This window comes from Phoenix dactylifera, chromosome 2 (genome assembly GCF_009389715.1).
Source record: "Phoenix dactylifera cultivar Barhee BC4 chromosome 2, palm_55x_up_171113_PBpolish2nd_filt_p, whole genome shotgun sequence".
NCBI classification, from domain to species: Eukaryota; Viridiplantae; Streptophyta; class Magnoliopsida; order Arecales; family Arecaceae; genus Phoenix; species Phoenix dactylifera.
Genome location: NC_052393.1, coordinates 4042899 through 4114409, shown reverse-complemented (window position 1 = coordinate 4114409; position 71511 = coordinate 4042899). Strand labels below are relative to the sequence as shown.

The 71511-nt window shown below is 41.9% G+C and overlaps 4 protein-coding genes and 2 long non-coding RNA genes across 8 annotated transcripts; 1 reads left to right on the top strand and 5 right to left on the bottom strand.

The window, feature by feature from the left end:
* The first annotated feature begins 6134 nt into the window (after positions 1-6134).
* LOC113462667 lies at positions 6135-17815 on the top strand. 2 transcript variants are annotated; one of them, XR_003385508.2, is made up of 2 exons: positions 6135-6295; positions 17229-17815. It is a non-coding gene; the product is annotated as an uncharacterized LOC113462667 (long non-coding RNA). The 2 variants fall into 2 exon arrangements; XR_005507820.1 differs by having other exon boundaries at positions 13383-17815.
* A 10134-nt stretch (positions 17816-27949) lies between these two features.
* Positions 27950-29398, bottom strand: LOC103706180 (myb-related protein 308-like). Its single transcript, XM_008790218.4, has 2 exons — positions 29073-29398; positions 27950-28594 (listed from the first exon to the last, which is right to left on the bottom strand). Exons 1-2 carry the CDS (start codon positions 29333-29335, stop codon positions 28138-28140), a joined length of 720 nt encoding a protein of 239 aa, XP_008788440.2. The 5' UTR covers positions 29336-29398; the 3' UTR covers positions 27950-28137.
* Positions 29399-35282: 5884 nt separating this feature from the next.
* Positions 35283-41256, bottom strand: LOC103706179. Of its 2 annotated transcripts, none has more exons than XM_008790217.4 (2): positions 39852-41254; positions 35283-35622 (listed from the first exon to the last, which is right to left on the bottom strand). In XM_008790217.4, the coding sequence occupies exon 1, from the start codon at positions 41091-41093 to the stop codon at positions 39864-39866; it is 1230 nt and encodes a 409-aa protein (XP_008788439.2). In that variant the 5' UTR covers positions 41094-41254; the 3' UTR covers positions 35283-35622; positions 39852-39863. The 2 variants fall into 2 exon arrangements, with proteins under 2 accessions (XP_008788439.2, XP_038973788.1); XM_039117860.1 differs by lacking the exon at positions 35283-35622 and adding an exon at positions 39315-39688 and having other exon boundaries at positions 39852-41256.
* A 14339-nt stretch (positions 41257-55595) lies between these two features.
* LOC103706178 (F-box protein SKIP23-like) lies at positions 55596-61150 on the bottom strand. The gene is made up of 2 exons (XM_008790216.4): positions 59787-61150; positions 55596-55781 (listed from the first exon to the last, which is right to left on the bottom strand). The coding sequence occupies exon 1, from the start codon at positions 61101-61103 to the stop codon at positions 59799-59801; it is 1305 nt and encodes a 434-aa protein (XP_008788438.3). The 5' UTR covers positions 61104-61150; the 3' UTR covers positions 55596-55781; positions 59787-59798.
* Positions 61151-66579: 5429 nt separating this feature from the next.
* LOC120104386 lies at positions 66580-68602 on the bottom strand. Its single transcript, XR_005506796.1, has 2 exons — positions 68159-68602; positions 66580-66785 (listed from the first exon to the last, which is right to left on the bottom strand). It is a non-coding gene; the product is annotated as an uncharacterized LOC120104386 (long non-coding RNA).
* Positions 68603-68623: 21 nt separating this feature from the next.
* On the bottom strand, positions 68624-69327 carry LOC120104555 (F-box protein SKIP23-like). The gene is made up of 2 exons (XM_039115860.1): positions 68757-69327; positions 68624-68646 (listed from the first exon to the last, which is right to left on the bottom strand). The coding sequence occupies exons 1-2, from the start codon at positions 69325-69327 to the stop codon at positions 68624-68626; spliced, it is 594 nt and encodes a 197-aa protein (XP_038971788.1).
* Between the last annotated feature and the right edge of the window lie 2184 nt (positions 69328-71511).

The window sequence follows — 71511 nt, the reverse complement described above, 5'->3', positions numbered from 1 at the left end:
TTTAATAAATATATCAGGTTCATATCTAAATTTTTAATTAGTTTAATAAATAGATTAAGTTCGAAATGACAAATGTTTGACCTAAATTGCATCCAACTCGACTCGATCTAATTTCCATCCCTAATTCAAGGATGCGGCTAGCCGGTTGTGAGAGCAAGGTTCTCCCTCTTTCTATCTACATTTGTCCGGGAGCATAGTGCTATAGCAATTTGCAACCGCTCAACAAGTGCATTTCACATTACATGATGTATCAAAATGAGACATCAATAATTGACATTTCATTCATGAATAAACATGGTTGAAGTTTGAGATGTCAGACTTTTTAACAGCTCATGCTTTGTAATTTCAAAATTATAGTTAGGTTTAGCTACTATAACTGAATGTATGGAACAGAATTCACACAGGTATCCTATCCTAGATTTGTTAGTTACCGTCAGTTGGCCTACTTGCAGGCCAACTATCAAATCACAATTTCCAAATCCCCAGCTGAACTCTTCAATATAAAGCTAAAAGCATTACTCACATATCAGTTTTCCCTCAGCCTAGCTCATAACATCTATTGAATACTCTCTCCCCATCTGTGGTCTAAAGTTACATAATAAGTCCAAAGTAAGCAAAATTTTGTAGTAATTAAACGTACGGTTGGTCACATCCTTTTTTTTTTTTGGGGGTATAATGGTAGTTCATGTCAGCCTAGCATGAATACTACCCTCAGCATTACTAGAAAGAAGGTTACATAAAGGTGAAGGGATAGAGTTGGGCTTAGTCCAAAGAACCTCTCCTGAATAGTGAGCAGTAAAGGAGACGACCCAGTCTGCAGCTCTGTTCGCCTTCCGAAACACATGGGCAACCTAAATCGAACGACAACCCACCACTAGCCTCTGGATGTCCCTAAGAATAGGGTGGTGATCTCCCTGACGCCCGATATTCCGAATCCACTTAGTTATCGTAGAGGATTATCCCTTCAGGATGAGGTTGTTTGTCCCTAGACTCCTCCTCGCATAGGTGACTCCCTCCCATGCTGCCCTGAGCTTGGCTCCAATGGCCGTCACATCCCTTCATTGGCAACTATTGCTTGCTTGCTTACAGCTGGTGAAAAAGGTTAAACCAAGAACTTACTTGGTGCAACACATCAACAGGAAAATCTAAATCACAAAGTTCCAATGGTGGATGCGTTACCCAAGACATTGTTTAATAATTGGATGCAAATTATTTCAATATCATATACCAACTTTGAGATTACATTTGAACCAATAAGATAAGTGCCACGGATCATTAGTAAGAACGAAGAAATTTAGAGAATGAATTATATTTAATGCTTAGAAGACAGCTTGTCTCTGGCTCATAACCTTAGCCACATATTATGTCCTTGCATGTTTGTGATGTACAAATGAAATCTTACTTGCAAGCATGTGATGCATGAGCATAGTCATCAAGCATCAAGCCTACTCTCAAGAAAGCAGCTCTTCTCATGGAGAAATAATACTGCTTATTTGCAGTGCAGGATGTAGGAATGCAAGATGATATGTTGCTATCCTTGCCGAAGCAAATTATGCCCAAATAGGGATGTAAATGTGTTGGATTTGAGTTAGATCCAAAGAAATATTCAAATCCAAAACAGATAAGATAGTCAAGTTTGGATATGGTTTTGAAGACTTTTTTTCTCTCATCATTTTCTATTTGGATTCAATTCATAATTTGATATCCCATAACTCCTTAATGAATCTAAAAATTCATTATTTGAATTGATATTTTTCTCCCACAAATCTTTTTGGCCCAAGTAACTTTATAATGGCATTATTATTTCAATAGTGTAGTATCTTTTTATAATTCTAAATTTTCCTAGCTTAATAGAAACCAATAATCCTGATGTTTTGCATGAGTTATAGATTCTAATTATCTTTAAATTATAGTTTATATTTGAATTTAAAAGATAATATGTTAACAAATTTACATGGAAAATATGAAAATAATATATACATGCCGACGTATGAAATTTCCATCAATGCACAATACAGCTCTTTATATTTATGTATAAATTGCCATCAAATTATTCACTTGGTTAAGCATAGGTTACATCAAATTGCAACCAATAAGTTATTGATTATCAACTTATTGAGTTATCAACTTATTGAATTTTTTAATTAACTCGGTTATCAAATTGTCATGAATCATTCACAATCCTGCATTCATAGTGTTCTGTGTTTTTTTTTTTAACATAATGAAGTGCAATTAGAAATAAAATATCAGGCACTTTTTTTTCTTTTCTTTTCCTTCTTCCTCTTTCTCTCTCCACCTTCAGGCAAAGTACTTCTTTTCTGTCTCTCGTGTAAGAAATAAAAATATCTTAGCTTACGTACCAAAGTTCACTAATAAGGATCATCAATGACGTCCCACGGGTAACAATAAACCTTTTGTCGCTGGAAAAGCTGATAAAGTGCTGGTATCGACAACAAGTGTTAATACTGTAGCTCTGAGCATCACTTGGGTGAGGTGGGATTTCTTTTTGGCTATTTGATCCAACTCTCAGGCGACCGCCTAGGCTCTGGCCTAAAGAAGACCAACTACAAAAAATGTTCCAAAAATAAAATGAAAGAAAAAAAAGATCTCTTTGTGAGTTCGTCTTAGGCCACCCACCGTAAAGAAGATCTCAAAGACAAAAGAGTCTTAGGCTCCTAAATACATTGAGCTGCTCCTGTAGAGAGCCCTTTCGTTCACCTATCGTGCTCCATAATGGCAGCTGCACTTGCACTACTGTACTCAACCTGTCGGTGAACGGGAAAGGACGTAGGGCAAAAGTGTGCATTCTATTCTTTTCCCTCTTTCAAACAGGAACTTTAGATATAGCAGCTAGCATGATCATGATATTATCCTTTATGGTACTTATTTTGCGTTGAGATAACTCAGACAAGTGATACCATGTTCCCTAAATTATAAGCTGGCAACTAGTAATTAGTTTTCTAAGCTTTGATAGACACAAGTCAATAATTAATCGAAGCAACACTGTGATCAGCTAACAACATTTGCTTAGATATAGCATCATCAAACTATACTACCTGAGTATGTTGCTTGCAACCAGTGCCGGCTCGAGCCTTAGGCGACTGAGGCGGTCGCCTAAGGCCCCCGGCCCAGGGAAGGCCCCCACCGGAAGATGCTGCAGCTATACAAATACTCATTCCTTCCATTCTCGTCTTCCCCCCTTCGTCTTCCACTCTTATCTTTCATCCCTTCTCTTTTTTGGTTTTGGTCTTGGTTTTCCTTCCCTCACATTACTCCTGATCCAGCTGGGCCATCGGGAAGAAAGATAGGGGGATCGGAGATGGACTTCTTGGAGGGTGGAGATTCTTTTAATTTTCTCCTCTCGGTTTCTTCTCCCCTCTTGGGTGGTAGAGAGAGAAAAGGAGCTAGAGGGAGTTGAATGGTTGCTGTGCTGTGATGTTGCAGTTGCTGCTTGGGTACTCACTTGAAGGGGAGACGGTGGGATGAGACTTTTATTTATTGGATGGAGTGAATTTCCCATAATGCCCCTACTTTCTCTTATAGAGAGGTGCAATTTTTTTATTACCTTGACAATGAAGTGGCATGAGATAACCATTTCCTATTCGGCTTTTGCTTGACATGGTAAACACCATTGTCAATATCTTAGTTAATTAATCAGTTTCATGGTCCTTCTTTTCGAACAATTACTTTTATTTACTTTTATTTAAAAATTATATTAAATTAAAAAAGTTTTTTACCTATTTTTATTAAATTTATATATCTTTATTGAAATAGTATACTTGATAGCTATCTATTTCTATATCATTTTTTTAAATATTTTATATTTATTAAAAAAAATTATTATTAAAAAAAAGAGGCCTCGTTCATTGGATTTGCCTTAGGCCCCCAAATGTATTGGGCCGCCCCTGCTTGCAACGTGTCTTTTAAAGAGAGCATTTATTATTTATTTAGCGTCTCCTGATCAAGTTGGATAGTGTTGTGAGAATTGCTGGACTTTTAACTAATTTAAAAGGGCCAGGCCAAGCAAGTGTCTAGAGAAGCTAACGGCGTCGTGGACTGGGTGACTTTGTATATGGCCAGTCATACCAGAGGTACCTTATAGTTTGGAGAAGGAAGTTGCCCAGAGTACTTTAGAACTTATTATTTTTTGATCTTATTGAATATATCCGTACTAGAACTGTATGAATCATCCGTTTTTAGTGCGCGCGCGCGCAAATAAAAAAATGCTAGGGATGTCTCTCTCCAACTAGAAAAGAAGCTGCTTGGGATAATCAAGACAATTGATCTACCAGATCACCAAGTTCAAGATAACATGTAAATGTGGAAGAATTCTTTTTTTAAGTTATACCAAAACTCATATTATCAAGTAGACTAACTATTAGGGTTACTTGACTTGCTCTCCCTTCACATGATATCATTACTAAATAAAAGAGCAACTCAATAGAAGCAGCAATTCTAAGAAGGATTTTGATTGAAACCTACCAAAATTGTAGTGGAAGTTAAGATGACTAGGACATAAAGTAGGGGAGAGTTATCTTTCTCCAAGCATTTGGAACCAGAAGAGGAGAGAAGGCGTGGCCATCTATGGTGCCATTTCTTGTGCCCACCATTATCTTGGACCATCATCACCACACCAAGTGGACTTCTTGCTCTTTTAGGGAAGCATCCATTGAAGAGACAATAGGTCAGGCTGATCCAGGTTTGATTCGTTTGATGAAGTTGGAAAGATCATGCTTGCAACCTTGATGAAGTTGAAAAGATCATGCGTGCATCTGGCCCACTGATGACGGATTGAAAATTTTCAGCACATATCCATGGGGGGGGGGGATTCGACCACAGTGATAGAATGGATTTAGAGAGGCTCGAGTGGGTGGGCGATGGACAGAAATGGAAAGGCCTTATAGGCCAAACATGTATTCAGGAGCACCAACGGGGCCGCAGATTGGATAACTGCTTACATGGCCAGCCATTCGGGCGACACTATGTGGACCTGGAAGAGGGAGCTGCCAAAGGTACTTGTGACATTTTGTTTTCGGATTTTATTGGGTGTGTCTGTACTCGTGTAGTATAACATGCCTGCTCTAGCACGAAAAGAAGAAGAGGAAGAAGAAGAAAAAGAAGAAGAAGAAGAAGAAGAAAAGGGGCTAACCCGTAACTACAATGGTTAATGACCATACAATTGCGGAAAGAAAATTATATTTTGGAAACCTCAGTGCATGGTTATATACCTTTCCCGACCTGCAATCTAGTAAAATCCCATCCGCATGATGCCAGCCGGATCGAAGCTCCAAGCTGACAAGTTTATAGTCTTGGTTTGGGGGCAAAGGAAAAGAATCCAAATCATATGTAACTTGAATTGAAAAACGTTTGACCCAAACTTTTGTCTCAGAACAGGTGAACATCACGTTGGAGATTTAGGGCAAGCCATTTTTTACCACTCTTGCGCACACTTTATCTCATGTCTGTGTTCTACTACATGTCCCAGCTGGACCTGCCAGACTTGGGAAGATTTTGAGAAACGAAGGAGGAAGACAAAGGCCAAGAAGCCATACTCATTGTACAGCACCCCTAAGTTATTGGTATTCTTCATTCTTATTCTAATTTTTTTCTTACATGAATATTCTTTTAAAAATTTAAATTTACATATATACTTTTTTAAAGTTTATATTTATTTATGTACTCTCATAAAATACTATTTTTATACAAATGTTTCTAATATAACGGTTTTTCTAACACCATTAATAAAAACTATATTTATTTTAATTAAAAATAAAATAACATTTAAAAATTATTTTTTTATCTTTCATCGTAATCGTTTTATAAATTTTTTTTATACATCTACCCATGAAGAATATTTTAGTTATTTTAATTTGAAACCGTTAATTTTTTAACGACGTTAGATAGATGGCATGGATACACATGCAAAAGTAAGAATAAAAAAAAAAGATAGAATAGTAAAACAAATATTTTACGGAGGTAGATATATAAATATTAATTTTGAAAGAGTATTTATATAAAATTTAATATTTAGGAGGATATTTGTAAAAAAATAATAAAAAAAAACCCCTCCTCGAAAACAAACGATATGTTCTGGGCCGCGTAAGAAATCCAATCTAAAGGCCCAAAAGCGCAGGCAGTCTTTGCGATGCCCAGCAACCCCTGAACCCCGACGGCCACAGGCGACACCCTGAACCTCTTTCAGGCGCGGAGTACGCCCTCCGTCGGCGTCCGCGGCTGCGACACCATCGTCCTCGGCGCCAACAAGAAGGCCACCGCCAAAGCTCCAATACTCCAGGTATCCGCATATCTTATCCCCTCTCTTTCTTGATTTCTTTTGTCGATCCCTCTTTTCTCTCCTCCAAAAATCGTGAGCCTGGACAACCGCATCGCTTTGGCCGCGGGGCGGGGCTCCAGGCGGAGACGCGAGCTCTGATAAACCGGGACCGGTCGAGGGCCAGAGCCACCGCCTCACCCTGGACGATCCCGTCACCGTGGCGTATATATCACCCGATACATCGCCCGGCTCCAGAAGAAGCCCTTCAGCCTCTCCACCCCCACCGTTGGATTCCGAAATAAATTAAGATTTAGGATGCATTTGTTTCTTTTTCGCTGTCCTTTGTTGATTGCCCTTCCTCTATGTTCTCGAATGTGTCGAGTTTGAGTCAATTTTCATCACTAAAGTAGTGAGTGCTTGGAATTAGATGGCTCTGTCGAAACGTTGGCAGCGAAAGATAAGGAAATCTCGAAACTCGAAAATGCAGATGAATGAATGAATGAATCTTGAAGGGATTTGTTGGGGGAATATAAATTGCCCGAAAGCACGTGAGCACATCGCCAGCACGTGATCAGAGACACCCGACCTCAGGGCGCTCGACCAGGCGCCCGACCTCGGACGCCCGACCAGGCGCTCGACCTGACGCCCGACCTCAACATTCTCGACCTTGGAAGCCCGGCCTTACCATCCACCCGCCGCGGTCACATCCTTCTGCAACTCAACCGGGGACCATGCCCTGCTACCGCTGCCAACAATTAATGCGCATGGCCTCTGCTGATCTCCGGCTCACTCAACAATCAATGTGCATGGCCTCTGCTGATCTCCGGCTCACTCAACAATTAATGCGCATGCTATCTACGGATCTCAAGCTCTCCACGGCAAACAGCTGACCCGCTCGGCTACGTCCAATCAGCCACGACGACTCGTTGGCTCTGGCCTGATCTCCTACGGCAATACATTAATTCACACGATCGTGCATTAATTCATACGATATGCTCAATCATGACGGTAACCCGTTTGCCCCGTCACATCACAGATAATCCTGTACCCCTCTATAAAAGATGAACCCCTCCATTTTAGAGGGGATTGGACTCTGAAACTCCTGAGACATATTTCCTTTCCTCTCATACATTTGCCCCCTCTGACTTGGCATCGGAGGGCCGGCGCCGGAAATCCTGGCCGCCGGCTTTTTGCAGATCCCCCGGAGGACGCCGCCCGCCGACGGACCACCACCCGCCATCTCATGCCGGAGCTCCTCTTTCTCAGCCGACGGTCGCCCCCGGGTCCAATTTCCAGCAACAAGATTGATGACACAACACAGGGAAGTGAACGTCAGAAATATCTTGGAGATTGTAATGTGCCCACGTTACGTTACTGCAGCCTTACGTGCTGCGCCATGCATGTCTTGTATTTGTTTACAGTTCCCTACATAAGTGCAATGACTAGCGCCCACTTAGGCGAGAGTTCATTACGAGGTCTAGGATAGTTTGTTTGCAGTTTCAGTATGTGCCACCTACTGCTGTATTCATGGGAGTAGTGGTGTTAGTTTCCTAGTTTGCTTGGTCTTGATCTTGAGTTAGTTGTAACCACTTCCCTCCTTCTACAGGAGCAAGAGATCTATTTATTTCAGTAATAGAAAGTGGGCTGAGGGAGGAGGAAAACCCAAAACACTTGTTAAGAAAGGACGTAGGAGCTTCCTTGAACTAGCTCCAGTCTTTGTTGTCTCTCAAACCACACGCATTCACCTTCACCCACTTCGTTTCTACTCTCTCAACCACACCACCCTTCCGATACAGCTCTTGGGCTCGTACCAATTGGTATCAGAGCCAGGCTTTCCGAGGATGACGGATGGAACGAGATTGGCCAAGATTGAGGAAGCACTACTTGCACGGAAATCTATTTCGAAGATGCATGGCAAGCTACTTCTCGATCAGGGCCAAATTCTCCAAGAGGTGATTGAAAAATTGAAGATGGTGGACTCACGTTTGGAGAACTCATCAGGTTGTCCTCTGCTGGAGCAAGGAGAGGCTTCCAACTCACAAGCACCAGCTCAAGCTTCTTCTTTTCAAGCCGGAGAAGTCAGCCAACTCATTCAAACTCGGATGGCAAGGCTCGACTTTCCTCGATTCGATGGAGAGGATCTGATGGGGTGGTTGTACAGGGCAGAACAGTTCTTCCTCTACCAGCAAACCCCCAATACTCAGAAGGTCCTGCTTGCTTCTTTCAATCTTGAAGGGAAGGCCCTTCGGTGATTTAGGGCGGTGGAGAAGGTAGGAGCCATCAACAACTGGCAGGATTTTTTCAAAGGATTTCTTTCTCGCTTTGGCACCAATCAGTATGAAGATCCCACTGCCTTGCTGTGTAAACTCCAACAAACCTCATCTGTTGAGCAATATCAGGCCCGATTCAAAGAGCTCTACAACCGTGTTGATGGTCTCAACGAAGCCTTCATGGTGAGCTATTTCGTGGGCGGATTATGGGAGGATATCCATATGGATGTCATGATGCTAGAACCACAAACGCTGTCACGCACCATCAGTCTCGCCTGGATGCAGGAGGTGAAGGTTAACTCCCATAAGAAGCCGCTCCGCTCAGATCAAGGAAGGTCGATCTCTAACTCTTCTTCTAAACCTTCCACTCCCATTATTAAGAGACTCACCCCAATGGAGATGAAAGAGAGAAGAGACAAGGGTCTCTGCTATAACTGCGATGACAAATTTTCTCCTGGCCATAAGTGTCATTTATAGAAACTCTATCTTATGGAGGGAAGTTGGCCTGAGAAAGAAGAGCAAGACCTCGAGCTTCTAGAGTTCAATGAGATTGAAGGGAAGCGGAGCCGGATGAGCCGGCAATGGCGGTCTCACTTCACGCCATTATGACGAGCCTCTCTTCCCAAACAATGCGAGTACGGGGGTGGCTCCATCGCATTCCTGTGGTGGTGCTTATCGACTCAGGAAGTACTCACAACTTCTTGAGTCCCCGTGTTGCAGCCAAGGCAGGACTCTTGATACACAAAGAGACCTAGTTCAAGGTTTCTGTTGCTAACGGAGATCGCGTCACGTGCCAAGGAATGAGCGAGGCGGTGAAGTTGCAACTACAAGGAATCTCCTTGGTGGTGGACTTCTACCTGCACGAGTTGGGAGGTTATGAAGCCATTTTGGGAGCACAGTGGTTGCAAAGACTGGGACCCATTACTTGGGACTTTGCCAACCTTACCATGGATTTCCAATTGGGAAAGACAAGGTGCACCCTAAAAGGGGAAGCAGAGAGAAACATGGAGTTCTTTTCCGACAAGGATGTGAGTAAATCTCTGTCATCTAGTAATTCTTGCTTTTTAATGTAAATCCAATCCATGAGTGCAGAGCCTCAAAAGAGGTAGACCTAAGAGTCTATTGAGGAGCTACTAACCCACTATATACACATCTTTGAAGAGCCACATGGCCTGCCCCTATCGCGAGTGTCGGATCACTAGATTCCTCTTATTCCTGGCACTAAGCTAGTGAATTCTCGACCATACAGATACCCCCACTATCAAAAGTCGGAAATTGAGAGATTGGTGGGCGAGTTACTGCAGTAAGGGGTCGTACGACCCAGCCAAAACCCTTTCGCTTCTACGTTGCTGGTGCGCAAGAATGATGGAACTTGGCGGCTTTGTGTGGACTATCGTGCCCTCAATCAAGCAACGGTCAAAGATAAATTTTCCATCCCAATCATCGAAGAGTTACTTGACGAGTTGCATGGTGCACCGGTCTTCTCGAAGCTTGACTTACATTCGAGCTATCACCAAATCTAGGTGAAGCCAGAGGATGTCCCAAAAATAGCTTTCCGTACACATGAAGGGCATTACGAATTCCTGGTGATGCCATTTGGCCTTACCAATGCTCCCTCTAGATTTCAAGGACTCATGAACAAGGTATTTCGACCCTTCATAAGAAAGTTTGTTTTAGTTTTCTTCGATGATATCCTTGTATACAGTCAAAACATGGAGGATCATTTGTATTATTTAAGAACTGTATTAAATCTCCTCCGTGCTAATAAACTGTATGCCAAGAGAAGCAAATGTACCTTTGGAAGTGCTTCAGTTGAATACTTAGGTCACATCATATCCAAGGAGAGAGTCGCTGCGGATCCGGAGAAAATCCAATGCATGGTCGACTGGCCACAACCTAAGAACCTCAAGAGCTTGCGGGGATTTTTAGGGCTCACTGGATACTATCACCGCTTCATACAAGATTATGGGAAGATTGCAAAGCCCTTGATAGAGATGCTGAGGAAGAACTCATTCTTGTGGATAGAAGACTCTCTTCAGGCTTTCAATCGACTGAAGGAAGCCATGACCAGGTCGTCTGTACTAGCCCTTCCGGACTTTGATGCTGAATTTTAGGTGGAATGCGAAGCTTCTGGGACTGGAATTGGAGCTGTGCTTTCACAAGGCATATGCCCCATTGCCTTCTTTAGCAAGGCTCTCAAAGGCAAATAACTCTTCTTGTCCAGCTATGAGAAAGAGCTAATGGCGTTGGTCTTGGCTGTAAGGAAGTGGAGGCATTACCTGTTCGGGCGAAAGTTCTTGGTGAGAACCGATCAACAGGGCCTCAAGTTCTTATTTGATCAGATGATGGGAGCGCCCATGCAACAGCAATGGGTGTCCAAACTCATTGGGTTTGATTTCACCGTGGAGTATAGAAGTGGAGTTTTTAATCGAGTGGCTGATGCACTCTCTAGAAGAGTTAAAGCTGAAGTTGTTGCTATCTCTGTGCTGATAGCTAATTGGCTGGAGGAGTTGAAGAACGAGCAGACCCAAGACCCACATGTCATTGATCTCCTGCAAAAGCTTCAGACTGAGCAAGTCGACTCCAGCAAGTATTCCACCAAGAACGGATTTTTATTTTACAAGGAAAAGTTCTATCTATCTTCTCAATCTCCCTTTAAGGCTAAAATTCTTTCATTCTTTCACAACAGTCCTATTGGAGGCCACAGTGGTTATTACAAAACATATCAGAAGTTGAAACGAGAATTCTTCTGGCCACATCTGAAGGAGGTCTGCAACTACATCCGTGAATGTGATCTTTGCCAGCGTACTAAGGCAGAGACCTGGTCATATTTGGACTTCTATCTCGATGGATTTCATCAACGGCTTACCAAATTCACAAGGCAAAACAACTGTGTTAGTGGTGGTGGACCGGCTATCAAAGCATGCTCACTTTATAGCTATAGCTCACCCTTATACGGCAGTGACGGTAGCATGGCAATTCCTCGATCATATTTTTAAGCTACATGGAATGCCGACTTTTATTGTCAGTGATCGTGATGCGGTGTTTTTCAGCAACTTTTGGAAAGAGTTCTTTAAGTTGTAGGGCACTGAACTTAACATGTCATCAGCTTACAACCCCCAATCCGATGGCCAGACAGAAGTGGTTAACAAGTGCTTAGGGCAATATTTGAGATTCTTCTGTGGATTAAAGCCCAAGGAGTGGGTCAAGTGGCTATCAATGGCTGAATTTTGGTATAATACGAATCATCACTCTTCAGCAGGTATGACTCCTTATCAGATAGTGTATGGCATTCCTCCTCCAAGGCTTTTATCATATGTCCAAGGCACTACCAAGGTAGAGGTAGTGGAAGAAGCTCTCCGCAGCAGGGAGGAGATCATACGGACTCTCAAGGACAACCTAAAAAGGGCACAAGATTGAACGGAATCTATGGCGGATAGGCATCGAACAGAGCGTAAGTTCAACGTCGGGGATTGGGTATTCTTGCATCTTCAACCATACAGGCAACAATCAGTTAACTTCAGGACTAATCTCAAGATAGCTCACCGGTATTTTGGGCCATACAAAGTATTGCAAAGGATCGGAACAATAGCCTATCGCCTGGAGCTCCCTCCTCAATCCAAAGTTCATCCAGTCTTCCATGTTTCCTGTCTTAAGAGGAAACTAGGTGACAATACCATTGTCCAGACCAATTTACCTGATACAGATCAAGGGGGCTCTCTACATCTTGAACTGGAAGCAATCCTGCAACGAAAGATGGTGAAGCGACGGAACTGTGCTGTAACACAAGTCTTATTCTGCTAGAAGGGATTAGACGAGGACAATGCTACATGAGAGGACTACCATAGACTTCAAGAGAGGTTCCCAAATCATCGGCTTGAGGACGAGCTAGATCCTGAGCGAGAGGGAATGTAACGTGCCAACGTTACGTTACTGTGCCCTTACATGCTGCGCCAGGCATGGCGAGTGGTCATCAACGTGTCTTGTATTTGTTTACAGTTTCCTACATAAGTGCAATGACTAGCGCCCACTTAGGCGAGAGTTCATTACAAGGTCTAGGATAGTTTGTTTGCAGTTTCAGTACGTGTCAACTACTGTTGTATTCATGAGAGTAGTGGTGTTAGTTTCCTACTTTGCTTGGTCTTGATCTTAAGTTAGTTGTAACCTCTTCCTCCTTCTACGAGAGCAAGAGATCTATTTATTTCAGTAGTAGAAAGTGGGCTGAGGGAGGAGGAAAACCCAAAACACTTGTTAAGAAAGGAGGTAGGAGCTTCCTCGAACTAGCTCCAGTCTTTGTTGTCTCTCAAACCACACGCATTCACCTTCACCCACTTCACTTCTCTCTCTACCACACCACCCTTCCGATACAGCTCTTGGGCTCGTACCAGAGATATGTTACTTGCCATGAGAGGAAACATATAGGTTTGTAACATAGAGAATGATTATAGTAGGATCCTCAGTTAACCAATATGAAAGGAGATACAAGTCTCATCATATGTAAAATTTTGACACGGTCAGTTACATTTCTTGGGCAAGGGGAAGTAGGAGAGACACATACCCTTGTAGGCCACATGCACCCTTTTCTTTTCTTTTTTCTTTTTTTTTTCTTTTTTTTTTTCTTTTTTTTTTAACGGGTTAATCATACAATGCGAGGATGAATACACCCAATAAAATCAGAAAATACAGGCCACATGCACCCTTCATATTATCAGAAGATAAAAGTATATGGACTCGCAATATGGTGACTTTTTTGCAAAGTTTTTTTTCTTCTTTTAAATGCTCTTTTGGCCAAAATATGTCATTGTTTCTTCTCTGCTGAATTCCAAGCTTTCATCCAGATGTTGCCCTTCATGTCGCTCAAAAGGGGAAGGTTGCTAACTTGCAGGCAAATGTTCTTGTATGGTGTGAACCCATGCTATTCCTCTTATCACTTCTCAGAATATGTATTGAAGATCTGCAATGTGTTTTGATCATGATAGTTCCAACAACTTGTACTTGTGTTTAGGGGCCTTGCTAGTCTGTTTGAGTATATTTCATTTCATTTTTACAGGGATGCGAGTATTGGATTGCCATTTGTCTGTTCTTGCGGGTAAATCTGTAAATGTTAAAAAAAAAATACATAGGAAAAGGTCCTAAAAATGCAGGACAATTAGGCTTTGCAAGACAATTAACTTCTGGTTTGCATTCTGTGTTAGAAGGAGATTTGAGTTATGCAACTTGGTAGCTTCATCTTCTGTGTATATTTTGTGATATCTCAACACCTCTTATATTTATAGCTATGTACTTGGTTTGCCTTTTTTTTTTTTCACTACGGGTATCTTCTATTTACCTTTGCCTGGCCTTGGGCTGTCTCCTCTTCGGTTTTGGAAGGTTTGATTGTATTCACTTGAAGCCGAGCTGTTTCGCTTCAGTTTTAATTTTTTTTTTTTGATGTGATCTTTAAAAATTTCAGTCAGACATTTTGTACACATAGTCTCATCTGGTTTTGTTTTCATGTTTGCTTTTAATTCTAACTTAATTTATATCCTATTCAATCTTAAATTGCTGAGCTTTGCATCTAGTATATCACTTGATGCCTGCTACTCTGTTGTTTCCTTAATATTATATTTTTCCTTAATGCACTCTCCAGCTGTTTATGAAAGCGTGGGTTGGTGTGCTGGTCCATGATGTGTGATATGTAATGTGTGCCCATGTATTCTCTGACACGTTTCATGTTGCCCGTACCGGCTTATATAGAAAGTTTGATCTGGTAGGTGTGGACTAGTTTGGGCTGGCACTGGGCTATACAAGGATTCCAAAACCCTTTATTTGGGTTCATTTTCATTTTCATTTTGACACAAGAGAGGGAGGAGGGATAATTTTATACCAAATTTTATTATTCTAATTGACTGGAGATGTGCTATCATGACCCGATACATATAGCTATTAATTGCCTATACAACAATAATGTAGAACGAAAGATAAAAGAGTACACTGCCTAATATAAAGAAAATAAATAATGAACTTATGGTGTCATTGTATTTCGGAGTTCTCTTTGGTTAAACATAGTAGCAATTCTAATTTTAAGACATGTAATTTTAGTATTTGGATTATGTTATAGAATTAAATTACGTGTCTCTTTCATTCTGTTATAAAATGCAAATGCTAATATTGTGATCTTTTAGAGTTACCTCTTCATAATATTCTACTTAAGAACAATATGATGTTATTAGTGCTGCATGGTTTTCTTTCACAAAACCTGGCATTGTAAATCCATGTTTTCTTTCATTTTAAAATAGGTATGATGCTAGCAGTGTTGTGTTTTGATTATATTTTGTGATTACTTGAGCTTGGCTCATCTACTTGTCATTATGTTATTTTCTGTGGATAATGTGATTTAGTCTCTTTGGACCAATGATATTATTATTATATTTCATTTTGGGCTGTTTCAACCTTCCCTGCTGTAAAATTATACTTGTTTAGCATCCATCATCATGTCATGCTGTAAATACATGAAAGCTTGAACTTCATTAACGAAAAGTTTTTTTGTTGCAATATTTATGAAATATGGTGAAATTTATTCTGACATTTTAGGATAGACCCTGAAAGTCTCTCTGATCAGTGGGTATGTTGCTCTTCTTGCTACTAATCCCCGTTATTTGTGCTTCTGCATCTATTTTTCACTCATTCCGTCTTCCAGAATTTTCTTTCTGTTTTCTTCCTCTGATCAACGACATGCTTGTCTACTTCTTTTGAAGTTTGTATGTTCTGTGTTTGTGCAAGGATTATAATGAAAATATGCGTAACTGGAAAATTTTAATGTAGCGAGTAGGCTTGTGCTTCATGTATGTTTGTGCTCCCCAGGGTGGTTAACAACTGGTCATACATGGGCACATGCAACTTTTGTATCTTGGAAGTCGCAGTGCAGTCTGAATCTATGTTTGTGATTGTTTGATATTAGACAATTTTAATTCCACCCTATTAGGGATTGGGTTTATAAATCTATCTTTATATTTGTTCCTATTAAAACTTGTCAACTAATGCATTTTCCAATCCTCGGAGCTTCTATTTTTATTTTTTATTTTTAGCATTCCTCCCCTTTCTTGTGGAAAATTTTGGTTTCCTTATTACCAAAGCCACTCTTTCAGACTTAATTGCTTCATTGGAGCCAAATCAATAGGTTCTCTCTAGGGGTTTGTATGTGCGCTTGTGGTCCCACCCAGCCTATGGTGCATCCCCCCATCTTGGGGGCACAGATCTGGCCGCCATGGAGAAACGGTGCTAGTAGGTGACATGGACCACTGTGCCTCTTCTGAATTACAAGAGATACATGTTTATACATGGCAATAAATTCTTGATGTAGGCCCACCATTAATGGAAATTTACCATCCCCAACTTAGTTTAAAGTCTATTTGGTTTTGAAAATTCTTCTGATTTTGAAAATTCTTCTGTTGTCTTGACATTTCTTCCATGAGCCTTGCATGTTGCATCACAGTGGGAAGCAAGTATATTCCACGATGGTTGGTGAAATGGATTATCTCCATTTATAGCATGCTTCAAATGAAACACATTTGGCTAGCTCGCATGAACTCTGCTAAAAGTTTCTTGTGATGCACCTTCTGGGAGGATCATCCATTTGGAAGTTAGGTCTTCATTGATTTGGATTAGACATGCGTAGCTTGAACCGAGTCCGGTAAAGATTATAATTTCCTTTAATTTAGAGGGAACATTTTGTGGTTAACATCATTAGTAAACATGTTTATCATTTTCATTGTCCTATCATGGCCTTAGGGTTTTGATGAAAAACATTGGTAAGATTAATCAACCCATACTAATTAGTGGTGTCTATAGAGACCGCTTTGATTGTACAGACATCTAGCTATGGAACGTCAAGTGATTATTAGAAGCATTAGCATTTCTTTCAGTTTAGGTTTTTAACAATGCCCTTCTAATGAATGTTCTGGGAGTAAAAGTATTACCATCTTCAGTGAGCTCATCAGTTTGCTCAACATTAGGCCTATTTTATTTTCATACTGCATTTCAAGGGACTTAGTATGGTGGTAGTAACACATGCTAGCTGTTTTTACTTTTCCCCGGTGCCCCTACCAGGAGATTGTTTTGTGAAGGAAGAACAATTGCTTTCGACGGTCAACCCTTAATTGACCAAGGATGCTGACAGATGCTCATCTGCATATGCATGCCTGTAATTGTGCCTTTAAAGAGCCATTTAGCATTTATTTTGATTTCGGCTTATCACAAGTATGCTAACAAACCAAAATCAATAGATATTGCTAAATTTTCCTTGCATTTAATATATCATGAGGTTTTGACCTTGTAACTTCTGCATTCTTTGTTATGCTTGCTCTTCGTTTTTTTTCTTTTCAAATTGAATGATGCGTGCACCCACCAGACATGGCTTCTATAGCTAAACTTGCTATCTTAGCAAAACCATATCATTTTCAACCAGAATGCTTTTCTTTTTCATTAATATGAAGGTTAGCTGTACCTTCTACTACTCTATCGTATGTGTGATTACAATCTGTGGATGGAGCTCAACTTTTTCAACGCCTCATGTCTGATTAGCTTTCAAAGTCCTTCTGATTACAATCTGTGTGACATGTTATTGCATCTAAAAAACTAACATTTTTCTTTTGTTTTGTTTTCTTTCTTTCTCCTTTTCCTCTCTCTCAAAACGTGGCTGACAGTGGGGAGCAGAATATAGAAATTGCTGCGATGATGACGAGAGAACATGGTCTCTTTTTTTTTGTGGTAGAAGATAGGAGGGGAGGGGGAGGGACCAACCCACCCGCGTAGCAGCCCCCACTGGGCCCCCCTTCCACCAGGGAATGTTCGATACAGGTCGCAGGTTTCGCGTGCCTTCTCCGACCCGTGGGCTCACCCCACTGGGCTCACCGCCACACGTGTGGGTACGTCACCCTAGCGCCACCTTGGTACAAGTGGAAGGAAAGCATAACCGCCAACAAGACATCCGGGCGTGGAGCATCCGGTCCCCTAATTTAATCGACGCCCGTGCGTTTCGAACCCGGGCAACTTGGGAGGAATTATCGCCCCCTTACCACTAGGCTACCACCTTGGTGGCAGAGAACATGGTCTTTGGCAGCTTTAAGAAGCTGATATTGATGCCATTGTTTCGAGATTGAAGCAGACATGCCTGCAGCTGAGGCTGCAAAGAAGGGCCCTCCTGAAGAGACCGGATTTCTCTTGTACTCACACACTTTTTTTTTTTCAATGAATTAATAAAGTTTTCTTGCTCAATCGCAGTATTTTCTCCTTTTGCCTCTTCTACCAGCCAGCTATATGCCATGATAATTTAGCAACTTGTTTGGAACTGAATCACTTCTCACCAATATTGTAGTATGATTTTTATTGCTCACATGATTGAGATGCTGCCAATTTTCTCCTTTTTCTTTTCGGTAAATCGGATAAATTAAATCAGTTGAGTGTAAATCGGATAAATTAAATCAGTTGAGTGTAAATGCATCCATGGGAATCGGCAAACAAAATATTTAACAATGGACCAGGTTTCTCCATTTTCTTTTGCTTTAAATGAAGAAATACTACTAGAATATTTTATTAAGATGGTAAAAACCTTGACTTGTTTTGCAAGGCTTTGAAACTTCCATCTGTTGTGCATCTACAAGTGTTGAACGGCAGTTTGTGCGAATACGTCATTGCGCTGTTCACCAACAACTGACTTTTATAAGTAGTAGCTCTTCTCCTTGTATTTCTTCTTTGCCCTAGTTGATTTGGAATTCCCTTTCGGAAAATCTGGAAACCTGGGTCGACAACATTTTCTTCATATCCCATCTTGTGTTTCAATATTTTCTTGCGTTACCCACAAATCAGTGTGCTTGGATGTCAGCAGGTGATGGCCTACTGCCTCCAGCTTTAGATGCTTGCGTTGCATACTTGCATGGAACAACTAATTTAAGCATATCAGTCTATTATACAAGATGGGATATGAAGAAGATGTCCCTGTATGAATCCTATGAAAACTACAATATGAATCCTATGAAAACTACAAAAAGATAAAACTTTCGAAGAACTAAGATGGAGGTCCATCATAATATCTACCATACAAGTCTGAGAATGTGTTTTCGAAAGCTTTATTTGCGAAGGATCAGTAACTGCAGCCACCTTCTCTCAAATGTTTCTTTTGCATGCACGTCCATTGATTGAAAAATAATAATAATAAAAAAATTTGATGGTAATAGTAGAATGGGCGATCAACCTGGCTGCTCTTGAGTGTCGCAGTTTAGCATTAGACTCGATTGTGGTCAAACTGATTATAAATAAGCAAATCTCTAAATCTCGTTGATTACGGAGTTGCCAAATCAGTAAATTGTGAATCTGATGAACATTTTGTATGCATATATAACTCGCACCTTGAAGCATTTTTCCTAAATATATAAAAGCAAATCTCAATTCTCGTTTTTAGGACAGGTATTCAATTCGAGTTCGAGCAAACTCGGCCGATCGGGCTTGGCAAAATAGGTTTTGGGAAAGCAGTCTATTGGCTGGAATAAAATAAGCCTCTTCCTATTTTAACAAAGTTTTTTTTACATAAATACTCTCCTACATATTAAATTTTATATAAATATCCTTTTAAAATTAATATTTACATATATACCTTTTTAAAATACTTGTCTTACTATTCTATCCTTATTTTTATATATATATCCACGCTATCTAATGCCGTTAAAAAATTAACGGGTTCAAATTAAAATAACTAAAATATTCTTAATGGGTAGATGTGCAAAAAAAAAAAATTATAAGGCTATCGCCATGAGCAACAAAAAATAATTTTAAAATTTTATTTTATTTTAAATTAAAATAAATATGATTTTTATTAATGGTGTTAGAAGAACTATTATATTAGGATCATTTATGCAAAAATAATATTTTATGAGAATACATAAATAAAAGTAAATTTTAAAAAAGTATTCATACAAATTTAAATTTTTAGAAGGGTTTTCATGCAAAAAAAACTTCTTTAACAATAATATGGTTTGATCACATTGCTAATACTTTCATTGGTATGCACTTTCATTAGCCTTGAATCTGAAACCTCACAACCCAAAAACGTACAAAGAGAGGCCTAGCCGCAGAAGACCAGTCCGCAAGTGTTGCCGGTATATTGTGCTAAATTTCCAAGTCCTCAAAATTAGAAATTAACCATGGAAAGAACAACCAGTAGCTTCACCATGGACACCAAATCAGTAGGCTCCTCCACAGAATTTAGGCAGCCAGACGAAATGACAAATTGGACTGCAGCCTAAAACAGGAGAAATTATATCCTACAGAGAGACCGTGCTTCAACACAAGAACTCCTTTCGGAAGAGTAGTCAATGCAAACCTTCTATCTGAAAAGAGGAAAGAGACGAGTAAATTCCCAGCAGACATCTTCCACACGTATCCTCTCCTGCCCATGCCCACCTACATGCAAATGATCATTAGAAGCCAACTTGGACGAAGCTAATTCTTTAGACTTCTAATGCCACCATCTAAGACGTTAAAAATTCTTTGAAAGAGATTGCAAAAAGACGTCGTCAGGTAGCCTTGAACAAGAAGAATGATCCGCAGGGGTTAGGATAATGATCACTAAGGCTTGTGTCATGCCAAACTTATCATACTTTTATAATAAGGCACCAAACACGATTACGTTAAGGACGGCAACCTGATGAATGGCTGTTCTAGATAAGCTTGGGATTGAGTAGAACGATCATGACGAAAGGGTGTACAACAATATGTGAATATTTTTTTGGTTGCTGAAATGTCAACTGTTCTATAAACAACATCTTAAGAAAAGCCTGAGATATCTCCACTCCTTTACATTCACAACATCTTAACTACTAACATTGAAACAGGTGAGCTGATCGTAAATCTTTTATGTTATTAAAATCTTAAGAGTTAGCCTCAATCGCAGTCTCAGTGATCTGAATGGACCAGTGTTAGTTAACTAAGAAGTCAGTGCTATAATGATAGAAAAACACATGGAAGTATATAAGCCAGAAACAAGTGATCCAGCAACCAGCTGAATAAGAATCCAGCCAATCTGATTCCAATTTTAACTGCATCACCTATATAAAATATTGAACCAGATGGTTGTTTGCCTAAACCAATTCATGAACCTGTTGTTTTAACATATCTGCTTGCTAGACAAGCATTAATTAACTAGTCATTGTAACTGTTCCTATATACTTTTTTCCCACTTTTATGCTCTAGGCTGCTCTTTTTTCTGATGCTTGGACTCCTGAGTTTAATGAATGATTATTTCATTACCTTCATTTTCATTAAAAAAAAAAAGTTCTTTGTAAAAAGATATAAAGAAAAATAAAATCTTGCTAACAGTGCCGATCGACATTGTATAATTGTTTTTTGATGAAGGCATTGAGTAATTTTTGCTGTCGAGCAATTGTATAATTAAAAGTGTTTTTTTTTTTTTTTGTCAACGATAATGGTGGATGTGCCACTAATGGTTTCATGAAAATGATGACAGATTATCCTTGTCAAACACTCAAGGAAACAATCTCCAAGATTCAAACACGAAGCTTCTCCCTTTGTGGAAGAAGGGTGCAACCAATGATCTATAGCCCTTTCTGCTGCTCTTGTTAAAAGCTCAAAACCCTTCAAGGTGATGCCATTGTTAATCTCAATTGCTACCTTCCTTATTAGAGCAGAAAAATCTGGCTGAGATTGTGATCGTATTTTCCCCACAGACTCGTTAATTTGATGCATGGAAAGTATGTGAATCTCGAGAGCTCTACTCTCGCATTGCTTCCTGTAATCTTGGGCTAACGCAGACCATACTTTCCTCGCTCGAAAGTGGAAGTAGACCCAAGCGTTCCAAAAAAAGTCTAAAACCATTCACCGCAAACAAGCAAGATAGTTTGATACGTGTCATGTCGCTGCTGTTCTTTCCAGGCAGTCCCATCCCCAATTTTATGCATGGTTTTCCGGTTTTTCATAACGGGAAATTAGGTGGAACGAGACGGTTGGCGTAGCAAATCCAAGAGGGAGATGGGAAGTTGTCATCCTCGTGGTGTACTTCCAAACATCCAAGTAGGAAAAGCGACAGAAGGAAAATTAAAAGGATGGTACGAGAGGAGGCGTTAGGTTGGAGCAGGCAGAGGAGGCGTACGCTTCAGAATTCAAAAACGGAACCTCAAACAAGGGAAAGAGCAAGAAGGGGGAGACTTGAGGCCTTTGAATACTTTGGAGTGCAGGGCACCAAGTCCGAGTGGGGCCTCCATGAATTTAAGCAAGGGACAGAACTCCGGCCGCATGTGTAAATGTAACCACCGCCCATGAAGAGAGGAAAAGTTGTACCAAAAAAAAAAAAAAGAGGACGAGAGAGAGAGAGAGAGAGAGAGAGAGAGAGGGAGAATAAGTTGGTATGACTTTAGGTGGTAAATGTAACCACCGCCCATGAAGAGAGAGAGAGAGAGAGAGAGAGGGAGAGGGAGGATATGTTGGTATGACTTTAGGTGGGCTCCGGTGGGGTGGGGCAACTAAAATTGAGTTACATACGGATCCCATGCTAATATATTTATATTTATTTTTATATTTATTTTATTTAATAAATATAAATAAAGTAATTGGATATAAAAATTACAAATATGGAAAGAAGATGGAGGTTTGGATATAAATACGAAAATAAGCCGGATAATTAAACTTTATAATCAAAAATCAAAGTTGTTACTAAGTGGAAGGTAGATCAAGTTAATAGCATGTTAATATAGTTATTCATTTTTCTTAAAAGTTAATAAGTACTGCACAAAATTAAATAGGTTTATAAATAGAATCCAATATTCGGATATATATCCATATCCATATTTGTTTTTCATTGATGGATATGAATACGGATACGGTTATTAGTTGAATTCGGATACAAAAATAGATTTAGATAAGAATCATCTGATCTATTTTCACCTCTATCATAAAGTTTTCTATTTGGTTTAGTTTAACTCATCTGTTTTATGTTACAAAGAGGTTTAGATCAGCTTATCCTGGAGAGGTGTTTCGCAGAGAGACATGCCCTAAATCGGCTCAAAATTAGTGTTAAACTCATCTGCTTAAAAAGTTAGGTTTGGCTGATAACATAGGTCCATGGGTTGAATGCAGTCTGTAATTGGAGTTGAACCCAAATGAAGTGGATCCTCAAATCATGAATATAAACTCCGGCGAATTTAACACCCAATTTCTTGTTTGACCGCTACTTATGATTCCTTTTTGCACACATCTAAGGCTGTTCTATATGCAGTTTGTTTTGTTTTATACATGGCCAAGGGTTAAATATAAATTGATGATCAAAACCAAGAGTAGATATAAAATTTTCAATCACCAGAGATCAAACACAACATGGCAGTCGACCTAGATTTCCCCTAAACCCAATTAAGGCCCGGTCCAGGTCGTTTGAAAAGGGTCTGCTGTCATAATCATTCATGTAATGTTGGTGGGAGAACCAAAGTACTCTGATGCATTTTTCTCATTTAAAATTTCCTTGGAAAGGGTCATAAGAAGGTGTATCAATGGACCATGGAAGCTTCTTCCTACCTAACCTCGTCGAAAGAAGGATGTCTATTTTTTTTAACTTAAAAAGCAAGACATCATATGATCAATTTAAATAATCAAAGATAGGATGAAGAATTCACTATGATGGTCAATATCGTAATGTTGTTGAAACCCAGCTGGCTAATGACCCTCCCTTGGCACTTAATTTCGTTATTTTGTCGAGGAAATCCTCGATCCTTTTTTTATTGCACTCGATTTCGATAGTCTTCTCTCAAGAGCCATATATGAATCAACAATTTATATCACAAGAAATCTGTCACGAGGCTTTGTCTTAGCTATTAATTGATGGTTTACTTTTTGTCGTGCTCGATGACTTTATAAATAATTTGACTTGATAGTTATCTTGATGCTGTAACATACACATGGCGGAAGCAAGAGAAATGGCAAAGAACACGACACAGATTAGAACAAGAGAAAGGTTATATATTTATTTTATCCGTGATCTCAGAACTTATGCATGTCAAAGTTAAAGACATATGCTTGTAATCCTCTTACCATTATAATTCCACCACTTATGTCTGTTCCACAGATTCATCACACGTGTTTAGACATGGTGCAACAATTAACGTGACAAGTAATTAAAATTACATGGATGCGAATCAAGAAACTTAATTTGTCTTGCTGATTGTACAAATATAAAATAATAGGGTGCTTGTCACTACTCTGATTTTTTTTTTCTTAGCCTTGGTTCATTGAATTAATCAAGATAAACTTTATATGAAGTCTGCGGAGAAAATCTATGTTTTCTTTTTAAAAATAATTGGGAGACTAAGAATGCCATCTATCCGATTTGTACTCAAAGAGTAATGCTACAGTAACTCAAAAATTGCTTAGAAAGTTCGCTCGGGTGCCTTCCACCAACCACTTCACTTGGCTTCATTAAACGCTGCGTACGTTTTATGACACCATGGACTTAAGCATATTCCAAACTGAAAACCTCTCTTTCCCATTGTCATACTCCAGATTTGGAGTATGATATGGCCGTACTACCGAGAGGTATAACACACGATAACACGAAGCCAAATATTATATCTTAGATTTTAAATCTATCTCAAATATATTGAATAAATAGGAATCTAAATTGATTATCCATTAAATGCAACCAACATTAGTTTAGAGCATCTAAATTAAAACATAAATACCAAATCCATAATTCGCAATATTCAAAAAATTATTAACTACGAATTCATAGTCAACTTAAAATACTAAAATTTTTCTACAAAATCGCCAAACTTGCTACACGAACTCCAAATATGCACCATCCGTTCCTTTCAGCTCTATTTGTTTGGAGAGAGAAAAATAAAATAGAGATATATGAGCAACATAACTCATTAAGTGAACCTTACTCTATCTTACTGGATCAAGCATAAGTTTTTCATGTCAATGCATCATTTAAGAAAAATAACAAATATTTCAAAATAAGCATTTTATAGTACACTATATTAAGTCATAAAACAAATCATGCATGAACAAATCATCTATCTTTCATAAACATAGTTTCGTTTATGTTGCAAATAAATTCGTAAATTATCATTCATGTCATTTAATTCTATCATAAATCAAAACATTGTTCACAGATATTCGTGTTATAGTCACTATAACTCGTGGTAAGGCTATCTTCGTAATCGACAAGATATCATAGTTTGCATTCGTTACTAATTTTAACCTATTGGCAAAGGGCTATTTTTGTTGGATGCTAGTCCAGGATGTCGATTGGCCTCCATTTCTAGGGGCGGTCATAGCAATCTAAGAGCATTTAGAAAACTTATATCTTTTTTTTAAAACATACACATACATAGATAATAAATACTAAATGGCATGATCTGATTCATATCTCACAAACAAAGCTATGTTTATAAAAATATTTATGAAACTATTTTTCATAATAAAGTATGATTTTCATAACATATATGTTGATCCATAATTTTAAGAAAGGCACTCTATTTCCACAAGCAAATTTTATGCATGAAAAATATGATCATTTGAAAAATAAGGAGTATAAGATATATACTTCTTTTGTCTTAAGCTGTTAGACTTCGCTAGGTGATTTCGCTAGATCAATTTGAAATATTAATAATGAAATTAATTTCTAATTCATAATTTTAAGTAAATGATTCAAGAATGCTTGGCCGAGCGTAAGGTGGTTTCATGTGGGTCCATTCTAGATGATACACTTAATGAATTCGACTCAATCAGGGCTAAGATCAATCAACATTATTCATCAATGGAGGTTTCAAGGACATTTAATAAGGCTGGAGTGATCGATTCAGTAGGAGGCCTAGGCACCAAGGCAGTTCAAGGCCTTTTTCTAAGGGTCAACTCGTGTTTGTAGATCGGGTTGACAAGGACCCGATTCGGAGTTTCATAGATCTTCTAGAGAGAGAAAATAGAGAGAGGAGAGAGAAAGAGACAAACAATAGAGAAGAGGGAAGAATCTTTTTTCTGTCTCTCTTCTTTCTTTTCTCTTGTCAGCAAGAGGTGGCAACCATGATGGCCTAGCTGCCCACCCGATGGTGTCCTCAAGTGGCCACAACCTCGGCCAAACTCGATGGTCGGTGGCGGCTAAACATGGCCGAAATAGGGGTGCTTTGTTTCGTATGAAGCTCTAGCGATCGCCGACTCAAATCCAAAAAAATAAAGGAAGAAAGAGGAGAAGATGAAGAATTCATACCTCAGTGCGACGGGACTTTCTGGCAACGAATCGAGGAGAAGACTCGAAGAAGGATCGTCGAGATCGGTGATGAATCTTGGACTCATTGTGGGCGGATTGCAATGGAGGAGGAGTTAAATAGGCGAAATCTTAGAGTTCTAGTCGAACTCGAATTGCTTGAATGACTCCAATTTCTGTCAGAATTAGAGGAGGAAGCAGACTCCTATCAGAGTCTTCTTCTCCATTACATCGTGCCATAGGGTATGGTGGCTTTCAATCTGGCCTCTTCGAGCTGTTCTATAAGCCCAAGGGCTGGCTGGGCGCTGTCGAGCTGAGCCTGGCCACTCTGAGCCAACCCACGAGCCCTAAAAATTCAGGGCTATTGCATGCATGCAAGTTGCAGCGAGAGAAAATTTGCTAATTTTTGCTATACCCAATTTGCATAAGAGCTGACGGACTTTTAAAATTCTTTGATGCTGACGGACCCATACATATAAATGTGCACTTGAGTGCAAGCATGTACTTATGTACCTGCGGGCATCTGAGCATACACATTCATACACGTGTGTCCATGCATGCATGAGTGGGCGACCATGCATGTATGCTTGTCGATTCCTTGGTTTCTTGGTTTTTTCAATGTGCTTGTGAATTTGGTGGCTAATATTATCCATTGTCTGCTCTTCCAATGAACCACAGAATTAGAAATTTATGTCCTTGTGATTTCGATGGTAAAAGAGCCCCTTGTTTTACCAATGCATTTTTGAAAGAATAAAGTTATCCTCAATAAACTTCATGTGCTCCAATTAAAACTTGCGCGCCTATTGTATGGCTTCGTTCAGCTTAATTTAGTAAGAAAATTAGGGCTCGTTTGATTCACGGAAAAAGAAGGGGGGAAAGTGTGGTCAACGGAAAAGTAATGAGATGCCTCTTGTTTGGTTGGAGTTTTCAAAAGAGAGAGATGAGAAAGTTGTATTCCCATGGGAATATGATTCCCACATTTCATGGGAAAGTTAATTTCGCATGAGAAACATGGGAAAGTTATTTTCCCATGAGGTGGGAATCATTCCATTTTTACTTTTTTTCCAAAAAACCCTTTAACATTAAAAAAGCATTAAAGAGGCATTAAAGATCTAATTTTTATTAAGGGCATAATAGAAATTATACATAATTTTCTTAGGAAAGTGGATGGCCAACCAAACATAAGTACTTTGTAAATTTGTCACTTTCTCACGGTCAACCAAACATGCCAAAAGTACTTTCCTAAGCATTCTTTTCCTAAAAATTTGTTTTCCAGGAATCATATTCCTATGGGAAAAAATGCTTCCCGCGAACCAAACGAGCCCTTAATGTTATCCTCAATAAACTGTAATCAAACCTATGATCAGCCCACCAATCTCCATAACTCATGCTAATTACTTAAGTAACACATGTGTTTAAGATCCGGTCATATTATTAGTTAATCAAATCAAATCTCTGAATTCTTTTTCAGGGTTCAACATGGATGATATTATTCAACCACTAAAGTAGAGAACAAGATATTCTGATACGTTGCTGAGCCACTTGACGTGGGAGCAGTTCTCCTGAGAGTCCCGTCGCTTCTGGCAGAGGACGAGTCTTCATTAAGCATTGACGCAGCACCGGATGAAGGGCTATGTGTGGAACATGATATTGGTAAGCTTATTTAGTTGAATTAAACCTTTAGACCAAGTCCTCATAAGGATCCATTGATAGATTGCCATCAAGATGAAATCATTGAATTCAGCTTTTTACACAACAGCGGACGAAGGGAGATGCATCGAGCACGAACGGGATTTGATTTAATGGAGTGCCCCATGATCGATTCTTGTGGTTGGGGTGGGGTAACGTAGTCATTTTGTGCCAAAGATGGTGCCATTGATGGCATCGCCTGTTCAGATATTTGTCTCATCCTTTATTGAGACTGATTACCTAACCTCCAAACCAGAGGCTTGCTTCTCCTCACCTTCTAATCCACAATCCGACATGAATTGAATGAGATATATAGCTTGGCCACAGACTGCCCACCAAAAAAGACTTCAGAAAGAGCAAAAGGATGCCCAGGCTTTTTTCCCGTCATCTTCTCTTATTAAATATTAGATCATAAACAAGAAAACATATTTATGAAATCTAACAACAAAAAATATGAAACAAGGGAGCATCTCATGAGAGAAATCCATGCATGCCTTTCTTTTACCAAAAAAATCATAGCTAAACAAATAGAAGTACAGTATTATGTTCCAACAATTGTACAAAAAGAAGAGAAAAATAGGATCGATCATATAATCCGCCCCCTCCTTTTTTTTTCGTAGTTGCTTCATCATCGCCACAAGATGAAGACACTGACGAGCATTTCATTTCATGTCAACTGCTCTATAGTCTAACGCTCCAGCACTAAGGCCAAGAAAGCCATTACACTTGCACTCCTGGCTCTTGTGGTTGTGGAGACCCAAGCTGCAGGCGAAACAGAGTCTCCTCTCTCCCTTGATGGGCTGCGCCGGTTGTTGGAAGGGAGGGCTTATAGACAGCTCTAAATTTAGATCCGGGCATCTGTATTGCCGCCATGATGCTGACTCTTCTTCCCTGCTGCAGCTGCTGCCAGTCTTCCCTTCGTCGCGGCGAAGAATTCGCACATCCTTCTTCTCCGCCTTAGCAAAAGTGATGGTGAAGTCCGAAAGAGGTGCATGGACCGGACCGTGGGTGGCAGGGTCGATTCCCCGACTCAACAGCTTCCTTCTGATATGCGTGTTCCAGTAGTTCTTTATCTCGTTATCGGTCCTCCCTGGCAACCTCCCCGCTATGAGAGACCATCTGTTGAGATTTATAAAATTTGTTAGTCTTCATCACACCTAATGCTAATATATACACATATACATATATAGATTAAGTCTATCGAATTCTTGAATTGTTATAATAATATGATTGCTGGTCGTTGGCTTGGTCTATCTTTTGCATCAAGGAAAAAGTACAATAATATGATTGTAATATTTTTTTCTGAAAAAGAGTAATCTAACTGCGTTGGGATGGCGTTGAGGTTTGGTGCACCCTTGCTAATGCATTGATGGAGGTCAAGGAACACGAAAACCAGAACAACAAGACATCTGAGATATTTAATTTCCGAGATCCAAAAGCATGCAACCCCAAACAGCCACTGGGGAAGGTCGTAGAACAAATATAAACATTAGCAAAGGAATTATATATAGAGCTTCAAGCTAGTAATTGCACCACCACCAAAGGAACTCCTTAGCAGCGAGTGTTCCTGTCTGAATACTAATATAGGATTGCTTACTTGTTGCCGAGAAGGCTGTGGAGCTTGATGATGAGGTCGTCCTCTTCCTCGGTGAAGTTACCACGCTTGAGATCGGGGCGCAGGTAGTTTATCCAGCGGAGGCGGCAGCTCTTGCCGCAACGGAGCAAGCCGGCAGCCTTGGGGAGCGATCGCCAGCATCCCTCGCCATGGGCCCGGATGTAGGCGATGAGACGGTCGTCTTCCTCCTTGGTCCAAGCTCCCTTGTTGGTATGAGCTTTCTCGCAGCATGGAGACCTTCCCATGGGCTTATGCTCCTCCTGTCTCAAGCGTTTCCTCCTCTTGGGCTATTAGTGACCTCTTGGGTGGAGAGAAGTGGGGATTTATAGGCGTTTGACTTGGAGAGAAGGAGGAGGAGGGGCGCGGGGCTTTTTGGTCTTCCACGAGCGAGTTGGTGAGAAAAAAAGGTTACGGGAGGGAGTGGATTGGAGGCCTCGCCCTTTCCCTTTCCATGCCATCACTATCATGCCACATATGGTATGTTGCTTAACCAGTTTCAAAAGGCACAACCATAGCCGTGTGTCAAACCAAAGGCAAACAAAAAAAAAATATATTGGAAAACATAGCGGCATGTGACCTCAGTAGGTGTGAACTAAAGTGGGCATTAAACTATGGGATGACATCGACCTGATTAAGGCCGGCCTGTTGTCTAACATATTAAGCTTCTCATCATACCTAATTATCATAGTTTATGCATAATTCGTCGATTTGGAAATACCGAGGCGTTTGTATGTACAGGTTAGCTGAAAATTGCATGGCTGCAGACATGCATACGAGAGGAAGCGTGACAATCCAGAACCTCACCTAGCTGAAAACTTGCTCAATCCTCCAATATTATAATATCTCTAGTCCATATGAGCTATAGGCCAAGTCTACTTTAATACTATTTATAATAGTTTAGAATGTCATCTAAAAAATGGTAGTTGGAAAATACTATTTGGATATCTTGGATCCGTATAAGTATCCAGCATATAGCTGATGTGAGACTAAATACATAGATTTTCACAAAAAAAATGTTGGTAGATATAACAGATTTTTTTTAATAATTGGATGAGATATTTTGGATCAAATCACCTTTTATTGAATATGACGGGTCTAGAAGTGCTTTTGAGCAAAAGCCTCTGTTCTACAATGCAAAATTATCTGCAAGGGAATATAGATAGCAGAAGAGGTCATAATACATAGGAATTGTATTACAATAGTTGGCATAGAACGGAATTTCAGCTCGTGATTTCATAAATGCTTCGTTCAGCCACCTTTCAAACATCCATCCAATGACGTACTTTTTCCATCTTTCGGGGTGACCAGGCCTAATTATGTGCCGGTAAAAACGTGTTAGGTTAGTTTGTCAAAAATAAGGGAATTACGTGTTGGACGTGAGATTTTAGATCTTCCTAATCTATATCTCTATTTTAATCTGTGTGCTTACAGTAGACCTGCTAGTTTGCAAATGAAAGAGAGCAAAAAAAATGAAAAATTCATGCTCTTTTCTCATGCACCTTCCATAATTAGGTAATTAAATTGAGCTCAAGCACTAAGCCTTAACGCATGAGAGAGAGAGAGAGAGAGAGAGTGAGTGAGTGAGTTGCCAAAGCTGATTTTTTGAATGATGTATTTTTTGATGAATTCTATCTCAAAAAGTTGTACAGAGCTGTGTCATATGGAACTTGGTTGTATAGAGAGATCCTTCTTGATCGGCTGGTCCAAGAGGTATTAGTGGCGCGGAGAGTATCACCTCCTGCTCTAAAATATTCGGATCATGGTGAGTGGCGATATTGTCTTTCAGGCCAAACATATCTACAGAATGGCTGACAGAGCTGCAAATTGGATGGCTTTGTACATGGCTAATCATGCCGGAAGCCTTATGCGTGGAAAAAAAAAGTGCTGCCTAGAGTAATCCGAGATTTATTATTTACTAGATGTATATGAGTCATCCGCTCTAGAAAAAAATAAAATAAAATCTGAACATGAAGTAGTAAATGCAAGTTTATTTCCGTCACAAACGTTATAAGACCTCGGAAGCAAAAGCATGAGATCTGATGTCCAATCCTCAAGCATTAAGAGGGCCGGGCGACGGCAGTTTAAGCCCGTCCGTCGTCCAACCCAAGAATCTAGTTGGTATCCCACCTGTGCAATCATGGCGCGGGTCCATTGCCTTCTAGGGTAGTTGCCTAACCCTGGACCAGAGGTTAGGTGCTACCCAAGAAAGATAGCCAAAACCGGCCCCTCATAATTGGCCACGCATGATTGAGACCATACAACCATCCATGGCGTGGAGGACTCATGCCAAGTAATCATCCACCGAACCATGCATATTTACCGACACTGCTTTAGAGACTTATCAAGCCACTGTGTGTGTGTCATAAAAAGGTGCATGCTTACATATTGCTAAAACTAATAAAAGGGGAAAAAAATGATCCACGAGCACTTTAATGTGCAGGAGAGCGAGCTTCCGGAAGCAATAGATCAGAAGGTGGTGAAAGGGAAGGGTAGGGAAAAAGTTGTGGTTGTGAGCTTTGGTTACCTTCCACTTCTACATCCTTATGGTGGAAGCTTAGTTGGAAGTGGGGTTAGGGAGGAGGTTGGTCGCTCTTTTTGTTGCTATTATCACTTCTCGGATGGAGACTTGGTATTTCCACCACTACACATGGGCTGTCCTCATAATCCATGACCTCTCCCCAACCTCCCCAAGAGATCCCACCCATGTCAAAAGCTCACATGCTTCTCCAATAACCCGTGGGTTACATAAAGTTGAAGTCCTCAGGGAAAATGCATGAAGACCTCAGCCTGATTCGACTTTCAATCCATTTTACAAAGCTAAGGTTCATTTACACTATAATAAGTTCCTTTTATTTATTTATTATTTATTTTTTGTGCTTGTTGGATATATACCTAGTATGTTTAATATATCCTCAAGTACCACTCAGGCACTGCATTGGGAAAATTACGAGATATATAGTGCACAAGTTATGTGGTCAAGCCCTTGTATTCACCAGTAAGGTTTGAAGAAGGAACAATTCAAAGAACCTATGTCATTTGAATTTGGAATAGCATTTACGGGTCGAACACCTTATAATGCTGGTGGAGGTTTGAACGTTCCCTCCAAACAGTACTACCATATGAAAAATAAGGCCGAAGATAAACATTATTTCTCAATAAGGGTGATCTATTTACCGTGATCAGCTAGATTCAGGGTGGCTCAAGTGGCGGTGGAGGAAGACACCTCCTGCTTCAGAATATTTAGGCTATGATGAATGATGATGTAACCTTTTAAGCCAGGCATATGTTTAGAGAGGCTAACGGGGCTCCAGACTCGATGGCTTTTTATGTGGCCTGTCGCTCCAGAAATACCCTGTGGGTCGAGAGTAAGATTGTCCAGATCACTTCGAGATTTATTGTTTTTTGACTTTATTAGGTGTATTCATACTTGAACATGATGAAATGCCCACTTTAGCCAAAAAAAATAAAAATAATAAACATTATTTCTCAATGAATCTCCATAATTCCAAATAAAATAAACCACCCAAGCTGTAAGTAGTGGTTTTCTCGTGTTTAATTTCCAACACAATCAGCTCCAAGATTAATTTCAAACTTCAGCTATGAGAAACCATCCAACATCCAAATTAGCAGGAACTAAATTATTCAAAATTTTAAAACAAATGAATGAAAACTTTATCTTAGGTAATAAGGAGTGGAATATATAATAGTTTTCACGAAATAGGGTTTCCCCTCTCCCTCTTGAGCATTTTACACGCCTAGGCACTTTTGAACATTATCAGACATCGATCTCAGCTTCCTTTTCTAGCCGGTTTTATTCTCTTTTTTGTTTTGTTTTGTTTTTTTTTTTTTTGAGGCAATGCTCTTCAGAAGCGGACGGCAAAAGTGGCCCAAAGGTAAGCAACCATGTGTTCCATTCATGGTAGGAAATAGCTTCTTTGGTGTACGGTCTCAGTTATCGGGCTCAATAACTAGGAAAACAAAAAAGCCCAAGGCTTTCTTTTTGTAAAAAGTAAGAAATTATAACTTTTGATCGATAGCTGCTTCTGTTTCATTTTCTTTTTCAATGTTCCGAGTGATTTGTAACAAGTTGTGGTGCTGTGAGTTCAAAAGATACTGTTAAATGTTCCACTCGTAATCTTTGCTGACAGACGAAGCTCACCTCTGAGCCTAAGGGTTCTCTGGCCGTGTTTTTGGGGCAGCACTTATTTGATTAAGAAGAGGAATCAAGGAGAAGACCATGTGTAGGTGGGCAATTTGACAGAGGATGGGGAAAGAGAGCCTGAACAACCTGCTGTTTGAGGGATGGTGGTGGGCGTGGGCGCGACGTACATGGAAGACTTCCTCGCGCGTGCTGCGAGTGATTCCATCTCATGCTGTAATGGCCGCGTCCCCTTCTACCGCTGAATGGTGGTTTGGACTTTGGAGTCCCAATCCCACTATTCACTAGTCTGTCTAGTTTCCGAGCCTGCAGGTCCGATGGTCTGGCGGTAGATCCAAACAACACGCTTCAATGCTTTGACTTTTCAACTAATTAATTGGGATCATCATGAGAGTGCTCAGAAGTTGGTGAAGTCACTAACTTGATTTTTTGCTAGGCTTTTTTCTGTCCCAGTTTCTTAACATTAACAAAAAAAAAAAAAAAAAAATCCCCCCGTATCTTAAGCAACCCAAAATAATAGGTTTTAATTATATTGGCACTAGTATTTACGTTATAGAAAGATTTTGATAACCACGAACATGCTAAACTTGCACATTGTAAACATGCGAGATGAAAAAAACAATCTCCATTTAAGATGCCACCGCGTGTGAATTAAAAGCAAGGCCCAATTTAGGTGCAAGCCTTTTGTGCCTGCTGTTGGATGTGAGTAATTTGCCCACACACTGTGGGTCCATCATTCCCTCCAATGCCAAACTCATCAAACAGCTTTCCTTGGGCTTTCCATGGCCTTGAAGGCTGAAGCAATCCCCACCTCTCTCCTCTTTTTACAACAATGACAGTATAGAGCAACTTAGAATGATGACAAGTTTAGGAAATGATATAATACATATAAATCGTATACTGAAGTATTCTTCACAGCTAATAGTAGTGTATGAACAGCATATGAATGTACCATATTTAGGAGAAAAAACTATCAAAGTCCGGTCTTACAATCATCAGCCATGCAACCTATGAGAATATCTTCGCCTTTAAATTGATGTGCAATTATATCTCAACTGATAATCAAATCCATTTGATAGCCTAGATCACGATGAACAACACATTCGCAAATAAAAGCCAGTATGCCATGCGTCACTACAGACAAATCAAGCCCATTGACGACCTGATTCCCATGACAATTTCGTCACAAAATCGGACAGATAGCAAGATGTCATCAGGCGACAGGTGCCCTGCTCACCCAGCAGCTAACATTGGAATTCTACAACAAGAATCGACAATTCTATGGAATCACCTAGCCTTTTTATGTCAGTTATGATCACATCCCAATACAAATATTTCCATTCTTGTGTCTGAAAATCAAGTAGATTGACAACTATTGCTAGAACATGCTTGATCATTCACAAAAGCACAAAAAAGCTATAACCCAGAAATTGGAGTCAGATAAGAACCTCACAACTTGGAGAAACAGTGTATGCCACCATCCAGAATACAATATCACCGGCAGATAACACCCGGAACTAATTATTTTTAAAGAACAAGAATCATATTATTAACCATCATCTTTGGATAGGCAGCAAATAACAATCATAGCCATCTCTTCACCTTTTGGTCAGCTATGACCATGGCCCTAAGTTAAAATTCCTCTCCTTAGATGATGCTCCTAATCTGACAATTAAGTGGAAGGATAACAACGATGACAACTAGAAGTTTTCCATCAATTTTTTTTTTTTTAAAAAAAAGATAATAACAAGAGGATTGATTAATCATGGACAAGAAAACAGCAAAGCTGCAGCCTCATGCCATAAATTCCTGAACCGATATAACCACAAACTTTGTTGGATGCTTCCCAAAACCACCAATTAAATTATCCTCGTGGCAAGAAATCAAGACTTAACCCCAATGAGCTTGAATACCGGTGCCACTGCTGGTGCTGCCCCTTCATCTGAGTAATAACAACAAGGCAATCTTGGTAGGATGTGATACTAATATTATAAAGATCAACTAATGCTAAAAAGGAGATGAAAAAACATCTATAATGCAGTGGACTAAGGAAGAGCACCCATGTATTCTACCTCTAATCTCCCATGTCACATCAAGTTTAAAAACCCAACATATGAGATGCCATAGGTAATCACTACTAGATAGTCGGCATCCACAGAAAAGGTTAGATCAACTTCCACAATTCCACTTTAAATGGTATCATTCAGTGAGAGGAGTTTCTCAACTAGTAAAAGAACTAGAGAAAAAGTGAAAAAAAAATACATTCTAGAACTGCAACAAATATATGCATCTGTGCTGCTTCAGCAAAGGTTGCCACTTCCTAGATTCAAGTTTGACTTGTCTGCTGCACCTAGGTCCAAGCTTTTGCAGGTCCTGCAAAGCTCAGCCATTCATTATCAATCAAAGGGAGAAAACGAACCAGAGACATACATCAGATGTGGAAGGTAATAGAAAAATAATTTGTTACAAACTACACACGGCATCTCCTTGAAAAAACTAATGAAGAAGATATACCAAAGAGTCTAGAATGTATCTGTGGAAAACAACTAAATGAGAAAAACAGGGACTTTAATAGATTGGAAGGGTTTCTGTAATGAATGTTTAAGATATTTCATCACAGAATATAGGAAGTGATTATGGCAATCATGCACAGCAAAGACTTAAGAAATCAAACTAAACTTCGATTATGGAGATGATGCACGGAAAAGACTCAAGAAATCAAACTAAACTTGATGGTCAGATAAGCCTCAGAGTCTCAGATGTTTGATACATCAAGTTGGAGTTGCTCCAAAATGAATTTTTAACAAAATGATAGGATAATCTGAATATTCCGTGTCTCCAACACACTTGCTTCATCCTTGATTTGGTAATATCAACCAGCAAAAATGCATTGCAACACTTTCTTGCCTTTCTTTAATAAGTAGGATCACCTTTATCTGACTAAAGCGTGGATGTCTTGCAGAAAGGATAAAATAACAAGAAAATAGTGCAGCATCAACATAATTTTCTCCGTATATACACTACACAAAGGACATGGTAAAACCAGAGGAGCAGAAGAATTGAGCAAGTTGTGGATCACAGATATGAAAGATCAATCACTAACAAAGAAAGTTCCAAATGTCAACTATCGAATCATAACCATTAATGAGACTGACAAAGAAGCACCGGTGGTCAAAAGTCAACAAGAAAAAAAAATTCCCAGCCAAGTAAAATTGTCATGTTAGAAGGTTCTGTCATCCAACTTGGTGCTAATCATGACTTGTTCTGAAATATCACATATGAAAATTTACTTTTATAACCTAGCAAAGTAAAGAGGAGAAATTATATTCTTCGCTACTTAACATTTAATTCCTAGATTGCTCTTAGTATTGCACAGTATTTACTTCTTGGACAATAAACACCTGACACATACACAATTGCGTACATCTCATAGTTAGAGATCTAGCCAATACTATAGCATAGCGCAGTTGTACATACTATACAAGCCACTATGGGTCACCACATGTTTATATATGCATACATATTTCCAAAATAGAATAACTCATCGAGTGGGATTGGTTTTTCCTTTTTTTTCTCCTACCTTTGCCGAGTTTTTTTTTTTTTTTTTTGCTAGCATGAAGAAGTGCAAATCACAAGTTTGGAAGTGAAAAAAAATATGTGAATTGAGAAATAAGATTTGAAGAGATGAGCATAGGGTTGGTGGTTTTCAGATGATTTTATTCCTATCATGCTGAAGTTGGATTTTCATGGAATCAAAGTATGTTGGATATGGATGTTGTCTTCACCGGGTGAAAAATTTCTCTCCCCAGAACTATCATTTTGAAATTACTAAACATGTGACATAATAATTAGGTTTCCCCATTCCAAAGTTGTCTTTTCAGAAGTGACCTTTGCACATCTCTGAGGACATCATTGCCTTTTGGATTAGATTAATTATAATAGTTACCTATCTATCCCTCTATATCATAGTATCATGAGATAGTTATATAATGTCCTATAATTTCCACCATACAATCTGACTATCTCTTTTTCTTTAGCTTTTCTTTCTTTCATTGAATATAATATTTCTTTTCTAGTGATCTATGGATAAATTCTGTACAAAATATGCTTTCAGATCTGGTAATCAACCATGTGGTTAATTACAGCTTAAGATACTTAAGGGTTTGGTAGCTTGGATAGAAATTTCCAGCTATTAAGGGCGTGCCCCAAGCTTGATGCAGGATATTAGCAGCTTGGTTCAAACTTTTTCTAAAAAACTCATCCAACAAATTATTTCCTCAAAAAACATCCTACAGAATATTCAAATTTCAAGAGCGTTCATTTGAATATTTTCTTAACAAAGTCTCTACTCGACCAACATTTTTGAAGTCCAATGAAAGATCCTAAACTTCAGATTCTCTCCCTTAGAGCTAATTAGTGAGCATGCATACTTTCATAATTGAAACAGAGACTCATTAAAAGCTAAACTATATGGATCACTGGAGACTTCAAACCCATGTTCTTTTTTAGTTTCTGAAATCTAGAAATCATTATATCAAGGCATTTGTTAATAGACCATGTCAGGGTAGTCATTGACGAGGAGAGAAAGCATTAAGTGGAAAACGTATGTGCAGTACCATCATGCCATATTTATTCGAGGCCAGATTTGTATATCATTTTACCCATTTAGCTATTTGTTGTCATTGAAATCCCACCCAATCTTCTCAAAACTTTTGTAGAAAGATTATCCAATTCTTCTCAATCCTCTTTCCTAACCTTAAGACACAACTCCAAGCCTCTGTCTTCAATGAGAATATCTATCAATCATCATCCTATGTGTAACAACCCAAGATCTCACCCAAAATGGCTAGCCGGAAGGTATTATTTGGATTCTTTGATCTTGTATAAGTACTCAAGATCTACTAAGCGAATAACCGATGTGGGATTAAACACACACCCGCACAGGTCCTCACATACTCCCCCCGTTTAAGTCTGACGTCCTCGTCGGGTTAAGAGTTCAAATTCATTCAAATCTAATCACAAATGATCAGCCCTTAGTCAGCTCAATGGATCCATGTTGCAGTGTCCTCCAGTCCACATATATTATGGGCCAAGTCCGCTCTGATACGATTTGTAACAACCAAAGATCTCACCCAAAATGGCTAGCTGGAAGGTATTATTTGGGTTCTTTAATTCGGTATAAGTACCTAAGATCTATCCAGCGAATAACTGATATGAGACTAAACACACGCCCGCACGGATCATCACACTATGTGCCAACAATCTTTTTATACCTTTTTCTGTACCCTGCTCTTTCATGGTTTCACATGCCCTTACATTCTCAGTTCTATTTTTCTTCCTTTTTTTTGTGGGTCTGAATACTTAGAAGTTTGCATTATTATAACTAAGAAACTTCTACAAGATTAGCCTATATTAGGGTATTAGGGTCTATAGACAAAGCATGGTTTTCATTGCTAATTCATCCATTAAATAGGCATCATACGCACCAAATAGCCTTTTAAGCAGCCCAACTTAGCAAATTATGATCTCAACTAGAAAATTGTTGGTCTGTATGAAATGGCTCCTCTTATATTGCTTTTGAGCTTTGATAACAAATGATGTAGACTAAGTGGGGTAAAAACTTTAACATACATGACTAAAATGTAATTAATTGTTAAAGCAAAAAATGTTTGAAGAGTGAAGACTGGTGTAATATAAATTATTGAGCCACAAGCTAGTTAATAAGGATGAATCAACCTACAAAGCAATGGCTCGTGGAAATCATTATGAACACAAAAAGGCAATTGGCACATCAATCTAATTCCTAAACCTAATTAAACTTTTTTACTTATAAAGCATTGTCATCGCATGATTTCAAAGGAGATTCAAACTGAAAAGGATAAAACGAACTGCAAAGCAAAAAAATTAAGGACTTCAAACGCACCTATCACATGCCTAGGTTCATAAAGCATGATTTACTGAAACATCACTCAACTAAAATTTTAGTGAGTCCTACATCACCTTTCAAGAATAATAAAAAAAAAAGATAAAAATTGAAATATTGAAACTTCTGTCCCATATAGATAAGAATCAAAAGTGTCATGAGAGGACAATCACATTAAGCGAATCATTGTTCTACATAGGAGATTGCAGAAAGCAAGTGTGCATTGTATCGTCATGCCAAGTCAAAATTTCTATCAAGGCATATGAGATTATCAATGTACCAGCACTAAGCTGCTTGTTTAACAACATTTATGCTCCAGGGATTGCAATTTTCCATGAAATTTCCCATTTTTCACTCAACGATGGAACTTCGCTATCAAACTCGTCTCTCTAGCTTGGATAGAAGATCCAACCGTGCGAGGAAAAGTACAGCAGATCAAATATTTCAGCTCAGCAGTTTAAGTGCAAAACTGTGCTGTAGGAATGATTGCATAATTGGCAGAGCATAAGCCATAAACTGCAATATCATCAAACTACAATTTTAGTTCTGAATCATTGTTATTTTCTTTTTCCAGAAAATAGTTTCAGGAAGCCACACAATGCCAACTCACATCTAATCAGATAATTAACCAAGACTGTAAAATAAATTCAAATTATAGAAGATGGTTTTCAAGCATTACCTGAACTGGACTCTATTCCAACATTTTGCAGAGATTGAGCTCGATCCAAACAGGAGGCAGCCACTCATCCGAGGATGTCCCCGAAGCAGGAACTATACGATCATAGTTGCTGGTCCCGAAGTCGAGAGCATCCATTTCATGAAAATCGCTCTTCAGCTGTCTATATGAAAAGCCAGAAGCCCCGCTATAGAAAATGCAATCCCCTCTGCGTCCGGGAATTGCCCAACTGAAAACAAGGTAGCTCGGAAATAGCTCCATTGTTAGGTATTTATTGCCATGAATGCCTTCGATCTTATACCATCCGGGTGCGTTCCCCTGCTTCAACTCAAATATTCCAAAACAATGATCGAAATGTTCATCATCAAAATCAGCATCATTGGGGATAAGATCTACATCATATTGGGCAAATAACAACAGCTGCGTAGATGTTGTCACGAAAAACAGACGACACTCCTCAAGATCAATATTCGGCAAATTGATCGGCTCAGGGTTCGAAGGGGAAGCAATTTTACAAACCGAAGCATTGTTTTGCATGTCGGTCATATAGAGGCTCCCCTCATGGTGCGCCATGGAGACGAGCTCAGTGACCAAACCGGTATTCATCACGGTCCATGATTCATCTCCCAATTTACAGAAGGCGATTTCACGGGAGTTACGATAGCACTCGGCGATCACCACCACGGAATCCCTCGGGTCCAAGTTCGGGCTCAAAAGCAAGCACGCCTTCCACGGGAAAATGACCGAGTAATCGAGGACGCTCGTGGAGGAGTGGATGCCGCGCCTGATGCTCAGAAACTTCTGATGGACCAGAGAGAACTCGAAGCCGGTCAGGTGGAAGAAACCATCGGTGGGAGGGAGCTGGACTTGGGCCCCGGTGAGGGGGTTCAGCAAGAAGAGGCGTCCGCCCGCGGGGACGAGGTCGAGCAGGAGGAGCCAACCGCGGGCGGAGGCGAGGGTTACTTTGTGGACGACATCGGGGATGGGGAGAGTGCGGATCTCTCTGGTGGGAACGCTGAGAACGCGACGGTGTAGGGAGCGGGGGTCGTAGGGGAGCATGAGGAGAGGGAAGTGGGGGGGAAGATTGGTGGGTTTGGCGAAGGAGCGCCAGGACTTGCAGACGCAACGGAAGCGGAGGTAATCGGAGGCGCGGGTGAGCTTCTTGACGATGACGTCCAGGATATCGGTAGAGAGATCGGGCCATCGGGGGACCCACCTCCTGCTGCTTGTTTCGCCGGACGCCATTGTTGCCGCTCGGAGAAAAGGAGGAGGAGGTGGTGGTGGTGGTGGAGCTGGTGGAAATGGGATGAGTCTTTAGTGTTTCTGTTTCTTGGTTGCGTTTCTTGATCGAGATGGCGCCCTTCCGATTCTTGCAGGAACACAGCTGCGAACGAAACGAACATATAAAACCCGGTTTTCCGCTCCACCGACTATTTTACTAATTTCCATAATCAAATTATGGAGAGATTGCCGATACTCTCATGTAACCGGATCTAAGATCACAGCCGCAAAACTGTCTTGATTAACGGTGGTGATCCAAATGATTGATGGCTGGGTGGGATAAAAAAATGGATCCTCCGTTGCGATTATATTACATACATTGGCATTACAAAAGGACTTAACAAGCTGGAATTTTCCGCTTTGAATCAATGCGGGTTAACCAAATTAACAGCACGTAAATGTTGAAATGAACGGTGCACAAGCAACCATGACATTGTCATAACCAACGATCGTTGAATGCATACTATATTTCTGTAATAATACAAGATCTTATCCAAAATAACTAGTTGGATGGAATTATTTGGATGCTTTGATCCTGTATAAATATCCAAAATTTACAACCCTAATAAATTATGGGCCGGATGGTATTATTTGGATTTTTTGTCTCTTAATCTAGATAGATTATGGGCCAGATCCGCTATAATACCATTTGTAATAATTCAGAACCTTATCCAAAAAAGCTAGCTGGAAGATATTATTTAGATTTCTTGATTCTGTGCAAATACCCAAAATCTACCCAGCGAATAACTGTGTGGGAGGCCATTATTGCCGCTCGGAGAAAAGGAGGTGGAGGTGGTGGTGGAAATGGGATGAGTCTATAAGGTTTCTTTTTCTTGGTTGCGTTTCTTGATCGAGATCGCGCCCTTCCGATTCTTGCAAGAACACAGCTACCTACAAAATGATCATATAAAACCCGTCTTTCCGCACCACTGACTATTTTACTAATTTTCATAATCAAATGATGGAGAGTAAGGCCGCAAATGGGTAAGGTTGACCCGTGACCCGACTCGATCTAAATTGGAGGACCCGTGGGGCCGGGTTGGGTCCTAAAATTGGACCCATTCTATTTTTCGTATCGGGTCTGGTTTACTGAATCTCGATCGAACTCGGACCCGACCCAATCTACTTTTTTGTTGGGTCAATTTTGGTTCGTTTACCCAATGACTCGATTCGACCCGATCTGAACTCGAATTACTTGTTTCCACTGACTATTTTACTAATTTTCATAATCAAATGATGGAGAGATAGCCAATACTCTCATGCAACCGGATCTAAGATCACAACTGCAAACTTTCTTGATTAACAGTAGTGATACAAATGATTGATGGCTGAATGGGATAAAACAATCTATCCTACATTGCGATAATATTATATACATGGGCATTACAAAAGGACTTACCAAGTTGGAATTTTCCTTTTTGAATCAATGCAGGTTAACCAAATTAACAGCACATGGATGTTGAAATGAATGCTTCGGTGCACAAGCAGCCATGACATTGTCATAGGCAATGATTGTTGAATGCATACAATATTTCTGTAATAATCTAGAACCTCACCTAAAATAGTTAGTCGGATGGTATTATTTGGATCTTATCCAAAGAAACAGTACACCAAAAGGTAATTATTGTTGGTTAAAGTAGCTAGGGAAGGAAATATTAAGAAAGTTTGATGAGTCACAAGCTAGTAATAATCATAAAGAACAAAGCTCTCTGAAGGAATCACTTCCAGAAGCCATGAAAAGAAGTTCCTAGAGCTGATCAAAGTACTTCGCATATTCTAACAATGCAATGACCTTTCAGGTCAGAATATCCAACTAGAACCGGATAGAACAGGGTTAAAAGGAAAATGAAAATATTATGGAAATTTGGGGGAGGTGAAAGCAGGACATTGTAGTAAACCACACTTTCCAAATATTAGAAGTGATGAACCTATGCTGTTAAAGTTGTGTATCATAAAGGTGGATCATTAAAGTACAAAGCAGTTGTATATCCCCTGTGTCAACCATGGGGTCAGCTTGTCAAGATGTTCTATCAAGGTCTTGATGTGTATTATCTACTGTTTACATATGTTGTGGTTCAAATCTGGCCCGAGGGTGACCACGCCAGAGGAGTCGAGGGAGCTGCCGGAGTGTAAAAGAAAAAGACGGGAGCCACTTTTTGCACGGCGGCGTACCTGCACAAAGCCTCACTGGTGTTTCCGGTGAGGGCCCTCCGACGATCAAGTTAGAGTGGTATCCAGTTGGTCCAGCAAAATAGTCCCTTAGGCGTTACCTGATGGGGTCATTTATAGCCCCGGTAGTGGCGCCCAGGTAGTGGAGGTATGGCCCGTTTCCATCATGAGTGGAGATGGCGCGCAGTCAGAGCTTGCTTGTGGCGCATGGCGAGGTCGGCTTGACGGGTGCTGAGGTTAGCCTAGCATCACGAGTTCCGATGTGTGCTTGGCAAAGCGCCTTGAGCTCAAGGGTCGGGGCATATCATAGGAGAGGGTGTCGCGAGCTCGGTCGGGGTGCGTCGGGGAATAAGGAAGGCGCCCCGAGCTTGGTCGGGGGTGAGTCGGCGAATACAGGAGGTGCCCCGAGCTTGGTCGGGGTGAGTCGGCAAATACAGGAGGTGCCCCGAGGTCGAAGAAGTTTTTGGGGCGTCTAATGCTTGGGCACGGAACGTCATCATGAGCATCAGAAGGTTGTTGCAGGTCGCAGCAGCGAAGAGATTCGGCCGAGGTCAACTGTGCCTCAGCGGAGTCTGAGCTCGGACTTGCTCTTGGCAGGGCCGATATCCGGCCCGATTGGTGCTAGGGCCTATTTGGCCGAAATTGAGTGGCCCCCATCGTTGTGAGCAGAACGATCCATTTTGGCCCCCCATCATTTGCCCTCCGACTTCTGAGGTCGGGTTGCCCTGTGGCTCGAGCGAAGAAAGTAGCCGGATTGTTGGTCGTCCTGCAGTGTGCCCAAACGCTTGCGAAGACGCGCACGTTGAGTAGGAGACACTTGGTGTATTTTATAGCTGAGAGCTTTGAGTCAGGCTTTCAGAGTCGGGCTTAGGTGGCTTAAGTTGCTACATCACCCTTAGCAGAATTCGCCGTGGGAGCTTCTTAATATTCCACGCGCACGCTCCTTTCCGAAGAGTTGCTGGATGGAATGTGAAAGGCCGGCTATTAATGTTCCACTCTCCAAAGCGTCTCGCCTGACGGAACGTGAGAACCTGGTTATTAATGTTCTGCTCTCCGGAGCACCTCGCCATAATGATCGGCATTTAGTGCCGCGATCCGAGAAGATTTGTTGAGGTCATTTCGGGGCCTGCTACATGGCGGAATTTAGCTCGTCTGATCGCTTGGGCTATCCGATCAGAGCCGTCGTAGTGGGCTATATAAGACCTGAAGGGGGCCCTAGGGTCGTTATTTGATCCTTTCCGCCTCTACCTCCTTTCTTCCCGGCTAGCATTACTGTAGCGTTGGAGCTTCTCCTTGGGCGTTCTGAGAGCTTCTCGTTGACCTTTGCGTCGAGTGCTATTTTCGGTCCCCGGCGTTCATTCTTCTTTTCCCCGGTCATCTTCTTCGGTGAGCTTTCGAGTAGGCATTTTATCCCTCTCTCGGTCGCTCGGAGAATTCCTTGTCTTCTCCTTTCTTTATGATTATGTGACCAAGACAATGAGTTCACCTACGAGAGCCTTGATGCTTGGTGCAGGTTCGTCTCGAGCCCATGCTTCTTCCAATGTGGAGGAGGCTGAGCTCGAGGCGGGCCCAGGTTTGTATGGGACCGGCTCGCTTATGAGTGATGAGGATTTGGGCTCGATTCGAGCTCGATTTTTTGTTCCTCCAGAGTTTGTCCTCGAGCTTCCGTACCTCGGAGGGCGAGTCACCAACCCACCTAAAGGTTGGATTGGGGTGTACGAAGAGACGCTTCAAGCGGGGTTGAGGTTCCCTCTGCACGGGTTCATGGGCGAGCTTCTAACGGCTTACCATCTTGTGCCCACACAGCTTGCCCCAAACTCATGGAGAATAATAATCGGCTTTCTCGTCCTCTGCCTTGCACATGGTCTGTCCTCCTTGATAAGTGTCTTTTTAGAGTTGTTTTATATTAAAAGGCAACCCCGCAGACAAAGGATAATGATATTTCTCCCTTCAGGGAGGCCACAAGCTCTTTGGGGGCATCCCTACATCCATTCATGGGTGGAAGGATAAATTTTTCTTTGTTTCCTCCGAGCGATCGTGGGGGTTTAATCCGACCTGGAGCTTTCTACTGGCCTCGGCGAACAACAGGCTCTTACAGTTGTCATAGTCTGAGCAGGGCATTCTAGACAGTTTACTCGAACTGGAAGGAACTCCATGACTTTCCGACCTGCTCAGCGAGGAGGCCTTAGTAAATGTTGGCCTGAGCCCAGCTCGCCCTGAGGGTAAGAGTAGCATAGTTGCTCCCTTTCTCTTTTCATGTCGGATTTTAATAAGATCTTTTGTCGTCAGACATTGCAGGGATGATCTTCAGTGCTGAGATATTAATGGCCAAGTATAGAAAGAGGGTGGCCACCTTGGAGGGGGCTCAGCCAGAACGGAGGCCAAAGAAAGCCAAAGCTACCTTTGGCTCCGGAATTGAGCAGGGTGAGCTTGCTCCAATTGAGACCACCACCCTTACTTGAGCTGGATTCGATCAGGTTCTCGTAGTGGAGGCCGAGTTGCCCCCATTGGCGGCAGGAGGGAGCCCTTCTGATCAAGTGGCGGTCGTGTCTGTCGGCCGAGTTCAGAAGGTTGGAGAAGCCATCCAGCTACCCGAATCGGGTCTTGAGCTGGGGAGGGGACCCGAGCTCCCAACTTCCCCCGCGGCCCCGACTCCTACTGGGGCTGCGGCATTCTCTGAGGCTCCGACGTCAGCTAGGATTTTGGCTCCCCTGAGGCTTTGACCCTAGCTAGGGTTGGCTCTGTTCCTTCCGAATCCGAGAGGGGGCGATTGCGGCATTAGTGTCGCGTGTCCGAGGACAACGTGGCCCTTGAGCCGGCGACGTTGCTCGCGAGCTCGTGCACAGCATCATGCTCCCGTGCGACCGAGCTCGGATGGAAGAGGACTTTGATGATTTTGTTCGTCATGCTTATTCAAGCAATATCCAGGTGAGTGACACAGCCCTCCTGTTCCTCATTCATTTTCTTTGCAAGTGCCCGATCGCCACTGACATTTTATCTTTCGTGCCAGTCTCTCCATGTGGTTGATATGCTAATGTCTGGCATGTTTGCCTGCCGGAAGGAGATGAAGGCGCTCAGGCCGAGGATGGAGCATGCTAAGCTCCGAAGGTAGGAGGCCGAGGCTTGCACGGTAACTGCCGCGCAACGACAGCAAGAGGCTGAGGACAATGCCACAATGGTCGCGCAGCGGATTCGGAGAGCCAGAAGGAAGGTGCGGGCCGCCGAAGCCCTGATTAAAGACGGGCTCATCCAAATTCAAAATATGGAGGCTGAGTGCTCTTGGGCTGGCTCGTCCGTCGCAGGCCATATCTCCGAGCTCGAGGCCGCTCTGATCAGCCTGCAGGGCGAGGCCAAGGCCCTGAGGCTAAAGATCGGGCGACTCGAAAATTTCATAAAGGAGTCTGCCCGCGAGGCCATCAGGAGATTCCGCCAGTCAAAGGAATACCTTGACGAGCTGGCAGAGGGGGCTACTACTGCCATGATCTAGGGATTCGAGAATTGTCGTGGCCAAGCGCAACAATTTTGCCCTAGAGTCGACCTTAGTGGCCTTTAGCCGAATCTAGCCGAAGCTGCTGAAGTGGTCAGGGGTGCCGCAAAGGCCATTACCTAAGTCAGGCCAGAGATCATCCCCGAAGTCACCACTGGGACAGAATTAGAAGTCGTTCCCGAGGCTGGCATCAAAGCTGAAGGCGCCCTCGAGGTTAGCCTAGACGCCGCTCCTAAGGCCGCTAAAGGAACGGAGGCTGCCCCTGATGCTGATGTAGAGGTCATCTAGGTCGACTAGCTTTTGTTTTTATTTCTGTAAAGTCGGCCGCCTGGGCCTTTTGTATTTACCCGACCTCGAGGTCGGGGTCTCTTGTATTTGGCCCTTGGCCCTTTTTTGATATCAATAAAGTTTGCATTTCTTTATGCATGTTGTACCCTTGACCAAGTATTTGAGCTCGTTTTGCTTTGCTTTTGGAATCTGGCTAGGCATTCGAGCTTGTCCTGCTTTGTGTCCAGTTATCAAAATTCGAACTGCGTAGCTTAGGTCTGGGCCTATCTTGCATAGCAGGAGCCGCATTGGGCATTTGCCGAAGTCCTTATGCTCGGCATTTACTTCCATCTCGGAGATAATCCTTCAGTCGAACGAGCTTGTAGCTCTTCATTTGATATCGCAGGTCACCTTAAGCCTGGCTCAAAGGGCGACGCTGGCAAACAAGGAAAATTGATTCGAGACTAGCTCGAGAATAGAAATCTGCTCGATGGTTGACACCAGCTCGAGAATAGAAGTCCGCTTGAGGGTTGACACTAGCTCGAGAATAGAAATTCGCTCGAGGGTTGACACTAGGTCGAGAATAAAAACGAGCTCAAGGATAAGTACCAGCCCGAGAATAGAAGTCCGCTCGAGGGTTGACACCGGCTTAACAATAGAAATCTGCTCGAGGGTTGATACCGGCTCGAGAATAGAAATCCGCTTGAGGGTTGACACTAGCTCGAGAATAGAAGTCCGCTCGAGGATTGACACCGGCTCGAGAATAGAAACGAGCTCGAGGGTAAGCACCAGCCCGAGAATAGAAATCCGCTCGAGGTTTGACACCAGCTCGAGAATAGAAATGAGCTCGGCTCTTCATTTGATATTGCAGGTCACCTTGAGCCCGGCTCGAAGGGAAACGCTGGCGAACAAGGAAAACCGATTCGAGACCAGCTCGAGAATAGAAATCTGCTCGAGGGTTGACACCAGCTCGAGAATAGAAATTCGCTCGAGGATTGACACCAGCTTAAGAATAGAAACGAGCTTGGGGGTAAGCATCAGCCCGAGAATAGAAGTCCGCTCGAGGGTTGACACCAGCTCGAGAATAGAAACGAGCTCAGGGATAAGCACCAGCCTTAGAATAGAAGTCCGCTCGAGGGTTGACACCGACTCGAGAATAGAAACAAGCTTGGAGGTAAGCATTAGTCCGAGAATAGAAATCCGCTCAAGGGTTGACACCGGCTCAAGAATAGAAACAAGCTCGGAGGTAAGCACCAGCCCGAGCTGGAACGGATTAAGCTGCTGCATCAGTTGGGACGGGAGCGGCCATAGGAATTCTTTGCAGAGTTATATGGGCGCCGCTTTTCGAGGCGTCACTAGATGGAAAGCGAAGAGTCGGGCATCAGTGGCCCGTCCTCCGAAATGGCTCTCATAACTATTTCAGTCTTCGAGGTTATGACCTAGGAAGGTCCGCCTAGGAAGCCTCTGGGTATGCCACATGGTGAGATCCAGTTAGTTAGGCATTTTGTTAACCCAATCCGAGCCGTTGAAATAGGCTATATAATACCTTAAGGAAGGAGGTCTCGGGGCCTTCACTCAGTTTCTCTCATTTTCATCTCCTTTCCTAGCTACCATCCTTGCTGTGAGAAGTTGTAGGGATGGTCTTCAGCAATAAGACCCTGATGGCACGACGCAATGGAGTGGTTGCGTCGGATGGAGCTCGGTCTGAGGAGAGGTTGGAGAACCTCATCACTGGCATGACAAAGGGCTCTCGCTACAGGATGCGCTTTGTCTACGCTCACGGGCGCTAGAGAGAATGACGTCCGGGAGGAGTGGGCTCGTCAGGTCGGGCGAGCTCTCGGAGGGGGTGATGATTCGGGATGCTGCAGAGGCTATCACCGTGGCCGGGCCGGAAACTTGTTCAAGCCGATGATTCTTTTTAAGTTTCCTTTTCTCTTTTTGCTTTTGCTAAATAGGCTATTCAGACCTTTTTGTATTCAGCCTGACCATAAGGTCGACCATTTTTGTAATCGTCCCCTGGCCTTTCAGGGAGAATGAAGTGAATTTTCTTTTCCACCTTGGAATCTAGCACAATGTGTTAAACTTGCCTCGCCTGAGTCCTTGTGCCTAATTAGTAAGATCTGCACTGCATAACTTAGGGATTAGCTTGGTCTCCATGTTGCCATGCAACTCCCGCAGAGCTGGCGAAGACTTTGTAGATAAATTCTACAGTTGCAGGGCCCTTTGGCTCCCGATCGAAACTACAGGGCGTCCTGAGGCGAGCTCAAGGGACGACTTTGTAGATAGATCCCATAATCGCCGAGCTTTCCGGGCCGAGCTCGGATGATACATCCCTTAATGTGGCAGCAGCGGGGGAGATTCCTTTGGCTCGTCGAGCGCCCCGAACTTAGCTCAAGGGACGTCGTTGTAGATACCTGCGGTCGTGGAAGCTCTTTGGCTTGCAATTGACACAGCGCAAGGCATCCCGAGTTGAGCTCGAGGGATGACTTTGTAGGTACCGCAAGGTGTCCACCGCCTGAATCGGAGCGTACTAGTAGAATACTATGGACGGGAGAGCTCTTCAATGGCCCCCTATTGATGCCGCAGGGGGCCCCCTACTCAAATCGGGGGCACACCTGTAGAATACTGTAGACGGGGGAGCTCTTCAACGGCTCTCCGTTGATGCCGCAGGATGCCCCCCACTTAGATCGAGAGTGTACTTGTAAAATACTGCGGACGGGGGAGCACTTCAACGGCTTTCTGTTGACGCCGCAGGCTGCCCCCCACTCAGATCGGGGGCGCACTTGTAGAATACTGGGGACGAAGGAGATCTTCAATGGCTCTTTATTGACGCCGCAAGACGCCCCCCACTTAGATCGAAAGCGTACTTGTAGAATACTGCGGATGGGGGGTGCTCTTCAACGGTTCTCCGTTGACATCGTAGGGTGCCCTCCACTCAGATTGGGGGGCGCACTTGTAGAATACTACGGACAGAGAAGTTCTTTAGCGGCTCCCCATTGACGCCGCAGGGCGCCCCGAGCCGAGCTCGAGGGACGACTTTGTAGATAGATCCTGCAGTTGCGATGCTCTTTGGCTCTCAGTTGAAACTACAGGGCGTCCCAAGCTTAGCTCGAGGGATGACTTTGTAGATAGATCCTACAGTTGCGATGCCTTTTGGCTCTCGATTGAAACTGCAGGATGTCTCGAGCCGGGCTCGAGGGATGACTTTGTAGATAGATCCTACAGTTGCGAGGCTCTTTGGCTCTCAGTTGAAACTGCAAGGCATCCCGAGCTAGGCTCGAGGGACGACTTTGTAGATAGATCTTGCAGTCGCAAGACCCTTTGGCTCTCGGTTGGCACTGTAGGGTGTCCTGAGCCGAGCTCGAGAAACGACTTTTTAAATAGATCTTGCAGTTGCAGGGCCCTTTGGCTCTCAGTTCAAACTGCAGGGCGTTCCGAGCTTAGCTCGAGGGACGAGTTTGTAAATAGATTATACAGTTGCGAAGCCCTTTGGCTCTCGGTTGAAACTGCAGGACGTCCCGAGCTGGGCTTGAGGGACAACTTTATAGATAGATCCTGCAGTTGCGAGGCCCTTTGGCTCTCGGTTGAAATTGCAGGGCGTCCCGAGCCGAGCTCGAGGGACGACTTCAGAGATAGATCCTACAGTCGCGAGGCCCTTTGGCTCTCGGTTGAAGCTGCAGGGCATCCCAAGCCGAGCTCGAGGGATGACTTCGGAGATAGATCCTACAGTCGTGAGGCCCTTTGGCTCTGGTTGAAACTGCAGGGCATCCCGAGCCGGGCTCAAGGGACGACTATGTAGATAGATCTCGCAGTTGCGAAGCCCTTTGGCTCTCGGTTGAAACTAGAGGGCATCCCGAGCCGGGCTCGGAGGACGATTTTGTAGATTTGTCAATATATAACTCGCACTATGGGGGCAACCGGAATGCGTCGAGCCCATTAGGAAGTTTCAAAGATACTTTGGGAAAATTCCAGAGGGTAACTTTATTAATTGACACATTTTGAGATTTAAAAATTCTGATCTGGAGGGGCTAAGGTCCCATCCGGGGGTTATAGCTTACATCCTAGGTCGTCAGACCCGGACTGATGGGGGTGCGGCCTCGTCCTTGCCCCCCCGGAAGTCAGAAAGCTGCTAGCGTGCGGGATGCGCAGGTGCGGTGTTGATGGTGCCTACGCTGGGGCGATTGTTGTCGGGCCCGTTGGGTGGCTCTAGGCTCTATGCCTCGAGCTCCATTCTATCGGCTTGCCCACAGACAAACCGTCTCAGCAGATCTTGGCGGACAATCGCTTCAATCTTATCACGGAGCTGGTAACAGTCTTTCGTGTCATGACCGTGGTCTTTGTGGAAGTGTCAGTATTTGTCTGAATGCTTCCGCGACCCTGACGGTCGCATTTTCGGTGGAGGTCAAAAATAGCCGCAACCCTCGATTTCCATGAGGATCTCTGTCTGGAAGGATGTAAGGGGAGTGTACTTTTTGAAACCTTGGAGGGGGGCATAATTACTGGACCTTCAGGGGGATCTGCTCCTCGATCAATGGCGCTCTTCGTGGCGTTCTACAACTTGAGCCAGAGCATCTGAACTTGTCGCCCCACTTTCTCAACTTTTCTATCGAGCTCGGCGATTAATGAGGCTCCTACCGGTTGAAGGCTTTGAACAGCTGTGGTAAGAGCTTGGACTTGCTAAGCGAGGAGGTAAAACTGCTATGGCTAGACCTGAGGAATCTGGTTTGCTGGTGTGGGCGCTGCAGGAGGTGGACTTTGAAGGGAGTAGCCGGGCATTGGTACTCGGCTGCTCGATATGTTTGGAGCTCCGTGACTCCTTAGCCTCATGATCACGACTCAGGCCCTTCTTCTAGCGCCAAATATTATGGTTCAAATCTGTCCCGAGGGTGACCATGCCGGAGGAGTCGAGGGAGCTGCCGGAGTGTGGAAGAAAAAGATGGAAGCCACTTCCCACGCGGTGGCGTACGTGCACAAAGCCTTACCGGTTTTTCTGGTGAGGGCCCTCCGACGATCAAGTCAGTGTGGTATTCAGTTGGTCCAGCAAAAAAGTTCCTTAGGTGTTACCTAATGGGGTCATTTATAGCCCCGGTGGTGGCGCCCAGGTGGCGGAGGTATGGCCCATTTTCATCATGAGTGGAGATGGTGTGCAGCCAGAGCTTGCTTGTGGCGCATGGTGCGGTCCATCCTTGTGAGTGGTAAGACATTGACAGTCGTAGCAGGGTATGGCTAGAGTATCATGGCGCTATTCTTGACTGTCGTGAGCCAGCAAGCATGGCGTAGTGGTGTCGCGATGTACGGCTACGTAGGAGGGCGTAGGCACGCACATGGATGCAGCCGTTGGCAAGGCCAAGTTTGTTGAGAGGTCGCATCATGTATTTGGCGAAGTCGGCTTGACGGGTGCTGAGGTTAGCCTAGCACCCCGGGTTTCGAGGTGTGCTCGGCAGAGCGCCCCGAGGTCAAGGGTCGGGGCGTATCATAGGCGAGGGTGCCCCGAGCTCAGTTGGGGCGCGTCGGCGAATAAGGAAGGTGCCCCGAGCTTGGTCAGGGCAAGTCGGCGAATACAGAAGGCGTCCCGAGCTTGGTCGAGGCGAGTCCGCGAATACAGGAGGCGCCCCGAGGTCGAAGAAATTTTTAGGACGTCCCATACTTGGGCACGGAACGTCATCATGACAATTAGAAGATTGCTGTAGGCCGCGGCAGCGGAGATATTCGGCCGAGGTCAACTGTGCCTTCGGCGGAGTCTGGGCTCGAACTGGCTCTGGGCGGGGCCGATATCCGGCCCGGTCGGTGCTGGGGCCTATTTGGCCGAAATTGAGTGGCCCTCATTGTTGTAAGTAGGACGATCCATTTTCCATCAACATATAAAGTCGATGTGATCGTATGCTTAACAAGTCACGATTTGTCAAATTAACTGAAACATTGCAGATACCAATTGAGGAAATGGATGCAGGTAAGCACAAGACAACAACGACACAGCTGACAAAAACTGATGGCAATATGTAAATGAAACGACGCATAAATGAAAAGCATGTAGATTAATGTACCTGGTTTCGATGTTTCCTAGAAAGCCCATTTTAAAAGGTTGTGCTCTAATGAATCAAATATCGTTGAAACTCGAAAGCAGCAGCATGCCTTAAAGCCAACATGAAAGGATTCACGAAAATGGAGCATCCACTGCAATGGTTACTGCTATGAGGCTTCCTAATAGAAAGCATTCATGATGAAGTCAAGAGAAGTGCTCGTTGTAAAGAAAGGACATCAAAATCCATTAATAGCACACAAGTAGTTTGTTATAACTGTCATCCTTCAACATGTCATGACATGCGATCTAAATATGTTTGGTAAGTAGGATATGACTTGATGTGACTACGGACTTGCTATGGGGCAGGTAGTTATTATTTATTGCCATAGTAATTGGGAGGATAGGAGTATCACTCCTCGTCATTGTCGAGGTCAATATGAAGGATGTTGAAATCCATCTCTAGGTAAAATCGAAGGACTTGAGCTCGATAGTCTTCAAAACCTTTTGCAAACGCATTGGTGGCATTCTCAACAGACTTCGCCTTAAATTTATCTGAAGCAAAGAACTCCTTAAGCGCCCGAGTGGCCCTCTCTTAGGCCCTACTAGCCATCTCCTTGGCCTTGACAGCCTCCTACTCGGCCTGACCAATTTTCGCAAATAGCTCTGCTACTCATTGTTCGAATGCCAAGAAGGCCACTCTAGCCTCAGAAAGATGGCTGTCGGATATCATTGCACGAGTTCGAGTAGTCGAGGCTTGCACTTCTACTAACTCAATCTTTTCCTTAGCCTTCCTCGCCCTCTCCTCAGCTAGCCGAGCTAGCTCCTCTGCCTGCTTAAGATCGGCCCTTGACTTCACCTCGACCTCAGTAACTTTCTGCTCGACAGCCTTCCATTTCGCCTCAACGTCCGAGACATGATGCCTAAGCGTCATAATGGCCTCGTACATATAACAAGCCTTGTGAGCATGTTGCAGAAAAGAAGTGATCAATATCCGAATTAAAACACTTTATAAAATATTAGTACAGAAACTTACCCAGATGATCGAGGTAAAAGTTCTGTCAATTAAGTCATTGACCTGGACAGATCTTACGATATTTTTATCACCCTACAGCTAAACATCATGAACTGTCTCTGGACACCTAAGGAGACAACAAAGCCGAGTCTAAAGCTTTAACCGACCACCTCGGGATGTAGAATTCAGAAGCAACATGACCCAAGGACAGCATGACCCTAGGAGCTCGATGTGGAGGATGGAGCTACGGAGCTGTGTTCCAGTGGAGCTGATGAAATTAGACTAGCTTGGGTTGAGGTAGAAGCATCGTATGATGTCGGAGAGGCAGTCAGAGCGGCGATGGATAGCTAGGCAAGGACAAGCCCTTCTAGAGGAGCGACCAGATGGGTGACATGATCTCGACCTCAGGATTGAGCTCCACACTTTCTATTCGAGGTTCCGGCACTTCAGGAATAGAGACCTTAGGAATAGAGGCCTCAACCATGGCCTCAAAAAGACCTGAAGTAGATTCTTTCTTCATCTTCTTCTTCTGAGGAGTTCCAACCCCAGATGTCACAGCCGCTCTCTTGCACATAGATTTCGAATCAATGTTAGGTTAGTCTTCATAGCTGCAACAGCTGCAAGGCTGACGAGAATGTTAGACAATAGAACTTAATGACGAGGTGAAAAGATTAAAAATCTAAAGAATTTTATCCTAAGGGTCGGTTGGGCTGAAGCCAACATTGATTAGTGTTTCCTTGGATAACAATTTTTGCAACAGACAAATCATCAATTTAAAAAGAGTGTCCAAGGATCCCTGATCATCACTGGACAACTGTGGAGGTCAGTTCAAAGACCTCTGAAGTGTCGCCTACAGGGTCTCAAACCACCATGGCTGCTCAGAAGAAACGAAAAAAGATGTCTCCTTCCATCCGTGAATAGAAGAAGTACCTCGAATCAATTAGCGGCTTTTCTGAGGAGAAAAATACCACCAATTACTTTTTCGAGGATGCCTCTTTAAAGTGAAGCATCCCCCAAAAAAGAGAAACCAAGGCATGGATGTTATGAAGAAAATAGAGGGCAAAAATACCTATGATGACCCGTAAGAAGTTCGGAACTAGTTGAGTCTGGATGAGGTTATAAACCCTCATCAACTGAATGATGAAAGGGTGGAGGGGCAATCTAAGCCCAGCTTTGAGAGCTTTCTAGTACAGGTCGAACTGAGAAGGAGCAGGATTAGTTACCCGATCCTAGGACCGGCGAGCTCAAAAGTGAACTTGGAAGGAACGAAATGTTGGGCTCGAAGCAAGTCCATCTTCTCTTAGGTAAGAACTGACACCTCGTATTCTAGGCCAGAGTGGACTTCAGGCTTAGCCACACTGGGATGTGAGGAATGCCGAGCTCGAGGAGATTGGTCGGATGACCAACTCGCCGCTAAAACCTTGATATCAGCCTCACTCGTGTAGAAAATAGAAAAGACAAAAGAGAGAAAAAAAAAAAAGGAAAAGAAAGGAAAAATACGAGCAGCCAAAAAGCAGACTTTCATTCAGTGAGAGGACTTTCTCAACTAGTAAAAGAACTAGAGAAAAAGTGAAAAAAAAATACATTCTAGAACTGCAACAAATATATGCATCTGTGCTACTTCAGCAAAGGTTGCCTCTTCCCAGATTCAAGCTTGACTTGTCTGCCGCACCTAGGTTCAAGCTTTTGCAGGTCCTGCAAAGATCAGCTATTCATTATCAGTCCAAGGGAGAAAACAAACCAGAGAAATGCATCAGATGTGGAACGTAATAGAAAAATAATTTTTTACAAACTACACACAGCATCTCCTTGAAAAAACTAATGAAGAAGATATACCAAAGAGTCTAGAATCTATCAGTGGAAAACAACTAAATGAGAAAAATAGAGACTTTTATCGATTGAAAGGGTTTCTGTAATGAATGTTTAAGATATTTCATCACAGAATATAGGAAGTGATTATGGCGATCATGCATGGCAAAGACTTAAAAATTCAAACTAAACTTCGATTATGGAGATGATGCACGGAAAAGACTCAAGAAATCAAACTAAACTTGATGGTCAGATAATCCTCAGAGTCTCAGATGTTGGATACATCAAGCTGAAGTTGCTCCAAAATGAATTTTTTAAAAAATGATAGGATAATCTGAATATTCCGTGTCTCCAACACGCTTTCTTCATCCTTGATTTGGTAATATCAACCAGCAAAAACGCATTGCGACATTTTCTTGCCTTTCTTTAATAAGTAGTATCACCTTTATCTGACTAAAGCGTGGGTGTCTCGCAGAAAGGATAAAAGTCAAGGATCGCAGAAGAATTGAGCAAGTTGTGGATCGCAGATATGAAAGATCAATCACTAATAAAGAAAGTTACAAATGTCAGCTGTCGAATCATACCCCTTAGTGAGACTGACAGAAAAGCACCGGGGGTCAAAAGTCAACCAGAAAAAAAAAAATCCCAGCCAAGTAAAATTGTCATGTTAGAAGGTTCCGTCATCCAACTTGGTGCTAATTATGACTTGTTCTGCAATATTACATATGAAAATTTACTTTTATAACCTAGTAAATTAAAGAGGAGAAATTATGTTCTTCGCTACTCAACATTTAAATCCTAGATTGCTCTAAGTATTGCTCAGTATTTACTTCTTAGACAATAAACACCTGTCATATACACGATTGCGTACAGCTCATAGTTACAGATCTAGCCAATACTACAGCATAGCGCAGTTGTACATACTATACAAGCCACTATGAGTCACCACATGTTTATATATGCATATATGTTGCTAAAATAGAATATCTCATCGAGTGGGATTGGTTTCTCCTTTTTTTCTCCCACCATTGCCAGAGTTTTTTTTTTTTGGCAAGCATGAAGAAGTGCAAATCACAAGTTTGGAAGTGAAAAAAAAAAAAGTAAATTGAGAAATATTCTATGATTTGAAGAGATGAGCATAGGGTTGGTGGTTTTTAGATGATTTTATTCCTATCGTGCTGAAGTTGGATTTTCATGGAATCAGATTATGTTGGATATGGATGTTGTCTTCACCGGGTGAAAAATTGCTCTTCCCACAACTATCATTTTGAAATTACTAAACATGTGACATAATAATTAGGTTTCCCCATTCCAAAGTTGTCTTTTGAGAAGTGACCTTTGCACATCTCTGAGGACATCATTGCCTTTTGGATTGGATTAATTATTATAATTACCTATCTATCCCTCTATATGATAGTATCATGAGATATTTATATAATGTCCTATAATTTCCACCATACAATCTCACTATCTCTTTTTCTTTAGATTTTATTTGTTTCACTGAATATAATATTTCTTTTCTAGTGATCTATGGATAAATTCTGTACAAAATATGCTTTCAGATCTGGCAATCAACCATGTGGTTAGTTACAGCTTAAGATACTTACAGGTTTGGTAGCTTGGATAGAAATTTCCAGCTATTAAGGGCATGCCCCAAGCTTGATGCGGAATATTGGCAGCTTGGTTCAAACTGTTTCTAAGAAATTCATCCAACAAATTATTTCCTCAAAAAACATCCTACAGAATATTCAAATTTCAAGAGCGTTCATTTGAATATTTTCTTAACAAAGTCTCTACTCGACCAACATTTTTGAAGTCCAATGAAAGATCCTAAACTTGAGATTCTCTCCCTTAGAGCAAATTAGTGAGCATGCATACTTTCATGATTGAAACGGAGACTCATTAAAAGCTAAACTATATGGATCACTGGAGGCTTCAGACCCATGTTCTTTTTTATTTTCTGAAATCTAGAAAGCATTATATCAATGCATGTGTTAATAGACCGTGTCAGGGTAGCATTAATGCATAATAACATAAACAAAGGAGGAGGAGAGAAAACATTAACTGCAAAACGTATGTGCAATACCGACATGCCATATTTATTCGAGGCCAGATTTGTAAATCATTTTATCTACTTAGCTATTTGTTGTCACTGAAATCCTACCCCATCTTCTCAAAACTTTTGTAGAAAGATTATCCGATTCTTCTCAATCCTTTTTCCTAACCTGAAGATATAACTCCAAGCCTCTACCTTCAACGAGAATATCTGTCAATCATCATCGTATGTGTAACAACTTAAGATCTCACCCAAAATGACCAACTAAAAGGTATTGTTTGGGTTCCTTGATCCTATATAAGTATCCAAGATCTACCCAGCGAATAACCGATGTGGAACTAAACACAAGCCCGCACGGATCATCACACTATGTGCCCACAATCTATTTATACCTTTTTTTGTACCCTGTTATTTTAATGGTTTCACACGCCCTTGCATTCTCAGTTCTACTTTTCTTCGTTTTTTTTGTGGGTCTGAAAATACTCAGAAGTTTACATTATTATAACTAAGAAACTTGTACAAGATTAGCCTATATTAGGGTATTAGGGTCTATAGACAAAGCATGGTTTTCACTGCTATTTCATACATTAAGCAGGTATGGCTTAAGAAAAAAAATGATCTCAACTAGACAACTGTTGGTCTGTATGAAATGGCTCCTCCTATATTGCTTTTGAGCCTTGATAACAAATGATGTAGGCTCAGTGGGGTAAAAACTTTAACATACATGACTAAAATGTAATTAATTGTTAAAGCAAAAAATGTTTGAAGAGTGAAGGCTTGTGTAATATAAATTATTGAGCCACAAGCTAGGTAATAAGGATGAATCAACCTACAAAGCAATGGCTCGTGGAAATCATTATGAACACAAAAAGGCAATTGGCACATCAATCTAATTCCTACACCTAATTAAACTTCTTTACTTATAAAGCATTGTCATTGCATGATTTCAAACGAGATTCAGCTCGGCAGTTTAAGTGCAAAACTGTGCTGTAGGAATGATTGTACAATTGGCAGAGCATAAGCCATAAACTGCAATATCATCAAACTACAGTTTTAGTTCCGAATCAATGTTAGTTTCCTTTTCCAGAAAATATTTTCAGGAAGCCACACAATGCCATCTCACATCTAATTCCGACACCTAATTAAACTTCTTTACTTATAAAGCATTGTCATTGCATGATTTCAAAGGAGATTCAAACTGAAAAGGATAAAACGAACTGAAAAGCAAAAAATTGAAGGACTTCAAACACACCTATCCCATGCCTAAGTTCATAAAGCATGATTTACTGAAGCATCACTCAACTAAAATTTTAGTGAGTCCTACATCACCTTTCAAGAATAATAAAAAAGAAGATAAAAATTGAAATATTGAAACTTCTGTCTCATATAGATAAGAATCAAAAGTGTCATGAGAGGACAATCACATTAAGCGAATCATTTTTCTATATAGGAGATTGCAGAAAGCAAGTGTGCATTGTAACCTCATGCCAAGTCAAAAGTTCTATCAAGGCATATAAGATTATCAATGTATCAGCACTAAGCTGCTTGTTTAACAACATTTATTCTCCAGTGCGAGGAAAAGTACAGCAGATCAAATATTTCAGCTCGGCAGTTTAAGTGCAAAACTGTGCTGTAGGAATGATTGTACAATTGGCAGAGCATAAGCCATAAACTGCAATATCATCAAACTACAGTTTTAGTTCTGAATCAATGTTAGTTTCCTTTTCCAGAAAATATTTTCAGGAAGCCACACAATGCCATCTCACATCTAATCAGATAAGTAACCAAGACTGTAAAATAATTTCAAAGTATAGAAGATGGTTTTCAATCATTACCTGAACTGGACTCTATTCCAACATTTTGCAGAGATTGAGCTCGATCCAAAAAGGAGCCAGCCGCTTATTCGACGTTGAATCCGCCCAAGTACGAATTATTCGTTCATGGTTGCCGGTCTCGAAGTCAAAATCATCTATTTCATGAAAATCGCCCTTCAGCTGTCTATATGAAAAGCCAGAAGCACTGCTATAGAAAATGCAATCTCCTCTGCGTCCAGGAATAGCCCAACCGAAAACAAGGTAGGTCGGAAATAGCTCCATTGCCATGTACAATTTATTTCCATGAATGCCTTCGATCTTATTCCATCCGGGTGCGTTCCCCTGCTTCAACTCAAATACTCCAATAAAATGATCGAAAGGTTCATCATCAAAATCAGCATCATCGGGGACAAGATCTGCATGATATTGAACAAATAACAACAACTGCGTAGATGTTGTCACGAAAAACAGATAACACCCCTCAAGATCAATATTCGGCAAATTGATCGGCTCAGGGTTCAAAGGGGAAGCAATTTTACAAACCGAAGCATTGCTTTGCATGTCGGTCATATAAAGGCTCCCCTCATGGTGCGCCACGGAGACGAGCTCAGTGACCAAACCGGTATTCATCACGGTCCATGATTCATCTCCCAATTTACAGAAGGCGATTTCACGGGAGTTACGATAGCACTCGGCGACCACCACCACGGAATCCCTCGGGTCCAAGTTCGGGCTCAAAAGCAAGTACGCCTTCCACGAGAATTCGAAGCCGGTCAGGTGGAGGAAACCATCGGTGGGAGGGAGCTGGACTTGGGCCCCGGTGAGGGGGTTCAGCAAGAAGAGGCGTCTGCACCAGTATCTGAGGTCGAGCAGGAGGAGCCAGCCGCGGGAGGAGGCGAGGATTACTCTGTCGACGAGGTCGGGGATGAGGAGAGTGCGGATCTCCCTGGTGGGGAGGCTGAGAACGTGACGTTGTAGGGAGTGGGGGTCGTAGGGGAGCACGAGGAGAGGGAGGTGGGAGGGAAGATTGGTGGGTTTGGCGAAGGAGCGCCAGGACTTGCAGACGCAACGGAAGTGGAGGTAATCGGCGGCGCGGGTGAGCTTCTTGACGATGACGTCCAGGATATCGGTAGAGAGATCGGGCCATCGGGTGACCCACCTCCTGCTGCTTCTTTCGCCGGACGCCATTGTTGCCGCTCGGAAAAAAGGAGGTGGAGGTGGTGGTGGAAATGGGATGAGTCTATAGGGTTTCTTTTTCCTGGTTGCGTTTCTTGATCGAGATCGCGCCCTTCCGATTCTTGCAAGAACACAGCTACGAACGAAACGAACATTTAACATAAAATCAAATTTACGCCATTCGCCCTAAAACCCGCCTTTCCGCTCCACCGGCTATTTTACTAATTTTCATAATCAAATAAGCGGAGAGTAAGGCTGCAGATGGTTTGGGTTGGGTTGGCCCATGATCCGACCCAACCTGATCTGAATTGGAGGACCCATAGAGTTGAGTCGGATCTTAAAATTGGACTCATTGTATTTTTCAGATCAGATCTGAGTTTACTGAATCTCGATCCAACCCAAACCTGACCCAATCCTTTTTTTTATTGGGTCAATTTTGGATCGTTTACCCAACGACCCGAATCGACCCAACTTAAACCAGAATTACTAGTTTCCACCAACTATTTTACTAATTTTCATAATCAAATGATGGAGAGATAGCCAATACTCTCATGCAACCAGATCTAAGATCCTAGCCACAAACTATCTTGATTAACGGTGGTGATACAAAAGATTGGTGGCCGGATGGGATAAAACCATGGACCCTACATTGGAATTATATTATATACATGGGCATTACAGAAGGACTTACCAAGCTGGAATTTTCCTTTCTGAATCAATGTGGGTTAACCAAATTAACAGCACTTAGATATTGAAACGAATACTTCGGTGCACGAGCAACCATGACATTGTCATAGGCAATGATTGTTGAATGCATCCTGTAATAATCTAGAACCTCACTTAAAATAGTTAGTCGGATGGTATTATTTGAATTTTTTGATCCTGGGCTAGGTTTGTTCTGATACAAATTGTAATAATCCAGAATCTCACCCCAAATGAGTAATTAGAAGGTATTATTTGGTTCCTTGATTCTGCATTAATGCTCAAAATCTAACCAGCGAATAACCGATATGGGACTAGATACGCGCTCATACGAATCCTCACAATTTCCTCTAAGATTGACTTTGAGTTTTGACACCAAAGAAACAGTACAGAAGGTAATTATTGTTGGTTAAAGTAGCTAGGGAAGGAAATATTAAGAAAGTTTGATGAGTCACAAGCTAGTAATAATCATAAAGAACAAAGCTCTCTGAAGGAATCACTTCCAGAAGCCATTAAAATAAGTTCCTAGAGCTGATCAAAGTACTTCGCATATTCTAACAATGCAATGACCTTTCAGGTCAGAATATCCGACTAGAACCGGATGGAACTGGGTTAAAAGGAAAATGCAAATACTATGGAAATTTGGGGGAGGTGAAAGCATGACATTGTAGTAAACCACACTTTCAAAAATTTAGAAGTTATGAACCTATGCTGTTAAAGTTGTGTATCATAAAGCTAGTAATCAGCGTGTCATGCGAGGACAATCACATTAAGGTGGATCATTAAAGTACAAAGAAGCTGAATATCCCCTGTGTCAACCATGGGGTCAGCTCGTCAAGATGTTCTATCAAGATCTTGATGTGTATTATCTACTGTTTACATATAAACTCGATGTGATCGAATGCTTAACAAGTCACAATTTGTCAAATTAACTGAAACATTGCAGATACCAAATGAGGAAATGGATGCAGATAAGCACAAGACAACAACGAAACAGCTGACAAAAACCGATGGCGATATGTGAATGAAACAACGCATAAGTGAAAAGCATGTAGATTAATGTACCTGGTTTCAATGCTCCCTAGAAAGCCCATTTTAAAAGGTTGTGCTCTAATGAATCAAATATTGTTGAAACTCGAAAGCAGCAGCATGCCTTAAAGCCAACATGAAAGGATTCACGAAAATGGAGCATCCACTGCAATGGTTACTGCTATGAGGCTTCCTAATAGAAAGCATTCATGATGAAGTCAAGAGAAGAGCTCGTTGTAAAGAAAGGACATCAAAATCCATTAATAGCATACAAGCAGTTTGTTATAACTGTCATACTTCAACATGTCATGACATGTCATCTAAATATGTTCGGTAAGGAGGATATGACTTGATGTGACTACAGATTTGCTATGGCGCAGGTAGTTATTATATATTGCCATAGTAATGGGGAGGATAGGAGTATCACTCTTCGTCATTGTCATCCTCTTCATTGGACTTGAGCTCGATACTCTTCAAAGCCTTTTGCAATGGCATCGGTGGCATTCTCAGCAGACTCCACCTTAAATTTATCTGAAGCAAAGAACTCCTTAAGCGCCCGAGTGGCCCTCTCTTCGGCCTTACTAACCTTCTTCTTGGCCTTGACAGCCTCCTACTCGGCCTGACCAATTTTCACAAATAGCTCTGCTACTCATTATTCGGACGGCAAGAAGGCCTCCCTGGCCTCAGAAAGATGGCTGTCGGATATCATTGCACGAGTTCGAGCAGTCGAGGCTTGCACTTCTACTGACTCAATCTTTTCCTCGGCCTTCCTCGCCCTCTCCTCAGCTAGCCGAGCTAGCTCCTCTGCCTGCTCAAGATCGGCCCTTGACTTCACCTCGACCTTAGCAACTTTCTGCTCGATAGCCTTCCATTTTGCCTCAACGTCCGAGACATGATGCCTAAGCGTCATAATGGCCTCGTACATATAACAAGCCTCGTGGACATGTTGCAGAAAAGAAGTGATCAATATCCGAAGTAAAACACTTTATAAAATATTAGTATAAAAACTTACCCAGATGATCGAGGTAAAAGTCCTATCAATTAAGTCATTGACATGGACAGATCTTACAATATTTTTATCACCCTACAGCTAAACATCATGAACTATGTCTCTGAATAACCGAGGAGAAAACAAAGCCGAGTCTGAAGCTTTAACTGACCACCTCGGGATGTAGAACTCAGAGGCAGTATGACCCAAGGAGCTCGATGTGGAGGGCGGAGCTACGGAGCTGTGTTCTAGTGGAACTGTTGAAATTAGACTAGCTTGGGCTGAGGTAAAAGCATCATATGATGTTGGAGAGGCAGTTAGAGTGGTAGTGGACAGCTAGGCAAGGACAAGCCCTTCTAGAGGAGCTGACTAGATGGGTGACATGATCTCGACCTCAGAGTTGAGCTCCACCCTTTCTGTTCGAGGTTTTGGCACCTCAGAAACATAGACCTTAGGAATAGAGGCCTCAACCATGGCCTCGGAAAGACCTGAACTTGATCCTCTCTTCGTCTTCTTCTTCTGAGGAGTTTCAACGCCAGATGTCGCAGCTGCTCTCTTGCACATAGATTTTCGAATCAATGCTAGATTAGTCTTCATAGCTGCAACAGTTGCAAGGCTGAGGAGAATGTTTGACAATAGAACTTAATGACGAGGTGAAAAGATTAAAAATCTGAGGAACTTTATCCTAAGGGTTGGTTGGGCTGAAGCCAACATTGATAAGTGTCTCCTCGAATAACAGTTCTTGCAACAGACGAATCTTCAATTTAAGAGGAGTGTCCAAGGATCCCTAATCGTCACCGGACAACTATAGAGGTCAGTTCAAAGACCTCCGAGATGTCCTCTATAGGGTCTCAAACCGCCATGGATGCTTAGAAGAAACGAAAAAAATGTCTCATTCCAACCGTGAATAGGAGTACCTCGGATCAATTAGCGGCCCTTCCGAGAAGAAAAATATTACCAATTACTTTTTTGAGGATGACTCTTTAAAGTGAAGCATCCCCAAAAGAGAGAAACCGAGGCATGAATGTTATGAAGAAAATAGAGGGCAAAAATACCTATGATGACCTGTAAGAAGTTCGGAACTAATTGAGTCTGGATGAGGCTATGAACTCTCATCAACTGGATGATGAAAGGGTGGAGGGGCAATCTAAGCCCAGCCTTGAGAGTTTCTTTGTACAGGTCGAACCGAAAAGGAGCAGGATTAGTTACTCGGTCCTCAGGACCGGCGAGCTCAAAAGTGAACTTTAAAGGAACGAAATATTGAACTCGGAGCAAGTTCATCTCCTCTTGGGTGAGGACTGGCACCTCGTATTCTAGACCAGAGTAGACTTCGGGCTTAACCACACTGCAATGTGAGGAAAGCCAAGCTCAAGAAGATTGGTCGGATGACCAACTCGCCGCTAAGATCTTGATCTCAACCTCGCTCGTGTAGAAAATAGAAAAGACAAAAGAGAAAAAAAAAGAGAAGGAAGGAAAAATTCGAACAGCCAAAAGTGGACTTTCATTCAGTGAGAGGACTTTCTCAACTAGTAAAAGAACTAGAGAAAAAGTGGAGAAAAAAAATACATTCTAGAAATACAACAAATACATGCATCTGTGCTACTTCAGCAAAGGTTGCCTCGTCCCAACCACCTCAGGATGGAGAACTCAGAGGCAGCACGACCCAAGGAGATCGGTGTGGAGGACGGAGCTACAGAGCTGTGTTCTAGTGAAGCTGATGAAATTGGAACAGCTTGGGGTGAGGTAGTAGCATCATATGATGTTGGATAGGCAATCAGAGCGGTGGTGGCCAGCTAGGCAAGGACAAGCCCTTCTGGAAGAGCCAACCTGATGGATGACATGATCTCGACCTCAAGGTTGAGCTCTACACTTTCTGGCCGAGGTTCCAGCACCTTAGGAATAGAGACCTTAGGAACAGAGGCCTCAACCATGGCCTCGAAAAAACTCGAAGTAAATCCTCAATTCGTCTTCTTCTTTTAAGGAGTTTCACCCCCAAATGTCGCAGCTGCTCTCTTGCGCATAGCTTTTCGAATCAATGCTAGGTCGGCCTTCATAGCTACAACAACTGCAAGGCTGAGAAGAATGTTAGACAATAGAACTTAACGATGAGGTGAAAAGATTAAAAATCTAAGGAATTTTATCCTAAGGGCCGGCTGGGCTCAAGACAACATTAATTAGTGTCTCCTTGGATAACAGTTCTTGCAACAGACGAATCTTCAATTTAAGAAGAGTGTCCAAAGATCCCTTATCGTCACCGGACAACTGTGGAGATCAGTTCAAAGACCTCCAAGGTGTCCTTTAGAGGGTCTCAAACTGTCATGCTCTCAAAGGAGTACCTCGGATCAATTGATGGTCTTTTCCGAGAAGAAAAATATCACTAATTACTTTTTTGAGGATGCCTCTTTAAAGTGAAGCATCCCTAGAAGAAAGAAACCGAGGCATGGATGTTATGAAGAAAATAGAGAGTAAGAAAACCTACGACAACCTGCCATGAGTTCAAAACCAGTTAGGTCTGGATGAAGCTATAAACCCTCATCAACTGGATGATGAAACGGTGGAGAGGCAATCTAATCCCAGCCTTGAGAGTTTCCTCATACAAGTCGAACCGAGAAGAAGGAGGACTAGTTACCCAGTACTCGGGACCGGTGAGCTCAAAAGTGAACTTAGGAGGAACGAAGTATTGAGCTCGAAGCAAGTCCATTTCCTCTTGGCTGAGGACTGACACCTCGTATTCTAAGCCAGAGTGGACTTTGGGCTTAGCTACACTGGGATGTGAGGAATGCCGAACTCGAGGAGATTGGTCGGACGACCAACTCGCCGCTAAGAGGACGACCAACTCGCCGCTAAGACCTTGATCTCAGTCTCGCTCATGTAGAAAATAGAAAAGACAAAAGAGGGAAAAGAAAAAGAAAAGAAAAATTCGAGCAGCCAAAAAGCGGACTTTCATTCAGGGAGAGGACATTCTCAACTAGTAAAAGAACTAGAAAAAAAAGTGGAAAAAAAAAAACAAAAACATTCTAGAACTGCAACAAATATATGCATTTGTGCTACTTCAGCAAAGGTTGCCTCTTCCCAGATTCAAGCTTGACTTGTCTGCTACACCTAGGTTCAAGCTTTTGCAGGCCCTGCAAAGATCAGTCATTCATTATCAGTTCAAGGGAAAAAACGAACCAGAGAAAAGCATCAGATGTGGAACGTAATAAAAAATATTTTTTTACAAACTACACACGGCATCTCCTTGAAAAAACTAATGAAGAAGATATACCAAAGAGTCTAGAATCTATCTGTGGAAAACAACTAAATGAGAGAAACAGAGACTTTTATAGATTGAAAGGGTTTCTGTAATGAATGTTTAAGATATTTCATCACAGAATATAGGAAGTGATTATGGCGATCATGCACGGCAAAGACTTAAAAATTCAAACTAAACTTCGATTATGGAGATGATGCACGAAAAAGACTCAAAGAAATCAAACTAAACTTGATGGTCAGATAATCCTCAGAGTCTCAGATGTTGGATACATCGAGCTGGTGTTGCTCCAAAATGAATTTTTAACAAAATGATAGGATAATCTGAATATTCCGTGTCTCCAACATGCTTTCTTCATCCTTGAATTGGTAATATCAACCAGCAAAAATGCATTGCAACACTTTCTTGCCTTTCTTTAATAAGTAGGATCACCTTTATCTGACAAAAGCGTGGGTGTCTTGCAGAAAGGATAAAATAACAAGAAAATAGTGTGGCATCAACGTAATTTTCTCCAAATATACACGGCACAAAGGACATAGTAAAACCAGAGGAGCAGATTAGCCTAAGAAACTTGTACAAGATTAGCCTATATTAGGGTATTAGGATCTATAGACAAAGCATGGTTTTCACTGCTATTTCATACATTAAGCAGGTATGGCTTAAGAAAAAAAATGATCTCAACTAGACAATTGTTGGTCTGTATGAAATGGCTCCTCCTATATTGCTTTTGAGCTTAGATAACAAACGATGTAGGCTCAGTGGGGTAAAAACTTTAACATACATGACTAAAATGTAATAATTGTTAAAGCAAAAAATGTTTGAGGAGCGAAGGCTTGTGTAGTATAAATATTTGAGCCACAAGCTAGGCAATAAGGATGAATCAACCTACAAAGCAATGGCTCGTGGAAATCATTATAAACACAAAAAGGCAATTGGCACAGCAATCTAATTCCTACACCTAATTAAACTTCTTGACTTATAAAGCATTGTCATTGCATGATTTCAAAGGAGATTCAGCTCGGCAGTTTAAGTGCAAAACTGTGCTGTAGGAATGATTGTATAATTGGCAGAGCATAAGCCATAAACTGCAATATCGTCAAACTACAGTTTTAGTTCTGAATCAATGTTATTTTCCTTCTCCAGAAAATATTTTCAGGAAGCCACACAATGCCATCTCACATCTAATCAGATAAGTAACCAAGACTCTAAAATAAATTCAAAGTATAGAAGATGGTTTTCAAGCATTACCTGAACTGGACTCTATTCCAACATTTTGCAGAGATTGAGCTCGATCCAAAAAGGAGCCAGCTGCTCATTCGACGTTGAGTTACACCAGCTACGAATTATATGATCATCGTAGCCGATCTCGAAGTCGAAAGCATCTATTTCATGAAATCGCTCTTCAGCTGTCTATATGAAAAGCCAGAAGCACTGCTATAGAAAATGCAATCTCCTCTGCGTCCAGGAATAGCCCAACCGAAAAGAAGGTAGGTCGAAAATAGCTCCATTGCCATGTACAATTTATTGCAATGAATGCTTTCGATCTTATACCATCCGGGTGCGTTCCCCTGCTTCAACTCAAATACTCCAATAAAATGATCGAAAGGTTCATCATCAAAAACAGCATCATCGGGGATAAGATCTGCATGATATTGGACAAATAACAACAACTGCGTAGATGTTGTCACGAAAAACAGACAACACCCCTCAAGATCAACATTCGGCAAATTGATAGGCTCAGGGTTCCAAGGGGAAGCAATTTTACAAACCGAAGCATTGCTTTGCATGTCGATCATATAGAGGCTCCCCTCATGGTGCTCCACGGAGACGAGCTCAGTGACCAAACCGGTATTCATCACGGTCCATGATTCATCTCCCAATTTACAGAAGGCGATTTCACGGGAGTTACGATAGCAATCGGCGATCACCACCACGGAATCCCTCGGGTCCAAGTTCGGGCTCAAAAGCAAGTACGCCTTCCACGAGAATTCGAAGACGGTCAGGTGGAGGAAACCATCGGTGGGAGGGAGCTGGACTTGGGCCCCGGTGAGGGGGTTCAGCAAGAAGAGGCGTCTGCTCCAGTGTCTGAGGTCGAGCAGGAGGAGCCAGCCGCGGGAGGAGGCGAGGGTTACTCTGTCGACGAGGTCGGGGATGAGGAGAGTGCGGATCTCCCTGGTGGGGAGGCTGAGAACGTGACGGCGTAGGGAGCCGGGGTCGTAGGGGAGCACGAGGAGAGGGAGGTGGGAGGGAAGATTGATGGGTTTGGCGAAGGAGCGCCAGGACTTGCAGACGCAACGGAAGTGGATGTAATCGGCGGCGCGGGTGAGCTTCTTGACGATGACGTCCAGGATATCGGTACAGAGATCGGGCCATCGGGGGACCCACCTCCTGCTGCTTCTTGTTTCGCCGGACGCCATTATTGCCGCTCGGAGAAAAGGAGGTGGAGGTGGTGGTGGAAATGGGATGAGTCTATAGGGTTTCTTTTTCTTGGTTACGTTTCTTGATCGAGATCGCGCCCTTCCGATTCTTGAACGAAACGAACATATAACATAAAATCAAATTCACGCCATTCGCACTAAAACCCCGCCTTTCCGCTCCACCGGGTATTTTACAAATTTTTATAATGAAATATGGAGAGTAAAGGCTGTAAATGGGTTGAGTTGGCCCATGATCCTACCCAACCCGATCTAAATTGAAGGACCCATGGAGCCGAGTCGGGTTTTAAAATTGGACTCATTGTATTTTTCAGATCGGATCTGAGTTTACTGAATCTCGATCCAACCCAAACCCCACCCAATCCTTTTTTTTATTGGATCAATTTTGGATCGTTTACCCAACGATCCGAATGGACCCAACCTAAACCCGAATTACTAGTTTCCACCAACTATTTTACTAATTTCCATAATCAAATGATGGAGAGATAGCCAATACTCTCATGCAACCGGATCTAAGATCCCAGCCGCAAACTGTCTTGATTAACGGTGGTGATAGAAATGATTGGTGGTCGGATGGGATAAAACCATGGACCCTACATTGGAATTATATTATATACATGGGCATTACAGAAGGACTTACCAAGCTGGAATTTTCCTTTTTGAATCAATGCGGGTTAACCAAATTAACAGCACATAGATATTGAAACGAATGCTTCGGTGCACAAGCAACCATGACATTGTCATAGGCAATGATAGTTGAATGCATACAATATTTCTGTAATAATCTAAAAGCTCACCTAAAATAGTTAGTCGGATGGTATTATTTGGATTTTTTGATCTTGGACTGGGTTTGTTCTGATACAAATTGTAATAATCCAGAACTTCACCCAAAAAGACTAATTAGAAGGTATTATTTGGTTCTTTGATTCTGTATTAATGCCCAAGATCTACCCAGCGAATAACCGATGTGGGACTAAATACGCGCTCGTACGGATCCTCACAATTTCCTCTAAGATTGACTTTGAGTTTTGACACCAAAGAAACAGTACACCAGAAGGTAATTATTGTTGGTTAAAGTAGCTAGGGAAAGAAATATTAAGAAAGTGTGATGAGTCACAAGCTAGTAATAATCATAAAGAACAAAGCTCTCTGAAGGAATCACTTCCAGAAGCCATTAAAATAAGTTCCTAGAGCTGATCAAAGTACTTCGCATATTCTAACAATGCAATGACCTTTCAGGTCAGAATATCCTTTCAGATCGGATAGAACTGGGTTAAAAGGAAAATGCAAATATTATGGAAATTTGGGGGAGGTGAAAGCATGACATTGTAGTAAACCACACTTTCCAAAATTTAGAAGTTATGAACCTATGCTGTTAAAGTTGTGTATCATAAAGCTAGTAATCAGCGTATCATGCGAGGACAATCACATTAAGGTGGATCATTAAAGTACAAAGAAGCTGAATATCCCCTGTGTCAACCATGGGGTCAGCTCGTCAAGATGTTCTATCAAGATCTTGATGTGTATTATCTACTGTTTACATATAAACTCGATGTGATCGAATGCTTAACAAGTCACAATTTGTCAAATTAACTGAAACATTGCAGATACCAAATGAGGAAATGGATGCAGATAAGCACAAGACAACAACGAAACAGCTGACAAAAACCGATGGCGATATGTGAATGAAACAACGCATAAGTGAAAAGCATGTAGATTAATGTACCTGGTTTCAATGTTCCCTAGAAAGCCCATTTTAAAAGGTTGTGCTCTAATGAATCAAATATTGTTGAAACTCGAAAGCAGCAGCATGCCTTAAAGCCAACATGAAAGGATTCACGAAAATGGAGCATCCACTGCAATGGTTACTGCTATGAGGCTTCCTAATAGAAAGCATTCATGATGAAGTCAAGAGAAGAGCTCGTTGTAAAGAAAGGACATCAAAATCCATTAATAGCATACAAGCAGTTTGTTATAACTGTCATACTTCAACATGTCATGACATGTCATCTAAATATGTTCGGTAAGGAGGATATGACTTGATGTGACTACAGATTTGCTATGGCGCAGGTAGTTATTATATATTGCCATAGTAATGGGGAGGATAGGAGTATCACTCTTCGTCATTGCCATCCTCTTCATTGGACTTGAGCTCGATACTCTTCA

What these genes read in the sequence shown, in the direction of transcription:
- LOC103706180 (XM_008790218.4), bottom strand. Translation starts at nt 29,335, where the DNA reads ATGGGAAGGTCTCCATGCTGCGAGAAAGCTCATACCAACAAGGGAGCT. An exon ending in CACAGCCTTCTCGGCAACAA is followed by an intron (nt 28,595 to 29,072) that starts GTAAGCAATCCT and finishes AAATCTCAACAG; the next exon opens with ATGGTCTCTCATAGCGGGGA.
- LOC103706179 (XM_039117860.1), bottom strand. Translation starts at nt 41,093, where the DNA reads ATGGCGTCCGGCGAAACAAGCAGCAGGAGGTGGGTCCCCCGATGGCCC.
- LOC103706178 (XM_008790216.4), bottom strand. Translation starts at nt 61,103, where the DNA reads ATGTTAAATGTTCGTTTCGTTCGTAGCTGTGTTCTTGCAAGAATCGGA.
- LOC120104555 (XM_039115860.1), bottom strand. Translation starts at nt 69,327, where the DNA reads ATGGCGTCCGGCGAAACAAGAAGCAGCAGGAGGTGGGTCCCCCGATGG. An exon ending in ATGGACCGTGATGAATACCG is followed by an intron (nt 68,647 to 68,756) that starts GTTTGGTCACTG and finishes TGGAACCCTGAG; the next exon opens with CCTATCAATTTGCCGAATGT.